Source organism: Bubalus bubalis, chromosome 8 (assembly GCF_019923935.1).
Source record: "Bubalus bubalis isolate 160015118507 breed Murrah chromosome 8, NDDB_SH_1, whole genome shotgun sequence".
Lineage (NCBI taxonomy): Eukaryota > Metazoa > Chordata > Mammalia > Artiodactyla > Bovidae > Bubalus > Bubalus bubalis.
The window spans coordinates 60,968,230-61,040,318 of NC_059164.1; the positions used below are offsets into that span (position 1 = coordinate 60,968,230).

The 72,089-nt window shown below is 40.0% G+C and overlaps 2 long non-coding RNA genes across 2 annotated transcripts; both read right to left on the reverse strand.

Moving 5' to 3' along the window:
• Positions 1 to 835: 835 nt before the first annotated feature.
• On the reverse strand, positions 836 to 25,498 carry LOC123334891. Its single transcript, XR_006553083.2, has 4 exons — positions 25,221 to 25,498; positions 24,749 to 24,842; positions 4,050 to 4,122; positions 836 to 1,901 (listed from the first exon to the last, which is right to left on the reverse strand). It is a non-coding gene; the product is annotated as an uncharacterized LOC123334891 (long non-coding RNA).
• A 3,066-nt stretch (positions 25,499 to 28,564) lies between these two features.
• On the reverse strand, positions 28,565 to 30,967 carry LOC123334892. The gene is made up of 2 exons (XR_006553084.2): positions 30,599 to 30,967; positions 28,565 to 29,008 (listed from the first exon to the last, which is right to left on the reverse strand). It is a non-coding gene; the product is annotated as an uncharacterized LOC123334892 (long non-coding RNA).
• Positions 30,968 to 72,089: the final 41,122 nt, after the last annotated feature.

Sequence of the window (72,089 nt, forward strand, 5' to 3'; positions counted from 1 at the left end):
TAACCTCAGATATGCAGATGACACCACCCGTATGGCAGAAAGTGAAGAGGAACTAAAAAGCCTCTTGATGAAAGTGAAAGAGGAGAGTGAATAAGTTGGCTTAAAGCTCAACATTCAGAAAACAAAAATCATGGCATCTGGTCCCATCACTTCATGGGAAATAGATGGGGAAACAGTGGAAACAGTGTCAAACTTTATTTTTCTGGGCTCCAAAATCACTGCAGATGGTGACTGCAGCCATGAAATTAAAAGACGCTTACTCTTTGGAAGGAAAGTTATGACCAACCTAGACAGCGTATTCAAAAGCAGAGACATTACTTTGCCAACAAAGTTCCGTCTAGTCAAGGCTATGGTTTTTCCTGTGGTCATGTACGGATGTGAGAGTTGGACTGTGAAGAAAGCTGAGCACCGAAGAATTGATGCTTTTGAACTGTGGTGTTGGAGAAGACTCTTGAGAGTCCCTTGGACTGCAAGGAGATCCAACCAGTCCATTGTAAAGGAGATCAGTCCTGGGTGTTCTTTGGAAGGAATGATGCTAAAGCTGAAACTCCAGTACTTTGGCCACCTCATGCGAAGAGTTGACTCATTGGAAAAGACTCTGATGCTGGGAGGGATTGGGGGCAGGAGGAGAAGGGGATGACAGAGGATTAGATGGTTGGATGGCATCACTGACTCGATGGACGTGAGTTTGAGTGAACTCCAGGAGTTGGTGATGGACAGGGAGGCCTGGTGTGCTGCGATTCATGGGGTCGCAAAGAGTCGGACATGACTGAGTGACTGAACTGAGCTGAACTGAACTGAATGTCCAAATATCCAAAAAGCCCTTGAGTACTTTTCTTTCCTCCTTTGAAGAAAAGTGGAAGAGCACTGAAAAATGATAAGCCTGGCATGGTACAGTCCAGAGTCTGACAAAGAGTCGGACATGACTGAACGACTGAAGTGAACTGAAAAATGATATGTAAAATAAAGTCATTAACTGACTACAACTTTTTTCTTGTGAAAATTAAAAGCATAACTTACAAAGGCTGAAGCTAGTTTAGTTTCATATTATTAATGAATATGGGAATATATTTTGTTCAAGTCAAATTTTGAATATGAAGCCTTGTAATTCAAGGTATTTCTCAAAAGGAATATTCTGCCACCTACAAAATCTCTAATAAGTGTAATGAAATATAAACACAGGGAATCAAGGTGAGTATGGTTTAAATATTTTTGTATTTAAATTTTAAATATTTGAAAATCAATAGTGCATTCTAGTGTTAAATTCATGATTAGAAAGCATAATTATTAGAGGAAAGTTCTATTGAGGTCAAATAATGTAACTAAAATGACTGACTGTTAATGTTTTGCAAATGAAGCAGAATTGATATTGACATGCTGTTTTATAGATTAAGAATCTACACAGTACAGGAAGTCAAGTGACACTTGCAAGGTTATACAAGGAGTGAACATAAATTAGAAAAAAATAAAGCCTCATACTTCCTCTTTCTTTGTAAAGATCAAACTTCACCCCACAGAGGAAGAGGAGCCAAAAGACATAGCAGTGATAACAAAACAAAAATAAGATAAAATAGAATGAGAGAATCATGTAACTTGAAGACCAGAGATTTAAAAAACAGCAAACAGCTCTCATTCTTAAATTCTTTACCTTAGAAGGATGAGTTTTTCTTTTTCCCACCAGCCAAGGAGTGAGTAGGGGAGAAAGCAGCATAGAAATAGGGTGTCTGAACCCAGACTGCCCCAGGAGGCCTGATTTATCTCAACTTACCACTGGAGCCTCAGAGAATTTTCAAAATCCAGGGCTCTCCTGGAAATTTACTTCTAATGTTGATGAAAATCCCACTTTCCTCTTAGGACTCCATGGTCCTGATAATAGATCTGCAGCATGGTTGCCCCTGGGACTGAGGGAAAAGAGGAAGCCATTTACCTTGAGGTTTTCTTGCCAGTCATCACCTTTGGTTGTGAACACTGCCAGTCATCACATTGGCTGTGAACCATCCAATCTGATTACACGGTAGAAATACCACTGAGCACAATATTGGAGAAAAATCCAAAGTACATTTAAAAAAATCTATTATAAGTGGAAAATGCCATTGTTGCCAACTCCCTATGGCATTTCCTACCACTGAATCATAAACTGACTGAAATAGGAAATAGGAACACAGGGTTTTATGGGAAACCAGCTGCCTTCAACAACCAGACTTAATATATTGACTTTGGCAATGATTGAATGCCTCCTGCTATATAAGAGGTTTGTGAAAGTGAATTGAATAGTACTTAAGTAAGTTTGTGTAGATGGAATGTATTACATTAGAACAAGGCTGTCACTTTAAGCAGTAGGAACTTACCCTCTCAAAATCACTTTTCCTAGTAGATCTCTGAGTGACTGACTGTTTCCTGAAGGTGCACCTCTGAGATCTCACATCCAGGAAAACAGGAAATTCAGAGAGGAAGCAAATGCCTGTGCCAGACTAATGTGCTTGCTTTATGTGAAGCAATTGCACTGGATTGCCATGGAGATTTACTGGTGGAGGACAAATGCTTAGTTAAAACAGTCTATCATTACTTCCTTAATGAGGTTTCCAACAACCAAAAGACTCTTTCTTGTACTATACCTTTAATCATTTGATGTTCATTGGATCCAATTTTAGATATGTGTCTGATTAAAAAAAAAGATCAAATGATAATGTTTGTGATTTTTACCACAGGTATCATTCAATTCATGGAAGGAATTATGATTACAATTTATTTACAGGTTTTAGTTGATACTCTTTTTTCTTTGATTTGCTTCTAGAAATTTGGCAATAAATGATAAATCTTGCCAGTCAACCGCTAAAAACAGATAAACAGATTTTATGAAACAAAAATAATGGCCATCATTAGCATCCAAAATAGTAGCAACACAGCAGTAAACACAAATGCTTAATTATAGGTATTTCCCCCAAGAGTTCTTATTTCAAAAGGCTACATTTGTGTCTTAACAGAATCTAGTATCTTAAGAACTGGAAGAATCCTAATTACATCAGCCACCTACAAATTCAGGAACTTCCTCAAGTATTATTTTTTCATGTTATATATAAGGCCACAACACCAACTACTGAAACTATAAATGTTAGAATCTGCATTTAAATGAAGCAGATGTATTGCAGATGATATTATATTTTTTTACAGCCTATAGTTCACATATGGCATGAGTGTAACTCTTTTCCTTTTCAAATTTATAATACACAAATGAGTAAACTCTTCTGAAATCCTTCTTTCTGATAAAAGCATTCATTTAATTGTTTATTACTTCAAAATATGTTTTTGGTTTGAGCTCAGTGTCCATGACATATAAATGCTGTCAATGAGCATCAGACAATTAAAATGTTTTCTCCTGTAAAATGTAGCTGCTTTTACAAAGCAGCTGTGCGCAAACATGACCATGAATTACTTTTGCTATGAGACTGCGGACCCTGAAGATGGACTAAAACTTAGCTATCTTTTCATCTTATGCAAACCTAGCATAATGCCTTGTATATAGTAGACACCCCAAATTTTTGGAAAATACCACAACGTTTTGGAAATAATTGCATATGTTTTTAGGATTCGCACATGTCTTAGGAAACTGAATAGAGTAGAAAAAGCAACACCAAAAAAGGGTCAAAAAAAAAAAGAAACTTGAAAATGTTGTAAATAGGAAGAGATTACTGTCTCATCCTCATGTTTGGTCTTTATCCTCAACTTCCATTACACACACACACAAACACATTGAGGAAAAAGTCATGCAAAAAACAAAACCCAAAAACACTTGCCTACACAATTCCCCCCTCCTCCCAGATTTGACATGGTGGAGACTTTTCTGGGGTTTTTTTTTAGCCTCACCATGAGATTTCTCAGTTTGTCTGTTTTCTTTTGGCATCTTCCTGACATTCAAATGAAAGGCTTAGCTGACTCTGCTATTGGTAAAGTTGGGCAGAGAGAAAGAGGTCCACCTTTACTTCCATCTCAGTCCTGATCAGTTCTGAATAGAGGCAGGACTGACTCTTTGCTTCCTAAGATATACTAACCTGTTGAAGAAAAGTAAGGTCAAGTTCCCCAAATCTATGGTTCAGTGTGGTGTATAAGCAACCAACATGTACCCTGGAAAAAAAAAAAAAGAAGAAAAGAATGAAGATATCACAGAAGTAAAAGCCTCTCTTTCAATCACAGGCAGGTACTCTCCCTCTTCCTTTCCTTTTGTGTCTAACACACAGCAGTCTCAAGCGAAGTAATCTCTCACTTTTTAAGCAAAAGGAATTGCTGAAGGAAGAAAGAAATATTAGGAGACCTAGAAACCAATTATTCCAGCTACTGTAGCTGTGTAACTCTGGGTGAGTCACTCCTCTTCAGGCAATTGAAACTATGTCAAATATGTGAAAGTTACTGAAGTTGGCTGCAGAGGAGAATGTGGATCCTCGTGTAATTTCAAGTTTCCTCCCTACTTCTTGCTCTGAGAAGCACACACATCAAATATAATGAAGGCTGAGGGGGAGGGGACAGTCAGGCAGAGGGAATGTGTTAAGATACAGTTTTAAGAAATCTGTAAACTCAACCTAGCCACTAGGCTAATATCAGATCAGATCAGATCAGTCGCTCAGTCGTGTCCAACTATTTGCGACCCCATGATCGCAGCACGCCAGGCCTCCCTGTCCGTCACCAACTCCCGGAGTTCACTCAAACTCACGTCCATCGAGTCAGTGATGCCATCCAGCCATCTCATCCTCTGTCGTCCCCTTCTCCTCCTGCCCCCAATCCCTCCCAGCATCAGAGTCTTCTCCAATGAGTCAACTCTTCACATGAGGTGGCCAAAGTACTGGAGTTGCAGCTTTAACATCATTCCTTCCAAAGAAATCCCAGGGCTGATCTCCTTTATGATGGACTGGTTGGATCTCCTTGCAGTCCAAGGGACTCTCAAGAGTCTTCTCCAACACCACAGTTCAAAAGCATCAATTCTTCGGCGCTCAGCTTTCTTCACAGTCCAACTCTCACATCCATACATGACCACTGGAAAAACCATAGCCTTGACTAGACGAACCTTTGTTGGCAAAGTAATGTCTCTGCTTTTGAATATGATATCTAGGTTGGTCATAACTTTAAGTGTCTTTTAATTTCATGGCTGCAGTCACCATCTGCAGTGATTTTGGAGCCCAGAAAAATAAAGTCTGACACTGTTTCCACTGTTTCCCCATCTATTTCCCATGAAGTGGTGGGACCGGATGCCATGATCTTTGTTTTCTGAATGTTGAGCTTTAAGCCAACTTTTTCACTCTCCACTTTCACTTTCATCAAGAGGCTTTTTAGTTCCTCTTCACTTTCTGCCATACAGGTGGTGTAATCTGCATATCTGAGGTGATTGATATTTCTCCCAGCAATCTTGATTCCAGCTTGTGTTTCTTCCAGCCCAGCGTTTCTCATGATGTACTCTGCATAGAAGTTAAATAAGCAGGGTGACAATATACAGCCTTGACGTACTCCTTTTCCTATTTGGAACCAGTCTGTTGTTCCATGTCCAGTTCTAACTGTTGCTTCCTGACCTGCATATAGGTTTCTCAAGAGGCAGATCAGGTGGTCTGGTATTCCCATCTCTTTCAGAATTTTCCACAGTTTATTGTGATCCACACAGTCAAAGGCTTTGGCATAGTCAATAAAGCAGAAATAGATGTTTTTCTGGAACTCTCTTGCTTTTTTGATGATCCAGTGGATGTTGGCAATTTGATCTCTGGTTCCTCTGCCTTTTCTAAAACCAGCTTGAACATCAGGAAGTTCACGGTTCACATATTGCTGAAGCCTGGCTTGGAGAATTTTGAGCATTACTTTACCAGCGTGTGAGATGAGTGAATTTGTGTGGTAGTTTGAGCATCCTTTGGCATTGCCTTTCTTTGGGATTGGTATGAAAACTGACCTTTTCCAGTCCTGTGGCCACTGCTGAGTTTTCCAAATTTGCTGGCATATTGAGTGCAGCACTTTCACAGCATCATCTTTCAGGATTTGGAATAGCTCAACTGGAATTCCATCACCGCCACTAGCTTTGTTCGTAGTGATGCTTTCTAAGGCCCACTTGACTTCACATTCCAGGATGTCTGGCTCTAGGTCAGTGATCACACCATCGTGATTATCTGGGTCATGAAGATCTTTTTTGTACAGTTCTTCTGTGTATTCTTGCCATCTCTTCTTCATATCTTGTACTTCTGTTAGGTCCATACCATTTCTGTCCTTTATCGAGCTCATCTTTGCATGAAATGTTCCTTTGGTATCTCTGATTTTCTTGAAGAGATCCCTAGTCTTTCCCATTCTGTTGTTTTCCTCTATTTCTTTGCATTGATCGCTGAAGAGGGTGATTTAATTAAAGATAATTAATTAAGCTTCCCTGGTGGCTCAGATGGTAAAGCGTCTGTCTACAATGTGGGAGACCCAGGTTCGATCCCTGGATTGGGAAGATCCCCTGGAGAAGGCAATGGCAACCCACTCCAGGACTATTGCCTGCGAAATCCTATGGACAGAGGAGCCTGGTAGGCTACAGTCCATGGGGTCGCAAAGAGTCGGACACGACTGAGCAACTTCACTTTCTTTCACTTTCACTTTCTTATCTTAATCTAAAGATTTATCTAATGAACTTAAAATACTCTGCAAAGGTGAGCTATTTATTCCCATCAATCAGTGGAAGAAATCTGAGAGAAATTAAGTGGAAAAAAAATTTTTTTGTTTCATGGTTCACATAATGAAAATGGAGGATAATTCAACAGGAAAATACCTTATAATAACTTCTTCCTGTTAGTTCCATACCAGAATGAAGTACATCAAAAAACAAATTGTTTACAAACATCCAAAGATCTTTGAAATCCTAGGCATTGTTAGGGACTAATGTGTATTACATCCAGTCCTCAAAAAAAACTTTTTGAGGCAAGTTTTACAATTTTGATTTTATCATGGCAGAAATCAAGGCTCTGTTACATATTCAGGACACAGAAAATTATCTTCCAGTTTAATGTCATCTTATCACATTTACAGGTCATTACTATATTCTTTCAGTAAACTACCACCTTTCAATATACTCTATCTCTGTATCTATCCATCCATCCACCCATCCATCTGTCTTTCCATATTTGATAGTCACTTTCCAGAAAAACATCTATTTCTGCTTTATTGACTATGCCAAAGCCTTTGACTGTGTGGATCACAATAAACTGTGGAAAATTCTGAAGGAGATGGGAATACCAGACCACCTGATCTGCCTCTTGAGAAACCTATATGCAGGTCAGGAAGCAACAGTTAGAACTGGACATGGAACAACAGACTGGTTCCAAATAGGAAAAGGAGTACGTCAAGGCTGTGTATTGTCACTCTGCTTATTTAACTTCTATGCAGAGTACATCATGAGAAACGCTGGGCTGGAAGAAGTACAAGCTGGAATCAAGATTGCCGGGAGAAATATCAATAACCTCAGATATGTAGATGACACCACCCTTATGGCAGAAAGTGAAGAGGAACTAAAAAGCCTCTTGATGAAAGTGAGAGAGGAGAGTGAATAAGTTGGCTTAAAGCTCAACATTCAGAAAACAAAGATCACGGCATCTGGTCCCACCACTTCATGGGAAATAGATGGGGAAACAGTGGAAACAGTGTCAGACTTTATTTTTCTGGGCTCCAAAATCACTGCAGATGGTGACTGCAGCCATGAAATTAAAAGACGCTTACTCCTTGGAAGGAAAGTTATGACCAACCTAGATAACATATTCAAAAGCAGAGACATTACTTTGCCAACAAAGGTCCATCTAGTCGAGGCTATGGTTTTTCCAGTGGTCTTATATGGATGTGAGAGTTGGACTGTGAAGAAAGCTGAGCGCCGAAGAATTGATGCTTTTGAACTGTGGTGTTGGAGAAGACTCTTGAGAGTCCCTTGGACTGCAAGGAGATCCAACCAGTTCCTTCTAAAGGAGATCAGTCCTGGGTGTTCTTTGGAAGGAATGATGCTAAAGCTGAAACTCCAGTACTTTGGCCACCTCATGTGAAGAGTTGACTCATTGGAAAAGACTCTGATGCTGGGAGGGATTGGGGGCAGGAGGAGAAGGGGACGACAGAGGATGAGATGGCTGGATGGCATTACCGACTCGATGGACATGAGTCTGAGTGAACTCCGGGAGCTGGTGATGGACAGGGAGGCCTGGCGTGCTGCAATTCATGGGGTCGCAAAGAGTCGGACATGACTGAGCGACTGAACTGAACTGAACTGAATCAGAAATATTTGCCAGAACATTTTTGCATTTACAAGTGATTTTGATAAGTAAAGGAAAAAATTCCACAATTTTGAGCTCTCCATAACAGTGATCAAGAGGTGGTGGGGGAGTACCAGGAGAGCCACTCTTTTTTACTCTGTTTATTGTAGGGTAGGGCAGTACTGGTATTTGGAATACTAATAAAGCAGAGTCTGGGTCTATAACCTCAGTTATTAAAAGAAAGAGGCTTTGATGCATTGTGCCCCCTGATTACAATCTCTGTGAGAAACACACACATATGTATTGTTCCCTGTAAAATGAAGACTTTGTACAGATAGGCTGTACAGTGGGATGAAAAGTGCTACAAGAGAATCTCTGGAGCAGCAGGACTCTTGATCATCATATCCCCTGAAATGTTATCATTTCTCTTCAGATAGCAATGGGATCAATTCAAATGTGCTACCACCTGCCTATAAGCGTGATTTCAGGGAATTCAGCGTATCTTCCAAATCCTTCCTAGCTCCTTCCTCTGATATCAACATCATTCCTCTAAGTGCCTGCTCTTCAAAAGCAGTAGGTCCCCAAAGCACAAGACTTTCATCTGTCATCAGACATGTACTACTTGATGTGAATGGAGGTGAAGACTATGAAAACAACAGTTCCCGCCTCAAGGACTGGGGAAGAAACAGGTAAAATTGGGGAGGCTCGGGACACAAAGATAAATTTGCCAATTTCACTATGTTGCCTAGGACATAATCTGGGGATAATGAGAACCCTGTAAGTCAGGAGTCATAGGGAATTTATTTTAACCACTAGTGAATAAAATGAGTAGGAAATAGATGCCTAATGCCTCATGTTAGCAGAGTACTTTATAGTCAAATAATCCTCCTAGCTATCACCCCTGGGTGAGCCTAGCAAGCCTTTGCCCCAGTCACTGTGCATACCATGGATAGATAGAAAGAGTATAGGCTTTGTATTCAGAACAGAGTTAGGTTCAAATATGACTCATCCACTTGTTGGCCATTTGACCTTGGGCAAGTTAACCAGTCTCACAGGGCAGTCAGGAGGATGTAATGCGATTTTGTAAGTAAAGAGCTTTGTACAGTGCCTGTTACACAAAAGGGATCGAATACACAATCAGTTCTTTCTGGGTCTCTGCTGAGAATCACACCAGGACAAAAGCCCAGCCTTGAACCTAAGCCCAGTCAGCTCTGAGTCCTAACTGCTTGCCCAAATCCTGCTGAATTTTTATCTAAGCTTGCATCCTCTTTTCTTATACTTTTCAGTAACAGGATGAAGCTTCAGGTACATATCTTACCTGCTTTATATCTACCAACTACACTCCATGGATGGCAGTACCAGTTTCAGTCAGACTGGAGGCTGCCCTGGTCCCCTTCAGACTTGGTGATTTAAACCAAGGGTTCTCAACACTTCCTGGAACCACCCAGACTTAAAACTTTACTGTATGTAGAGCCAGAGAATAAGCATTTTTTAAAAAGCTCCTCTTCCCTCACTGAAAGGGCCAACTCACTAATCTTCACCAATTCTTGATTCCATGCAGAAGTTGCCAGCATGATGTGAAACCAAGACTGAAGTATTAACCTTGCAGATAGTGGGTGCTTAATACATGTTTATAGAACAAATGAAGGTTTGCTGTTGGATGTTATTTTTTTCCTTACGAAGGTATTTAGCCATGGAATTTAAAAATAATGGCACATACTATATGTGCAATGAAGACTGGTTTCTGAATGATGAAAGCCTGTTTTCTTTTGGGATGTATTTTGGGAAGGCAACTATTTGGGAGAATGCCTGTGAGTACAGAAGTTCCATGAAAGTCAATGAAATGACAGCGTATGGAAGAGTTTTATGAAGCATGAAGGAATATTTGAAATAATAATGGTATTATACCATTCAAATCTTAGGGTTGGGTAGTACTTTCTAATTTGTTCTAGAAAAAAGGGAACTGGGGCAAGCACTTTCTGATAGGTTACAGTGTATGTCAGCAGGAAGGGGAAAAGCAAGAAAGGGGTCTCGTTGCTATACAAGCACAATAAAAGGACCTATGTCCTTTTTTTCTTTTTAAAAAAATTTTGTTAGTGTGGAGAATTTCAAACATATCTAAAGTAGACAGAAGAGTATCATAAATCTTCATACCCATCACGCAGCTTCAACAATTATCAACATTTTGTCTATATTGGACCAAGCTACATGATACAAAATAAGGTTATTGAGTTTGAAAATCATTTGAAAAGAATGTGTAAATAAATACATCAGGACTAGGTCAACATTCTTTGGGAAGATTCAGAGATAACATGTACTCCCAGAGCCCATTTACATATATTTTTCAACATCTGGCTAACAATTCAGCTTTGAGTTGGATGATTACAGCATCCCAAACTCTGCACAATCTCCTGATGAGTGTATATAACAGAGTACTTGTCTCTAAAAAAACAACTTATTTATTTTTAGAACTTAAGAAAATTGTGAGCGTGTTTCCCCATCTGGGCTACAAAGAACCAGTGAGCCTACTTTACTGTGGTTCCCACATTTGTGGCTAGTATTCCACCACCAAGCTAGTATTATGACAATCCAGAGCAAGACTGGAGGTCTGGGTTCATCGACTGAAGACAGTCTCTGAGTGTGAAAGTTTATACTCTAAGGCAAAATATTAAGATGAGTAGTTTTATGTTGAATACAAGTAATTTCCTGGGAATCACTATTACCTGATTCAACCATTTATTTAAGTATATGGTAGTATGTCAAGGTTTAGCTTTTCTACCATTTCTTTTTCCAAGTAACCAGTCTGTATTTTCAATTTTTAGTACATAGCCATTGAGTGCTACGTTGTACTCTTCAACAGTGGAAAGTGAAGGCTGAATCTTAGTGAAACCATTGTTTGGGAGGAATCTACCATATCATGCTTATTACATATAGTTTCATGTTAATCACACAGATCAATATGTTGAAAACAAGCTTGAGTTGTTGTTCAAAAATACGTATCTTCCTTCCAAGTATTCTTCTAGCTGCTCACATGTTTTAATATCACATTAATGTGTTTTAGTCATACAAAAATTACCTCTCTCCAGTGTATTTTCCTTTGGGATTCAAATTCCATGCTGATAATCTTTCTTTCTGGCCTATTAGTTCCTTTACCTTGAGCTCTGTGACTCCATCTCATTCTGCCTCAGATATTCCTCAGTGTCACCTCACCTTAGTTTTTACCACCATCCGTAACCTCTCCACATCTGAGACTTTCGAATTTGAAGCTTCCTCTGACCTCTACCTATTTATCTCTTCTATTACCTCACTTTCTCTGACCCCCTCCCCCGTTCAGATTTTCAGGCCCAGTCCCTTTGCTCTTTTTCCTTTTGTCAGCCTTCCTGGCCTCTCAGGATGTCCCAAGGCACCTACTTTAGGACAGCTTTTCTTAGGGACAGTTTTTCCACTGTGCTCGCTGCACCTGCATCCCAATGACTTACATCACTTATCTTGGGTCAAAATTGTCCTGCCAATCTCCAGCCCTGGTTAGGCCAGCCATCTGTTTCTTGTTCCTTTTCTAGGCAGCTGAACAATTCTGGAGAAAATGGACATAACTCGGTTGATTGGATGCTCTAACATATATTTTTCCAATTTGCCTGGAAATTCAATAACCCTGGGAATTCCCTTTCTTACCTCTCATCAACTCACCCTTAAAATACATGTGGCTGTTGGACTTCTCTGGTGGTCCAGTGGTTAAGATCCTGCACTGTCAATGCATGGGGTACAGGTTCGATACCTGGTCAGGGAACTAAGATCCCACATGCTGTGGGGCACATCCCCCCCACCAAGAAAAAGAAAATAACATAGCTGTTGTTCCAATCTTTTGTACTTCCTTTAAATTTCTGCACCTACCTCCACCCTCTTTTTGCTACCTTGGGAAGCTGGAGATCATCTGATATGAATGCTACATAAATTTCATTCTGTTCAAATTATCACCCATTCCCTCTGTCTTCTTTCCAACCTCTGAAGACTTTTCCCAATTTCCTTCTGAGGCTAGTGTTTCCATCTCTCCTATCCTCTCTTCCCTCCCTAGGTCCTTCTTGACTTTGAGCCCCTTCCATCTTCTCCTCTTCATCTACTCCCCTTCCATTTCTGTGCCTCCCTCAACACCTACAAACCTTTCTCTCCTGGGTTAATCCTCTCCCTTGATTCTAATTTCTACCTTGGTTTCTTCTCCCTCTTGATCCTCAGCATCATCAGCCTATGGAAAGTCCCAAAGCCAAAAACTCTTAGATCTTCTGCTCAAACTCTGTTTTTAGCAGAATTTGACAATATTCACCACCACCTTCTTACTAGAACTGGCATCTTCACTGGAGCCCACATTATATTGTTTTGGTCCTTCTGTCTCAAGGACTGCTTCGGTTTAGCTTTTTTCCAAAATTCCTAACCTGCCCCACACCTTCCCTACCTTAAAACAAGTCTTTTAAATATAAACTTTCCGAAGATTCAGTGTTCAGTCCTCTTAAGTCTTGACAGTCCCTTGGCAATCTCACAGTATGTAACAGTTTGATCTTCCTAGCTACCCCCTTTATAAGACTGACTCTCAGCTCTGTACCGTTAGCCCTCATCTGTCTTCCCTTAATCAGACTCTGTTCCTAACTATATGCTGATGTATATATGATCAATGTATAATACACATTGATGTATTACAGACATCTTAAAGTCTGATCTAAATTAAACTCATCACTTTTTATTCCTGGGTTTTTTATCTTCTAATCAATCCAATGGAGTCTATTTCCACCATTATCTTTCAAATCAATCTCCTCTGTTTACTACATTCTTTCAGAAACTCATTTTTCTTGTCTGGACAATTGCATAGCCAGCCTCTTAAATAGTTTCCTTACTTTCAGTTTGTTTTTCTTCCATTTAGTGGAATAATAGCAAATCAATTTTGCTATTCACACGTCAAGTGCTTTTGCATTAAAAACAACACAAAAACAAAACAACAATAACAAAAAGTCTTTCCTTTTCTTTGGCTCATTTAATTCTCCCCCTACTCATACCCTAAATGTTAGCTTTCCTGAACATCACTGCTGGACTCATCTTCCCAGTCTTCAGATTTAGGCGGGTCACTTTGGGCTTAAAGATTTTCCTTTCCTCCCCGCTGTCTTCTGTAGTCAAAGTTCTCTGTAATTTGGTCCAATCCATCACTCTAACCTTAAATCCCACTCAACTCTTGCACCCTGGTGTGTGACAAGTCATATGTACTCGCCTTCCCCTCGCCTCGCCTGCGAAACAGGCCCTGTGCTCAGTTGCCTTTATAAAATTATTGCCTTTGTCACTTGCCCTTCCTTCCAGATAAACTTTTGCAAGTTTACCTGGTTGTCAAAGCCTAATTCATATCATTCTCCTCAAAAATTCTCTTTCCCCAACACAAAAATCAAAACAAGAGCCTCCCCACATAGTTAGTTCAGTTCAGTTCAGTTGCTCAGTTGTTTCCGACTCTTTGCGACCTCATGAACCGCAGCACACCAGGCCTCCCTGTCCATCACCAATTCCCAGAATCTACCCAAAGCCATGTCCATTGAGTTGGTGATGCCATCCAACCATCTCATCCTCTGTCGTCCCCGTCTCCTTCTGCCCTCAATCTTTCCCAGAATCAGGGTCTTTTCAAATGAGTCAGCTCTTCCCATCAGGTGGCCAAAGTATTGGAGTTTCAGCTTCAACATCAGTCCTTCCAATGAACACTCAGAACTGATCTCCTTTAGGATGGACTGGTTGGATCTCCCTGCAGTCCAAGGGACTCTCAAGAGTCTCCTCCAACACCACAGTTCAAAAGCATCAATTCTTCAGTGCTTAGCTTTCTTTATAGTCCAACTCTCATATCCATACATGACCACTGGAAAAACCATAGCCTTGACTAGACAGACCTTTGTTGGCAAAGTAATGTCTCTGCTTTTGAATATGCTATCTAGGTTGGTCATAACTTTCCTTCCGAGGAGTAAGCATCTTTTAATTTCATGGCTGCAATCATCATCTGCAGTGATTTTGGAGCCCAGAAAAATAAAGTCAGCCATTATTTCCACTGTTTCCCCATCTATTTGCCATGAAGTGATGGGACCAGATGCCATGATCTTAGTTTTCTAAATGTTGAGCTTTAAGCCAACTTTTTCACTCTCCTCTTTCACTTTCATCAAGAGGCTCTTTAGTTCTTCATTTTCTGCCATAAGGGTGGTGTCATCTGCATATCTGAGGTTATTGATATTTCTCCCGGCAATCTTGATTCCAGCTTGTGCTTCTTCCAGCCCAGTGTTTCTCATGATGTACTCTGCGTAGAAGTTAAATAAGCAGGGGGACAATATACAGCCTTGACACACTCCTTTTCCTATTTGGAACCAGTCTGTTGTTCCATGTCCAGTTCTAACTGTTGCTTCCTGACCCGCATACAGGTTTCTCAAGAGGCAGGTCAGGTGGTCTGGTATTCCCTTCTTTTTCAGAATTTTCCACAGTTTATTGTGATCCACACAGTCAAAGGCTTTGGCATAGTCAAAAGCAGAAATAGATGTTTTTTATGGAACTCTCTTGCTCTTTCGATGATCCAGCAGATGTCGGCAATTTGATCTCTGGTTCCTCTGCCTTTTCTAAAACCAGCTTGAACATCTGGAAGATCACAGTTCACATATTGCTGAAGCCTCACTTGGAGAATTTAAAGTATTACTTTACTAGCATGTGAGATGAGTGTAATTGTGTGGTAGTTTGAGCATTCTTTGGCCTACTACTGTGGACAGGGATCTCTTAGAAGAAATTGAGTAGCCATTAAGGTCAACAAAAGAGTCCGAAATGCAGTACTTGGATGCAATCTCAAAAACGACAGAATGATCTCTATTCGTTTCCAAGGCAAACCATTCAATATCACAGTAATCCAAGTCTATGCCCCAACCAGTAATGCTGAAGAAGCTGAAGTTGAACGGTTCTATGAAGACCTACAAGACCTTTTAGAACTAACACCCAAAAAAGATGTCCTTTTCATTATAGGGAACTGGAATGCAAAAGTAGGAAGTCAAGAAACACCTGGAGTAACAGGCAAATTTGGCCTTGGAATACAGAATGAAGCAGGGCAAAGACTAATAGAGTTTTGCCAAGAGAACGCACTGGTCATAGCAAACACCCTCTTCCAACAACACAAGAGAAGACTACACATGGACATCATCAGATGGTCAACACCAAAATCAGATTGATTATATTCTTTGCAGCCAAAGATAGAGAAGCTCTATACCGTCAGCAAAAACAAGACCAGGAGCTGACTGTGGCTTAGATCCTGAACTTCTTATTGACAAATTCAGACTGAAATTGAAGAAAGTGGAGAAAACCACTAGACCATTCAGGTATGACCTAAATCAAATCCCTTATGACTACACAGTGGAAGTGAGAAATAGATTTAAGGGACTAGATCTGATAGACAGAGTGCCTGATGAACTATGGATGGAGGTTCATGACATTGTACAGGAGACAGGAATCAAGACCATCCCCAAGAAAAAGAAATGCAAAAAAGCAAAATGGCTGTCTGAGGAGGCCTTACAAATAGCCGTGAAAAGAAGGGAAGTGAAAAGCATAGGAGATATACCCATTTGAATGCAGATTTCCAAAGAATAGCAAGGAGAGATAAGAAAGCCTTCCTAAACAACCAATGCAAAGAAATAGAGGAAAACAATAGAATGGGAAGACTAGAGATCTCTTCAAGAAAATTAGAGATACCAAGGGAACATTCCATGCAAAGATGGGCTCGATAAAGGACAGAAATGGTATGGACCTAACAGAAGCAGAAGATATTGAGAAGAGGTGGCAAGAATACACAGAAGAACTCTACAAAAAAGATCTTCATGACCCAGATGATCATGATGGTGTGATCACTCACCTAGAGCCAGACATCCTGGAATGTGAAGTCAAGTGGGCCTTAGAAAGCATCACTACGAACAAAGCTAGTGGAGGTGATGGAATTCCAGTTGAGCTATTCCAAATCCTGAAAGATGATGCTGTGAAAGTGCTGCACTCAATATGCCAGCACATTTGGAAAACTCAGCAGTGGCCACAGGACTGGGAAAGTTCAGTTTTCATTCCAATCCCAAAGAAAGGCAATGCCAAAGAATGCTCAAACTACCACACAATTGCACTTATCTCACATTATTAAGTACTTGGTTTTATTTGGAACACAGGATTTATTACAATCAGGCTTAGCATCCAATTGTTTGTTTCTCTTCTCCATTAGACTATGCACTTAGAAGGAAGGGACAGACTAATTCATTTCTGTATCCAACATAATGAATACAAAGTGCTCCTACAGTGGGTGTTTTATTATTTTTTGAATTGTTGAATTCTATAGCAAGAGTTGCTTTGACTTAATTTACAGAATAAAATTTAGCTTATTTTGATGAGGAAAATTTTTGTTTTGTTCTTCATTGATTTGGTCTTTATTGTAATATAAATTTTCCATTCATAATAGAACTTCTGTAGCTGGAAATCGGAGAAGGCAATGGCACCCCACTCCAGTACTCTTGCCTGAAAAATCCCATGGACAGAGGAGCCTGGTAGGCTGCAGTCCATGGGGTCATGAAGAGTCGGACATGACTGAGCGACTTCACTTTCACTTTTCACTTTCATGCATTGGAGAAGCAAATGGCAACCCACTCCAGTATTCTTGCCTGGAGAATCCCAGGGATGGGGGAGCCTGGTGGGCTGCCGTCTATGGGGTCACACAGAGTTGGACATGACTGAAGTGACTTCGCAGCAGCAGCAGAAGCATAGCTGGAAATATTCAACGGATAAAAATTCATGATATTCATGATATCAAACTAGTCATGGACTAGTATAATCAATAATAACATGTTAAAAGGATAGCACAGTGTAGGTGAAGGAATATATGCAAATGTTAGGGGAGATTGACTATAATTGAAAAAGATAATGCATGTAAAATCCTTACTCATTCTCTGGTATAGACTAAGTGCTCGGTAAACGTTACCTAATACTATTAAATAGCAAGTAATAAGTGGCTGGAAAAAAATAATTTCTTTTTCTCCATGTAGTCTACATAGTTTTGTGTGACAGTTGATAGTAACTTTGCATTTGGTTTTAAGTCAGTAAGATATATCCTTTTATGATTATTTTGAGAGCAAGTAACAAAGATTAAGGCATGTGAGGAGAGAATGATGTAATTAACCACGTGCACTATTGATGAAGACTTGGCTTCCCTCTGTACCACTTGATATTCAGTGAAATAAATAATGGTGATAATTGTCACATTCCTAACAAAGACATCTGCTAAACCAGGCTACTCAAGCAAAGCTGTTTGCTACTGACAGCTTGCTTCAAATGTGAATGTTGCCATTAAGAAAAAATAGAACTTCTGTATTTATAACATTACCTAATATGTTGTGTTGGCAATGCTTCATCTGGAAACCAAAAGAAGTGTAGATGATAATTAAATTTAGCACTCAAACTTCTAAATTTGTTTCAGGGACTATTAGAAGATCTTTAAATCTTTTTGTTGTTGTTTTAATGTAAATGCAATATATCTACATGTTAAAAATAAAAAATCCAAAAGGGACTTCCCTGGCAGTCCAGTGGTTGCGATTTCACCTTCCAATGCAGGGGGTGCAGGTTTGATCCCAATGCAGGGGGTGCAGGTTTGATCCCTGGTGGAGACCTAAGATTCCACATGCCTTGTAGCCAAAGGACCAAAACAAAACAGAAGCAATATTGTAACAAATTCAATAAAGACTTAAAATAAATAAACATTTAAAAATTCAACATTTAAGAATGGTACCAACTGAAGGGTAAAAGTCTCCTTTCTCTTTACCTTCCCACCCTGCTCTCGACATTACCTTTGAAATCACACACTATGTAAAAACTGCACTAAATAGTAATCAAAATCAAACACAATCAAACAATCAAAAAGCTCCATTGCTAAATGATATTCAAAAAAACCCAGAAGAATGAAAACTTTACTCTCTATCCCCTTGTCTGATGACTGATTACTAAGTATAGCATCATCCTTAGACTAGGATGATAAAAGTCTGTGACTCTGAGCTCCAAACTTTTGAAGAGCCTACTCTTGCCTTCCTGTCAGCGACAAAAGTACATCAGTAATGTCTACAAGGGAGGCATCCATCAGGTTTTAGCAAATATGCTGCAAAGGAAGAGTGATATAATCATTCAAGGAAGCAAATTAATTCTATGAGCTTTTGAAGGAAACGATTGCTATTTACTTTTCATCTTCATGGAGGACCCGCATGTGTGTCTGGGAAGATTTTATAAAGGATCTGAATAATAAGCTTTTCAAACACAAGTGAGGACAAAATCACAGCTTCAAGGATGACAGAAAATCATACAGTTCTTTTCTTCCCCTCTAATTTCTGTAATTTTCTTAATTTAATAATTCAATAGGTTGTTGTGGGCCTACCATCTTGTTAGATACTGGTAAGAGCTCTGGAGATGTAAATATTACACACTCCCTGATGTCCTACATAATTATAATTTAAGTGAAGTTGACAGACTTGGAAAAAATAATGATGAATTTATATTTTAAGTGCTATTAAAGAGTATGCACTAAGGAGTGTTACAAAAACTAAAAATAATTCTATAGGGGATTAGAGATAGAAATGAGATGTGAGCAAGAAGAGGAAGGAGACTACAGAAGAGAAGAGGTGACATTTTAGGCATGACGATGGTCAAGAGAGACTGAGTTGTCTAATCTCACATTGAACCCTCACTCGATTGGTCCCTTTAGAACAGAACCAGCTTCCCCAAAGAATGGTCCCTTACGTTGGTCATGTGCAAATTCATACAACTTTAGATAAAGCCGGTTTACTCAGAAAAGTAGTCTCTTTGTCATTCTCATTGAAAGTTTCTGATTAAATCAAGGAGAAAGTCTGTAACTGGTATCCTTTTTAATACCTTCTAATAGAGCCTGGTGAGCCACAGTTCATGGGGTCGCAAAAGGTCGGTCACAACTGAGTGACTAACACTAACTAACACTAATATTTGTGCTACTTTTATCCCCCTTGTGTTACTTTTTAAATATAGAAATATAGGGCCTCAAGTCCAGAGCAATCAGGAAGCAACAACATTTAATAACACTGTATTATTCTCATTGTATTTATTTTGAAGATTACTTTCTGTTTTCAGAAAATGATGCTGCCTTTCCATTTACAGTTATCATATAAAGCTTTTATATATTTATTTATTTATTGACTGTGCTGGGTCCTCGTTGCTGTGTGGTCTCTTCTCCAGTGGTGGGGAGCAGGGGCTACTCTCTAGTTGCAGAGTGGGCTTCGCATTGCGGTGGCTTCTCTTGTTGTGAAGTGCAGGCACTAGGGCGCAAGGGTGGTTGTCGTGCACGGCTCAGTAGCTGTGGCTCCTGAGCTCTAGAGGACAGGCTCAGTGGCTGTGGCACCCTGGCTTAGCTGCTCTGAGGCATGTGGAGTCTTCCCAGATCAGGGGTAGAACCCGTGTCTCCTGCATTGGCAGGCAGATTCTTTACTACTGAACCATCAGGGAGGCCCTCCTTTGCACTACTTTTTAAATATAGAAATACCAAGCCTCAGGTCCAGAGCAATCAGGAAGCAACAGCATTTAATAACACTGTATTATTCTCATTGTATTTATTTTGAAGATTACTTTCTATTTCTGTAAAATGATGCTGACTTTCCATTTACAGTTCTGATATAAAATTTTTAATTCATTCATTCAATACATTTTTATTGAGTATCTTTAATGTACCAAGCACTGTTCAATGAACTTGTGGTACATCAGTGGAGAAAACAAAAATTTCTATCCTGAAGACCTTATAACATAGCTTACCATTTTGTTTAATTATTATTTTTAAAGTCTGAAATAAACTGGGTCAATTCTAAAGAAGCTACCAAGTAAATAATGATACAGGTGATAGCAGTATTGGAAGGTAGTCTAGAGAAGTTAACATAGACTGTGTTAAGCTACTTAAAAGTGAATCCTGATTCAATGACCTGTTTTGTTCTGTGATGCTGAGTCACTTACTTCACTGTGCCTCAATTTCCTCCCCCTATAAAATATTGTGAGAAATCATTAAACGTTGGGAATATTGGTAAGAATCCTGAAATTGGTACTCAAATGACTGAATCTGGAGAAACTGGAATAGACAGTTCAAACAATTGTTTAAAACAATGCAAGATCAGGGCTTATGTTTTGTTTGTGACTTCTTGTTTTGAAACAATTTGACTTATAGAAAAGTTACAAACATAGAACAGAGTTCCTGTGTACCTTTGATCCAGTTTCCCATAAGAGTTCAACAGTTTATATGACCCCTAACATAATAATCAAAATTAATAAATTAGCATTGTTATAATAATAATAGCAAATAACAAATCTGCAGACTTCCTTTGGGATACCCTATTTACCCTATGGTCCTTTTCCATGATGCTTTTCCCAAATGCCATGCATTTGTCAGCTCTGCTTAGTCTCCAACTATGTGGACCATTCCTCAGCATCTCCTTGTCTTTGATGACTTTGACACTTTTGAATAATATTAGTCAGTTTTTTGTACAATTTGCTATGTTTGCTATTTTCTCTTGATTAAATTGAGTTTTATGCATTTTTTAATCAGAGTTCACTGAAGTGATGTACCCTTCTCAGGACATCATAATCCAGGACTTCACAAAGTTGGTATCTTATGCCAGTGATGTTAGGTCCCATCACTTGATTAAGGTGCTATTTGCCAGGTTTCTATATTATAAAATTACTAGTTTTACCTTTATAATTAATAAATATTTGGGGGGGACACGTTGAGATTATGAAAATATCCTGTTTCTAGTTCACCACTGAAGGACCTTGCCTGAAACAAATATTAGTGTGGCATTCTGTGTTCAGTTTTCTATTTCCTCACTTCAATTTTCCTTTTTTTTTTTTTGTAAGATAGACAGTCTTTTCACCCCCTACTTATTTTAAAATTCATTTGTTAATATTAGTAAGATTGATGAATATTTTATTCTATGGATCATAATCCAATTCTATTGCTATTTTATTTCTTGCTCAGATTGTTTCATCTTTAGTTATTGGTAGTCCTTTCTGGTTGGACCCTATGTCTTTCTGATATGCTGCCACTGGGTTTTGAGTACTTTCTTACTGTTTTGAGTACTTTCTTACTTTCTTACTGTCATCACAAGGTGCTCCAGACTCACCTTTTATTTTCTCTGCCCCAACTCTGGAGTTAACAATGGCTCCAGAAAAAGAACTTCAATCAAATCAAATCTTACAGTATAAATATTAAACAGAATAAAATTAAAAACATAAAAATTTAATTTTCATTAAAAATTTTAATTTTTTAAATTAAAAAATAAAACAAGTTGGCATCATTTTCCCCCTTGGAATTTGGCTGCTACTTGATTTACAGTTTCTCTCTCAGTCCTAGGTTGATAGTATTCATCTGATGAGCATAATATAATATCATGGAGCAGTGCAGGGGTGTTATATACAGGGTGAACAATACTAAAATTCACAGTTTAAAGATTAAGAATGTACACTCTAGAGTCAGATTCAGTTCAGTTCAGTTCAGTCACTCAGTCATGTCCGACTCTTTGCGACCCCATGAATCGCAGCACACCAGGCCTCCCTGTCCATCACCAACTCCCGGAGTTCACTCAGACTCAAGTCCATTGAGTAGGTGATGCCATCCAGCCATCTCATCCTCTGTCGTCCCCTTCTCCTCCTGCCCCTGATCCCTCCCAGCATCAGAGTCTTTTCCAATGAGTCAACTCTTCACATGAGGTGGCCAAAGTACTGGAGTTTCAGCTTCAGCATCATTCCCTCCAAAGAAATCCCAGGGCTGATCTCCTTCAGAATGGACTAGTTGGATCTCCTTGCAGTCCAAGGGATTCTCAAGAGTCTTCTCCAACACCACAGTTCAAAAGCATCAATTCTTTGGCGCTCAGCTTTCTTCACAGTCCAACTCTCACATCCATACATGACCACTGGAAAAACCATAGCCTTGACTAGATGGACCTTTGCTGGCAAAGTAATGTCTCTGCTTTTCAATATGCTATCTAGGTTAGTCATAACTTTTCTTCCAAGGAGTAAGCATCTTTTCATTTCATGGCTGCAGAGATTCAAATGGTTCTTCTACAGTGGGACATCTTTAGTTTTAACTGTCCAACCTCAATTCTCCTGCCTTGTTTTGCCTCTGTCCACTCAAATTGGGAAATATTTAAGAGTATTGTCAGTCATACCACTTAGGAGTCTAAATCTGTGAACAGATAAGAATATTTTATTTCATTTTAGAAAAATGAAGAAGCAAAAATTGGAAGGCATAATTTCCACAAGGATGTTTGTGACACTGGAATTTTGGGGAGCACTTTGTATTTGTGATGTGTATGTAATGATCACATAGGTGGCTGAAGATTCATCGATATCCAGGAGATAAACCACAAGAAAAGCAACCAGGAACAACTCCATGCTGGCTGACTTTTCCAGATCCTTGTGTTTTACCTGGAAATTTGTGCTTTGACCCAGATCCTAGCTCTCAATGTGAAATCTCACAACAAAAGGAATTAATCTTTAAAGTTCTATGAGGAATTCTGGTCTTTTAAAAATCACTTGCATATCATTTCTCTGGATGACATTTTCTGATCGACAAAGCTTGAGTCATGGGTCTGTTAACTTTTTACATTTTATTAGTCTTTGCCCTGCTTCATTCTTGCGCTTTGCTGGAGCAGCGGTGAAGAGATACTCCACCGCTGCTCCTTATCTGGTATCTCCTCACCGCCGCCCCTTCTGACCTTGCACGTGGAATAGCTCCTCTAGGCCCTCCTGCGCCCGCGCAGCCACAGCTCCTTGGAGGTGGGGTTGCTCCTCCAGGCTGCCGCCCCTGACCTCGGGCGTGGGGTAGGTCCTCCCGGCCGCAGCCCCTGACCTCAGACGTGGGGTAGCTCCTTAGCGCAGGCGGCTGCGACCGGCGCACTTAGCGCTTAGCGGCCGAGAGGAGCTACCCCACGTCTGAGGTCAGGGGCAGAAGCCGGGAGGACCCCATCCATGCCCGAGGGGCGGCGGCCAAGAGGAGTTACCCCACGTCCGAGGTCAGGGGTAGCGGCCGAGACTGCCAGGCTACGACGGCAGAGGAACAGCCGAGAGGAGAGTCAGATTGACTGGGCTCAAATTCTAACTCAACTCCTGATGAGCCATATGACACTAGGCATGTTACTTAATTTATTTGTGTCTCAGTTTCTTCATGTGTAAAAATGAGGTTAATAATAGTACTTAAAATGTTTAGAAGAGTTCTTGGCACATAAGAAGCATAAATTTTTACCACCAATTCATGGGGTCGCAAAGAGTCGGACACGACTGAGCAACTGAACTGAACTGATAGTGCTCTTTAAATCTTACAAAGGACTTTGAATTATATTAGCTCATTTTTATCACCAATAACACTTGGTGTATTTCAGAGAAGCTGAAACTTAGAAAGGTTAAGTGATTTTTCCAGGATCATATAGCTTGAAAGTGACAAAGACAAGACTCAAACTTCAATCATCCAACCGCAAACTCTAGGTAGGAATGTAAGCACCAAGTGTGGAAAGCAGAACATTAAAAAAACTAATAGGACAAAATTCCATCTTAACAAAATACCTGAGAACTTGTAGTCCTAAAGTCAGAATTTTAGTGAGGTCTTTTCCTGAATCTATTTGGATTTCTTAACCTGGTTTATGACAACAGCTTTAAAAAAAAGTAAAGAACAACCTGATATATTTATGCAAAATTGTGTATCTGTGTTTTTTTTTTTTTCCTGGGAAAAGTGTTCACATATTTCATCAAATTCTCTAAGGAGTTCATAAATCCCAAAAGGTTATGAACTTTGCCTGGACTTCCTGAATTCTTGGACAACATTCTTAGGAGGAGTGGTTATTATGTATTTGGATGTTTATTTGAAGAGCCATATTGAGACAACTCTCATCTTGATGAGAAAACAGTTAAAATTTTTTTCTTACCTGTTCTTAAACTTTTTATCATGATAATTTTCAAACATTTACAAAAGTGCAATTCCCATATACCCATCACTCAGCTTAAAAAAATGTTTAATATAGAGTCAATCTTGTTTTACTAAAAACCCTCAAACACAAATAGCCCCCCTTTGATTATTTTAAAAAAAACCCAATTCATTTCATTTTACCTGAAAATATTCTAGATTGCTGTGTAAGTAAATCTCAATATAATCTCAATGTACCATAGAGAACCAATTATAAACTCCATTATTTATTCATTCAACAAAATTTTGTACATTTCAAGGCACTAGAGAAGGAAGATATCACATCACCTGTTACCTTATGAAGTTCTAAGATTTGGGCCTTTAGATGCCTCAAAAATAGCTTAAGACCAAAAGTTAGGATTATTCCTTGATTTCTTACCTTCTCTGTGCAACTCCACCTTCCTATTAAATCTATGTGAAAGTCCAATCAGCTGCATTTCCAAAATATATACCAAATTTCTCCTTGTCTCTTCATTTCATTTGCTGTTACCTTAACTGCAGCCACCGCTGGATTTCTGCTGCACTCTGAAGAGTCTTTCAACTGGTTTACACGTTTCCACTCTTGTCTCTATATATTCCATTACCTGCTCAGGGAGATATGAATAGAAACATTAAAGACAACATAAATGCCCATCAGCCAAAGGATGAATAAATTGCAGTATTTTAATATAAGAGAATACTAAACAATTGTAAATATAAATGAATAAGAAGAACTCTATGTGAATGAGCAAATCTCAAAAAAAATATAACGGAGGGGAAAAAGAGCAAGTCATAGAATTGATACAGTATGGTGCCATTCATGTAAAGTTTGAAAACATGCAAAGCCAATTATACATTAAGTTTTTTAAAAAACCAAGGCAGTGTTATACATATTGTTTATGGATATGTATGAGTGTGTGTGTGTGGTAAAAGCACAAAACTTGCATGAGAATTGTAAACATAAAATTCAGAATAGGAGTTACCTTTAAAGAGAGAGGGGATTAGGTTCAAAAGGGGGGGATTTCAACAAAGTCTGATTTCTTGAGATATTCATTCTCTTGTTACCCATACATTCTCGGATACCTGAAATATTTTATAATTAAAAATAAATCAAGGTCACATAAAATTCTCCAGTGACTTTTCACTGTTCTTTAAACAAAATTCTAACCTCTTACCAAGGTACAACAACAGGTCCTATACAATCTGGCCCCTTACTGCCTTCCCAACCACCTCTCTTCCCATCTCCCTATCAAGCACTACATTTTGACCTCAGTAAATTCGTTTCCTTGAAGAAGTTAAACTTTGTTCTGACCTCAGGACCTTTGGCACTAGCTTTGCCTCTACCCTTAGAACATTCTTCTGTATATTTACCCATTTGGCTTCTCTTTATTCAAGTCTCTGCTCAAGCAAACCTTTGTTTGACCATCCTACTTAAAATAGTCCCCACCTATTTTGTTTTTCTCTACACATCACCCTTTCATTCCCTTAACAGCACTCATTACCCTTCACAGTCTCTTGTTTATAAATTTATTGAGTGACTTCTACTGGAATGTAAGCTCCTTCGCTGTCTTTACTGCTAGATCCCTGGCAACTACAACAGTGCCTCATGCAAAGGAAGCACTTGATAAATTTTTGTTTAATGAGCAAATCCATGCTTATTCTGAATAACCAGACAAATCTCCCTAGCCTTCTGCTTGTAAAGTAATAGAGCCTAGAAACTACTTTTTGTTTGTTTCTTTTCCAGCTGTTGTAGGTTTTCTTTACTACAATTTGCATCAAAGGGTAATAAATCAAATTTTGTATTTTGATGATAGGCATTGGTATCAGCTCCTTTTCACTGTTCCTAATGTTGACTATAAGCTTGGGTGATGTAGTAAGTCCATATGTACTTTGATGTACTGTCATGTATCAACTGCTGAGTAATGTTGCTTTCTTTATCTTATATTTTCTCTACAGTGCTAACCTGGAAATATATGTTGAAACCATCAGTTCCTTCCTAGAATGGAAGAGCAATCTCAAGGGCATTTTGCCATGTTTCTATTTGTCATAAGTAGAATTATGAATAATTATTGATATTATAGAATGTTTTTAAAACACACGCTCCTTAGTGAATTCATCTTTGGCCTTTTATAAACAATGGAGATTCTTTTGTCAGGAGTGTCCCCTTGATTAGCACTGATTTCTCTAAGGAGTGTCTCTGCCCTGTGGAGGCTACACTGAGATAACAGTCTTGGGATCACTTAATTAATTTTCCTCTGGAAGTTACTTCAAATCTTCAATTTTCTAGAAATATATATATTTTTTGCATTTGAAATCTATGCTGCACAATTCTTGACTTCATCACTTAATTCAACAGTAATTCAGAAAGTCTTCCAAGGTTGATAGGTTTAATCTTTGGGTTAAAGATAAACATATATGCTTTTCTTCTTTCTGGCTGGGTCTAGTTCTCCAGCTAAAAAACAGAGCATATGTCTTACATTAGAGAATCTTATCAGGCTCAGAAGATGTATTCCCGTTTCCTGTTCATACCACGCTTACATGCTGTGGAGCTAAATTATAATCATAGCTGCTATGCTATTTTTAAAATGCAGTTTCAGTTTGAGCTCCTGGCTCCCTTTTAGAACCATGACCATACTGCCACTTTCTCCTCACAGGAGCTATTTTAGACTATCTATGTGGTTGAAATAAGAAATATGCTAACATCCTTCTGGAAACCAATGAATCTTGCTACCTTGTTGGGAAGTTGAGTTGATAAGTGAAATGTACAAAGTTTCTTTGAAAATTGAATAAGGGGATTTGATGTCTAAGTTGCATTTACTTGTTTAACAGAGAGAGGTGGGGGGAAAGTTGATCTGACAAGCTAATGAGAAAACAACTATCTTGCTTTAGAATTATACAAAAACCTTAATATATCCTTAAAACTAAATAAAAGCAGAGATTTGGCATTTATCTGTGACCTAGTTAATCTGGGGGAAAAAATTACCTTGCAAAGTGAAGTCTGCTTATTTATTGTTGGTGGGAGTTGATATTGGCCAGTTTTTGCGGGCTTGTTTGAAATATCTGACTTGCTGCTTACAACTACTAAATTAGGTAGATAATTCTGTGCTGTGTATGTTCAACCATATCCTATTATTAGTCTTCATATGTAAAAGTTTAGATGAGTCTTCCTCCTAGTTTCATAATTCAAGAAAGAGACTTGCATTTTAATTTGTTTCCATTTGACAGAAATATTTATCACTTAGAGTATAAACGGGCACAGATTAAGGATGGGTCAGCAAGTCACAGAATAAATCTCTTTCAACTGTTCCCCTGGAGAAGAGTTCCTGAAGTAGTTCTTCATATGTTACAATTCTAACGTTCCTCATCAGAGCCCTAATTTTGGCATCAAGACGTTGGATCATTTGCGTTCAAACATCTGTTGTTTCTGGATGGCTTTAAAATTCCATTGCAAGTTCAAAAATGCTTAAATTGCAAAGCATGTCCTTATGAGAAGTATCTACTTGGTGGATGTTTGCCCTTCTCTCTCACGAATCTTCCAGCAACACTTCATTTAGGCCTATAATATCTGCTCTGTTTCTCTATGCTTAGCAGTAACATGAAGTGTTTCTTTTTCTCAGATCCCAGTTTCAAAGATTCAGCTTTGGGCATGGAATGCCTTTCCCTACTAAGTTTATTCTTTACGTGTTTGGAATGCACTGGAATCTATGTAAATACTTTTCAAAATCAGAACTTGCTATTTTCTTTCACTCTTGTACTTGCCATTGCCTGACTACTTCATACCAATTTCTATAGAACTTTGCAAGTTCTAGCAAGATTTTTTTGGAGAAAGATAATTGCAATCAGATAAAGGGTAAATGTAGTACAAACTTCTTTTTCAGAGAAATGGTTGCATTATGGCTTTCTTTCTTTTTTTTTTTTTTTTTTTAATCATTCCTTGAAACATCCCATCTAAGAGATAGGATTGCAAGTGGAAAATGAATTAGAAGAATAAATGTTCTCTGAATAAATGTTCTACTGAAAAAACTGAGTTTTTGATGAACATGTATTGAAGAGGGTCAAGTTCTTACAACTCTCTCACCAAGCTACTCAACTCCCTAACTCTGCGTTCTTCCAAAATGTTTGAGAATATTTTAAAGTTAGGATGGATAGACATTTACAAAAAGTAGGATGGTTTTTTTTTGGGGGGGTAAACTACTCCATTGCCAATTTGACTGGGATTTAAGATCATTCAAAAACTGTTAGAGTTTAGGCAACCCTTAAATAATGAGTCTTGGCATTCATTTCCTACATTCAGTCCTGGATCTAAAGAAAACAATTTGAGACATATTTTCTTTCGTATACAAACTTTGTGTTTTCTCTTTCAACTTGATAATGGTCATAAATTAATACAGAGTGTACTATCCTAAGAACTACAGTGTATTAAGTAAATGATTTATAGTAAAACAAAATAAACCATGGAAAGGTCTCAGCCCAAGGACCCTTCCATGTTAGTGGTTAATTCTCCAATTCTCAGCCTCTGTACTCATAGTAGCAGCCACGCTCCAGTATCACTCGTTGACTACCATGTGGGTCATTAACTCTATTCTTTCCTTGGCCCCTTGACTTCTTTATCTCCAGATGCACAAAACAAGTTTCAAATCCAGCCCGGCCATTGACTTTCTGGACTTTTACCCTCTCAGTCTTAGCTCTGCTTTTCCACAGAAGTAATTGTGATGTTTGGAAGGCTGCCCATCTCAGAGTATGTTCTATGGTTTCCTCTTTTCTCCAAACTCTTAAAAAAAAAAAAAAAAAGAACATCACACACAACTTAAGGATTTTCTCTCTTTAAAGAAATCATTACTACTCCTTATCCATTGCTCTGAGAGGGTAATATTAGGTTGTGTTCTATCCTTTATTGTTATCCTTGTGAACATTTAAAAAATCCTTGCTACTGGGGTCCAAGTTCCATGCTGGGCTGTTTTCATCTCTGTCAAGGATAGTCTAGCCCCCACCACTGAGAGCAGAAGGGTTGAGACACGAGGACATGACCTGAGGCACACCTGTATTGGAGAGCTCTCTGCAAGACATGCCACTGCTGCTTGGATAATCTTTTGATGTTCATAATTTCTGGAGCATGAAGAGGGTCTCTACAGGAGAACCCAAGCAAATCTCTGATGCAAATTATTTATATTGATAACCCATGTTCATACAAACTAGTTGACAAAATCTAAGTGGCAGCCATTTCTAAACACTGCTTCTAAAGTTAATAATTGCTATTTTCAAATCCCAGTGACAAAATGCATGAACAGCCCCAGCCCAGGCAGCGTCTGTGAGTCTGGGGTGTGCTCAGCAGCTGGGCAATGACCTGATGCAATGGCCTGGTGGCTGGAATTGTAGACACCCTGCTGGGCCTGTGAATCTGGGCCTGGCAACACTTTTTGGCAATGAAACTTTTCTAAATCATGGACCCTCTGGAGAATGTGAAGAAAGCTATTTATCATATGTGGCAGGAGAGAAAGAGAGAAAGAAAAGAGAGAGGAGAGAGAGAGAACAAACAGACATACAGAAATTGAGAAAAAAGGGACAGAAGAGAAGGAAGAGAGGATTCAAAAAGCCAGCATGGGGGTAAGAACCAGAGAGAGGTAGTAAGATGCCAGGCTCTAGATTCAAACAGATTTGGTTTTAAATCTTCATTTTCAAGCTGTGTGATTCTGGGCAAGTTACTTAACTTCTCCATCTTAGTTTCTGTCTCTATAAAAAGGAGCAAAAAAGAACACCCATCTCAGATTTTTGTGAGGGTCAAATGAGATAATGCATTTAAAAGCATGTAGCCCAGTGAATGGACTGCTTTAAAATTTTCTCACTTCACACTGTGTTGAAGACCCTTCCTCATATATGGTATTTGTGTTTATTTATTTACTTAGGGATCTGTTTATTAAAAAAGGGTATCACTAGAATCTAATGTATATGGGCCTATATGACATCTGGAGAGATTCTCATTGCTGTTTTTGCAGGGACAGTTAAAAATAAATGATGTTAGGCGGCTTTTAGAGGGAATGACTCTGCCGTTTTTAAATATACTCATTCAATGGTTCAAATGCCTAAATTGGAGTCACAAGGCTTCTATTCATGCATTCTTTCACTTGACCATGGTTAACTAGGGCCAAGCCAAGTGTCAAGTTAGGTAGGCCTCAGAATGTATGGGGTGGATGGGGGGTCTATAGTGGGGAACTAAGCAGAGGCTCTGTCCTGACTGAGTCCAAAGATTTTCCTCCTTGCCCTACCCCTCTGATGGGCAGGAGAAAGTTTCTCCCATTGTACCAGAAGGCAATGCTGGGCCTTCCCAAGTTGTTATATAGAGGGGAAAGAGAGAGAAAGGTACCTCAAAGTAGATGATAGGCTTCATTTCTGTTCCCTCTGACCCCATTTTCACATCATTCTATTCTGACTCTGACTCACTGACTCATGCTGGCCAGAGCACCTTACACTTCAGTTCTCACATCTGTAAAATGGAATGATGTTAATTTCCTTCCTTAGAGATAGTTACAACTTGAAAAATTAATAAGTTATACTTGGAAAGCATTTTAACCTCACAACTGAAAAGGGGAGAAGTTCAAGGTATAGTTTATACACTCATTGCATTTAATAAAATATTTCCTTGCAGATGATGTTCTTCAAGATAGGCATGGATCATTTCAATTTAATAATTCAACCCCAGGGACTTCCCTGGCGATGTAGTGGCTAAGACTCTGCACTCCCAGTGCTAGGGGCCCAGGTCGAATCCCTGGTCAGGGACCTAGTTCTCACACGGCTGAACTAAGAGTTTGCATGCCACAACTAAGACCTGGCACAGCCAAATGAACAAATATTTTTTAAAAACTAAAAAAATTCAACCCAACTATATTTATTGAACACTAATTACAAAATCCCTGGGTTGGGAAGATCCCCTGGAGAAAAAAGTGGCAACCCACTCCAGTACTCTTGCCAGGAAAATCTCATGGACAGAGCAGACTGGTGGACTACAATCCACATGGTTGCAGAGTCGGACACGACTAAAGTGACTGAACACGCACTACAAAAAGATAGAAAAATGATTAAGATTCCATCTTTGCCCCTCAGTTGGTAAATTGAACTACTTTCTGATTTTCCTTGGGTACTTCCAAAGGGACCTATTTATCCAATTGCATATTAAAAATTAACCTTCGTATGACTAACTGGATCCTTACCTATGCTTCCATGTACACCCCACAAAGAGGTTAGAAAGAAATTCAATACTTAGCACCTGATGATTTTAATCTATTAAAGCCTTCTGAAAACAAAGTATATACAAGAGGAAGGGTGCTTGTTGATTCTATTTGCTAGCTAATAAGCAGGGTGAAACAGAAGAGGGAGAAAGGAATGTGCATGGAGGACTGTCTGTCCACACTTGGGGAGCTCCTGTCACCAACAACAACTCAGTAATTTCTCACATTCTTCCTGCTCCTTGTCTATAGGCTTACCCCAGCCTTTGCTGGGATTTGAAGTCTATTCTATTATTTAAAGACTGAAATCAGGATATGAGAAAAACATGGGGCATCATGTTTACTTTTAGCCTCAGTCTGTGATAGGGTTTTAACTGTTTAACTAAAGATAGTCTCCAGTTTGATTTCACCAGCATACTCCAACATTTCACTAGCGTACTTCATGTAAGGTTACAAACCTATTTTAGCTGGATCCATTTTCCTCTGGGCAGATAAAGCTAAGATTGAAATATCAGAAGCAGTTCAACCAATCATTATGTATAAACCTCAGCCCATTTATATAATGCAATCCTTCTGGTAGTAATGACACAAAAGATGCAAATAAAGAAGATTGCAAGCCTATCAAAGTCCCAAATCATCCGTGGCAACAGGGCCACAGAGCCTCTCCCTCCTTGAAAGTAAAATAGTTGCTCCAATGGTATACAAATGTATATAGTCTCTTTAGGAGGTAATTATAAATATCATGCTAGGAAGCTGAAGCACAAAAAGATTGAGTATTGTCGTCTAGAAGGTCATCCCACAAATCTCAGAAAAAGTAGTAAGTGTCCAGGCCTGGAATCCTTTATCCAGCCCATGAGATAGCACAGCCCATGTGAAAAAAGGACTGGCTAGTTTTCCAGCATAACATGGTATTTTATTTCACCATAGTAGACTGCTGGGAAATCTCTGGAGGCCCTGGCAGCTGCGTCTTGTCTTTAATATGAAGCCTGGGGGGAAGAGAAAGGGAGAGAGACTCATAATTCACAAGAGGCGCAGCCATAAGAAAGCCATTCTGAGCAACTGAATCAGACACAGAGGGGGAGCTGCTATTCCATTCCACAGTCAAGAATGCTTTTTGTCTTTCTTTCTCTCCTTATCGGCTGTGTCCTCATGAAAAGATCATTTATGGATGGTGGAATGAGTGCATCAGAGCCAGCTTCTGTTCTTTCCTTCTCTTCCCCCATTGCTGTGGTTCTGTAAAACAGCTTCTTTGTTAAAGACTGAAACAGCAGATGCAGCTCAGATATTATCGTAAATAATTGGGGACGGAGTATTTTATCTTGAATTGGTCTAACACCATTTTTGTGTTGAAAGTAGTTCTATTTCTGATCCAAATATTCTAGAAAGTTGAGAGGCCTATAGAAAAGCAGTATTTTACATGTATCTCTTTAAAATGATGAAAGTATGGGAAGAGCTAATAACATCAATTAAGTAATACGTAGAATAAATGGACACAAAATGGCTTATGGGCTGGAATGAATTGGGAGTGGGGGCTTGTTGAAGAGGTAATAGAAAGTGTTAGATAAAGTATGAGTAAAGGCATAGGGCTGGGCATGGACTTAGTGAGTGTAAAAAGTAGGTGTAAAAAAAGACTTATTTATTAGTTACACAGAATTAGAATTATTAACAGAAGGAAAAGCTGCTCAGGTTTTGAAGAAACTAAAAGTAAGTGTAATGTTTTAGAATGTTTCAATAATCAATTAGTTGCTATCCATGTTCATATTTGTGAAAAAATGTTTTAGATATAGACGACAAAAGGATTTATAATTTATATTTTGTAATCCCACTAGTCACAGAATAATGATGCAGAACATTGTGGTGTATTTTCTTTCAAAAACTTTTTTTTTCAAAGTTTAGATTCCCCAGAGGCAGATCCTAATAGTAGAATTCAAGTGCAAGTAGTTTATTTAGGAGGTGATTCCAGAAAACACCATTAGGGGAGTGAAAATAGTAAGATGGAAGGAAGAGAAGCCAAAAAAGGGGTATGTTCTCAGATGAATCAGTTGGAGTGCAGTCATGCTGGGGAACTGAGTCGTTTCACTGAGGAATGAGGAAGCTGAGTATTTATCCACTAACTCCTGTCAGTTGAGAGTTGATATGGGGGGCATTCGCTCTTCAAATGAGTCTCTCTGGGCCAGAAAAAGCATCCTAAGCAGAGAGTTGCAACTATTTGCAACCAAGAGCCCTCAGTGTGTAGTGGGGAAATCAGAGCTATATAAGTAAACAGAAATTACATTTCTATTTGTAAAAATAGCTTTCCGTGTATTAGGTATTACACTACATATTTTACTTGCATTAATTCATCTATTTCTCATAGAAGTACTACAAGGTAGGTGCTACTCTTACCCCCTGAGGCTTAGATACTGCGATTAAAGGCTCTAGAAGAAAATATGAGAGTCATACTCCCACAGATAAATACCTGAAGTCAAAGAGATGATATACTTTCCAAAAGAGTTTTAATAACAACTTTATTCCCCTAGATCCTCCCTCCTGCACATTTTCTCCTCTTTCTACCAACAAAGAGTTTTTTTCTTTGCAACTGTAAAAGTCTCTGTCTCTGAAAGAAACATTTATTTGAAAACAAAACCTTGAAACACAAAGGCTCTTGAATGGATACCGGTCAGTTGTGTCTATGCAGCATCTCCTCCCCTATCTTCCTCCAGTACTGTGTATTATTTCATTTGGGAGCAATGATCCACCCCTTCTTGCAGCTTTCATGGGTTGCCAAACCAGTCTTCAGCCTGCTGAACCTGAGATCCAGACTTGACCAACGTAGTTCCATCTACTTGGCCACAGGGATTGGCTAGGAATGTGTCTGTGCATCAAGCTGAGCCAATTAGGGTCTTTTCCCTGGGACTTTATATCAGGCTTGGGGAAAGAGGTTGTTATCACTAGACTGAGATGATACAACCAGTAATGGTCTGAATCATGCTTTTCTTCTTCCCCACAGCAAGGTAGGGCAAGTCCATCTGCAGTAAGAGATAACGTAAACAGAACAGAGAGGTGAAGCGAGTGGACAGAGAAAGAGAGAGAAACAGAGACAGAGATATAACTGCATTGTGAAGTCTCTGTAATTCTTTGAGGTCCACTCCTCCTGGACTTCCTATCCCATGAACCAAATAAAAATAAACTGATAAATGGTAATCTTACTCCTTGCTTCCATCTTTCCTTTTTTCTTTCATCCTTGTTTATTTATTTGTTTGTTTGTAGCTGGTTTGACTTGGGTTTCTGTTTCTTTTTTAAAGAAAATAATTTACTTATTTCTTTGTTTTTGGCTGTGCTGGGTCTTTTTTTTACTGCGTGGGCTCTCTCTAGTTGCAGAGAGTGAGGACTACTCTCTAGCTGTGGTGTGCAGGTTTCTCATTGTGGTGGTCTCTCTTGTTAGCGAGCACTGGGTTTAGGGCATGCGGGGCCCACCCAGGTTCTAGAGCATAGGCTGAGTAGTTGTGGAGCCCAGATTTAGTTGCTCCATGGCATGTGGGATCTTCCTGGATCAGGGATCAAACCAGTGTCTCCTGGACTGGCAGGCAGATTCTTTACCACTGAGTCACCAGGGAAGCCTGGGTTTCTGTTTCTTGCAACCAGATTGTTGACTAATTCAGGACAAAGTGCATTCTGACCATGAAGGATGTTTGTGGCCCTTAAGTTATATATTGGTGTAAGAGAGCAGGGGATGAAGAGAATCAAATTACGAGAGGACAGGCATGACCTTCTTTCATCCTTCATAACTTTATTTGCCTTCATAATTCTCAGATCAATTTCAACTCTCTGAGGCATGAAGGAGGCCCCTGCCTTCGGGACATATTGAATTGCAATACCAGCGTGAAGCCTGGTTTCCTATCGACTGCTGTCTTTGCCTGCAGCTACTGATGGCCTTCATCAGTAGAAAGCTAACCAATCAGACCCTCTGAGTTTTCCTTCCTACTCTTGAAACTCAAGGACACGGAGAACTCTGGTTTTATGGGGCACAAACTGATGGTTCTGTGAGTTGTAACCATGGCTTAAGCAGACTTTGACTTGTGTGATCCTCTAGAGAGTTAGCAGATCTAATATCTCAACATACTTTTATTAATCTGGAAGCTTTGACATTCTTGAAAGAATAGTTGACATTTACTAAGCATTTACTATATGCAGGCAATGTACACTTAGGTTTCCTGTAGGCTACTGTAATGTAATCCTCATCGAATCCATCAAAGTAGGGATTATTAGCCCCTTTAATGGAGGAAGAAACTGAAATTCAAAGAGGTTAACAGTCAACAGCGCCACACGCAGGCCTGTAAGACTGAAAACTTCCCCTTCCCCCTCCACATACTCTAGTCCCGGAGTAAATGACTAATAGCTTCCCTTGCTGATAGAGTTTTAGGTTTAGCACATTCACTTTTGGGATACACAACAAAGCTAGAGATTTGATCCTAAACTCCCAAGCACAACTTTTAGAAAGGCTCTCTGACACTCTGCCATTGGTTTAGTCAGCGGTCCTTAAACTGGGTTTGGAGACCCCCTACTGGGTGGATTTTCGTACCAACTCAGCTAAACTGTAACTAGGGCACCGGGCACTCTCTTGCCTATGTAGCCCCAGGTTAGTGTGGGCTTTAAGAGACACGTTACGTGAACTGGGATGTGACTCAGTGGAGCAGCAGCTTGATTTGTTTTGCACATGGAAGGCTGCTGTAGGCACAGGTGCTGTTACAGTTGATTCATGTTGTGGCTGACCTGCTGGCTTGTGTTGGGATGGAAGAGAAGCCAGGCCTCCAGCTTCTTCAACCTCCCCAACTCCTGGACCAGATACGTGTTTAGCTCCCTGATGAAGGACACCAGCTTCTCCTAGAGATTACCACATCATGAAAACTGGTGGCTCAGAGGCCCTTGCTTTCTTCAGTTCGTAGTTTTCTTTCCCAAATGCTTTCTCTGAGGATTTCAGGCTTCAGCACCAAACACAGAACCAAAAGGCTCACATAAGCTGTGTAACCAGGTCCCCCAGGTGTGTGATTTTACATCCCTATAATAAATCCCATATTAAATATATATATATTTCCTAATGTTCTGCTTTTCTAATTGAACCTTGATTAGTTCCTTACATCTGGGATAGGTGAAGAATTCAAGGATACAGTTTTAAGGGAATCAATTTCCAAACCTTCAACCTCCTAATTCTTTCGTAAACATGATCTGCTAAGAATAAGCCAGTTTAGTTCTCCAGGAAGAAGATGCTGAGAGTTCAGAGTGCAAACGTTCTACAGGGAAGTAGCACTCATGAAAGAAAAAAGGAGAAAGCAGGATTGGGCAGCTGGAGTCGCCAGACTATAATAAGGATCCCACAACATCTCTGCCAGATAATTGGGGAGCTCCATCACTTCATGGGAAATAGATGGGGAAACAGTGGAAACAGGGTCAGACTTTATTTTTTTGGGCTCCAAAATCACTGCAGATGGTGATTGCAGCCATGAAATTAAAAGACACTTACTCCTTGGAAGGAAAGTTATGACCAACCTAGATAGCATATTCAAAAGCAGAGACATTACTTTGCCAACAAAGGTCCGTCTAGTCAAGGCTATGGGTTTTCCTGTATGTATGGATGTGAGAGCTGGACTATAAAGAAAGCTGAGCACTGAAGAATTGATGCTTTTGAACTGTGGTGTTGGAGAAGACTCTTGAGAGTCCCTTGGACTGCAAGGAGATCCAACCAGTCCATTCTGAAGGAGATCAGCCCTGGGATTTCTTTGGAGGGAATGATGCTAAAGCTGAAACTCCAGTACTTTGGCCACCTCATGCGAAGAGCTGACTCATTGGAAAAGACTCTGATGCTGGGAGCGATTGGGGGCAGGAGGAGAAGGGGGTGACAGAGGATGAGATGGCTGCATGGCATCACTGACTCGATGGACTTGAGTCTGAGTGAATTCCAGGACTTGGTGATGGACAGGGAGGCCTAGCGTGCTGTGATTCATGGGGTCGCAAAGAGTTGGACACGACTGAGCGACTGAACTGAACTGAACTGAACTGAGACAAGACTGCCCCTTCAAAGTATTCCTGTAGGGTGGAAATAGCCAGGCCCCTGTGCAGCAGCTTTGCTCATTGGTGGGGGTCATCTCCAGGGAGTATGACCTCCACTGAGAAACTGAGGAATCTCAGCTAGACACATTCCTCCTAGTTGGGCAGCAAGTTTTTTCTTGGAGGTGTATCTGAGCAGCACATTTCCATGTCTGCCACCTTACTCAACCCAAATCTTACAATAGGGTTTTTCCTGGGCTATGAAAACCTTTTAGGACCAAGGAGGGAATACACTGAAATGCTGATTTAGATACCAATTTGTCAATCCATTGGTATCATGAAAGAGGGATCATTCTAGATCAGTATTTCTCAACCTTTTTTTCATTATTGTTCATCCCCCTACCCACTAAGGCCTTTTAAGACATTTTTTCCTGTCTCGCCACCATCCAATATTACAGTCATACTATGTATATGTTTATGACTATATGTACTGTGCTTTCTACATAAAAAGAGTAACAGTTTTTTCAACTCTTAAGAACAAATTTTCACTCCCTTGCGGACAACATCACCCCTGTGTAGAATGTATGTTCTAGATTAAAAGAGACTTAAGAGATATAGCAACCAGATGCAATATACACCCAAGATTGAATCATGGATTGTATAAACCATTCCATAAAGGGGATTTGGGGGACATGCGAGAAATTTTAACATGGACAGGCTATTTTCATTAAGTGCTACAGTGCTATTTTGGCTGTGTAGGAAAACATTCATTTTTTTTGTAGATACATACAGAAGTAAAAATCAAGAAAGAAATATTGGTTTGGTAATGACATGTTTGTTTGTTGTTAATCAAGCTTCCTTACGTGCACGGAGCCTCCCTCCTTTGCCTGTCTTACTCGTATTTCTGTTATGAGTGAAGTTGGCATTAGAAGTAGAATAACTGGGGAACCTCTGTGGGGAAGCTCTAGATTTGGAACAGCTGAACAGTGTAAGTCAGTGATGCTGATTCTCTTAAAGTTAACTGGAATGTCTTGCAAGACAAGCAAATTTTTTGGATTTGGATAGAACTGGTTTATAAAATTTTTACATGACCTCCTTAAGATTTGAGGTATTTTATTCTTTGGGAAGTTATGACCTATTTTACCAAATAGTGTCATGAAATATTTATCTTAATTACAATTTATCATCATCTTATCCTCTGATGAAAAATTTTCAATGACAACTTAAAATATGTGAGGAGTTACATAGTCTTAAAAATTCTTTTGGGGGTTATGTAAGCAACATATTTAAGGATTCCTGGGCTAAGAAAATACACTTCAAGTAAAGGAGGTCCTGCTTTTTTCCTTTCTAGGAGCCAGTGGCTAATTATAGGCACACAAGACACCTGATTAGGATTCCAGACTAATGGCAGCCCTTTGCTTTTGTGGATAGGAATCAAGTTTATTTCGATAAAGTAATTTTCCCCCTTTTTCTTCAATTTAAAACCCGTATGACAGATTCCACTGTCTCATAGCCACATGCACATGAGTGGTCTTTATACAAGGATCTTACATAAGGCTATAATTGCCTCCTGCAACTTTTCTCCCCAAACTGTATAAACCCCACTTCTCAGTTTTCAGAGACACCCCTTCCCCCATCCTGCTTGTTGGTGGGTGAAAGAGAAATTACTCCAAATAGCAAAGAGATCACTTTTTTTATTTCCAATCAGTGGTGAGATTGAAAAGTTAAATGTGAGGGGCTGTATGTTTTTTCAGACAGGATGAATCACTGGCATGCTGCTTTTTGAAGGGTGTCTAAATCATTTCACGTAGCACACTTTTAAACAAAAGCCCTCCCATAAGGCTGAAGCATCTGGCATGATATATGTTCTTCCAGATTTCTCAAGAGTCTGAGCTTCCCAAGGCACGTTGTGCCCCACCTTTCAGGTTTTTTCCCTACTTAATTTTCTGGCATGTCTCCCTGTCAGGTCCTGCATATCATTCTCATTACTGCTGACTTTGAATCTGTAGTCTTGGCGTAAGTTTGGAAAATTCCAACGAGTAATGTCCTACCAGTTTTTAGGCCAGAAGTAGAATTTTAACAAGATTTGCTTGTTGCTCACAGAGTCGGTGACTCTTGGAAGATGATTACAATCAGCTGTCAGGATTTAGATGGGCTACAACCCCTCAAATCTCAAGCCCTCGACTCTCTCTCTTGACCCCAGGCCTGCATTGCCGACTGTTTTCTGAGCATGATCTTCTTGAAAACCCGTGGTGGCGTCAAACTCAAGATGTCCATGCTGGAACTGCTATCCTTTCCCTTTAATGTTTTCTGCAGGGGTTGCTCCACCAGGTTAAGCTTCCTGTAGTACTGTTTGGTTTCTGTCACATCCTCTAGGATAAAAGGCTCCAGTGGTTCACCATTGTCTATAAGATAAAATACAGATTCTTTTCCTGGTATTCAAAGTCCTGATACTCCAGTTGGACTGGTTCATTTTATATTGCCCAAGCAAGCTGTCTACTTAAGTCTATCAGGTTTTTGGTCAAATGTTCTCACATTCTGGAATATTCTATTCTTATCTGTTCATTTTTCCTACAAATATTCATGTTGCTCTTCTAATTTAACCCAGATTACTGCATGGCATTCTCCTCATTTCCTTGAAGTCTCTGCTCAAATGTCACCACATGAGTAAGGCTCTTCTTTAACACTCTTTAATACTAATATTAATATTACAAAAAGTCACCCCTGACCATCTCCCACACTTCCTATCCCTATCCTTTCTGCTTAATTTATTTTTCTCCACAGGACTTATCACCATGTTATTTATTCCTGTATTGTTTATCTGCCTCCAAGGGGACAGAGATTTTCATTAGTTCTGTCCATTGATGGAGTGTCAGCAACTAGAAAAGAACCTGGCACATAATAGGAATATGATAAATATTTATGAATTAAATAAGTGAATGAATAAACTCTGAAAATAATTAAGAGTATTTAGAATGAGTCTGGCACTCTCCTGGGTTCTGGAGAGGTGTGGTTCTTTTAGAAACACACAGTCATGGGGAGAAAAATGTGAAGTTAAAAAATGGAAGTATTTATCAAGTTCAAGTGGAGCATGTACATGTAAGAAAGAGAAAAGAATTACAGTATTATTATTGAGCTCATACTATGTTTCAGGTACATTCAATTCTGGTCTCGTTTAAGTTTCACAATGATGCAATCCAGTAGGTTTTATTATTTCTAATTTTGTGGGTAAGAAAACGGAAGCTAAGAAATTTCTCCCAGTTTTTTGCTAATAGGTAGTTAAAATCAGAAGGAATTTAAAATCATGCAAAGGTTCTCTCATGCAAAAATCAGTATGCTTTGCACTATACTAGGTTGCCTCTCAAGTTATTTGGGAATGAATATATTTAACTTAACCTGTGGAAGGCACCATGAAGTAGATGCTATTTGCATGATGAATGGTAAGTTCATCAAAGCAGAGAAATAATGGCAGGATAGCTACCCTCTGTGTAAGCTTCCCAGCTCTCCACAGTCCACAGGTTCTTTCCATTCTGACCTCTCATTCCCTTCTGTAATACTAATTCATTAAATAAACATTTGACTATCTGCTATGTGCCAAGTAATGTTCTCTGCTCTAGTGCTAAAGTAGCGAATAAAATAAAATTCCTGTTTCCATGGAGATTTCATTCTCTAAATATTTTGTGTAATATTGGGAGAAAGCAGGACATTTCAAATTTAGAGAATTCAGATTAGTGTTATGGCTTCATTATAACTAGCAGAGGACCTTAGAGAAGTCATTTAAATGCTCTGAATTTCAATGTCTATATTTGGAATAGGAATAACTACCCATCTCACCAAAATATGATGTTGTAAGAATTGAATAGGATGAAAATACTTTGAACCATGAAGCACTGGATAATTCTGTCTTATTAAATGTAACATGCCATTGATTTTAAGAAACACCATTATTTTACATACTATTAAGAAATTTAAAAAATGACATGCCATTGACTGTAAGACCCATGCCAATCTCAGAGATGTTAAAATGTGGGGAAAAACTATGTATCTCAGAATCGTTGAAATATGGTATAAGAAAGCTAGTATTGTCATTCTAGTATGTAGCTGTTGCTGCTGCTGCTAAGTCGCTTCAGTCGTGTCCGACTCTGTGCAACTCTGTAGACGGCAGCCCTCCAGGCTTCCCCGTCCCTGGGATTCTCCAGGCAAGAACACTGGAGTGGGTTGCCATTTCCTTCTCCAACGCATGAAAGTGAAAAGTCAAAGTGAAGTCGCTCAGTCGTGTCCGACTGTAGCGACCCCATGGACTGCAGCCTACCAGGCTCCTCCGTCCATGGGATTTTCCAGGCGAAAGTACTGGAGTGGGGCGCCATTGCCTTCTCGAGTATGTAGCTACATATGCTCTATTATGTAGCATACAGTTCAGAGAGGAATGGATTCAGCAACATACAATGGAGTAGATCAATAAGACAAGTGATAAGAGTATTTCTTAGAGATTCTTGAGTCTATTTTTGTACATAATTTCTTCTTGGATAAAATAATTGCAGCCTTTTTCTATGTTGTAGTATTTTGGAGCTCCAACCACCTATTTTCCTTTGAATAATGCCACCCCATTCTGGTTCCAGGGCATTGTGTATGCATTCTAAGTCACTTCAGTCATGTCTAACTCTTTGTGACCCTATGGATTGTAGCCCGCCAGGCTCCTCCATCCACGGGGATTCTCTAGGCAAAAATACTGGAATGGGTTGCCATGCCCTCCTCCAGGGAGGAGGATCCTCAACCCAGGGATCGAACTTGTATCTCCTGCATTGGGAAGCGGGTTCTTTACCACTCGCGCCACCTGGGAAGCCCCCTGGAGCACTGCTGCTGCTGCTGCTGCTAAGTGGCTTCAGTTGCGTCCGACTCTGCGACCCCATAGAGCACTACTTGTAGACTATTATACAAGAGAGGAATGAGTTTTTTACTTAAGTTTTTAACTTTACCTATACTTACTTTATAAGAAGTAAAGGTCTCTGTTTCAAGTCCTTATCCTAATTAATAGAACCACATGCACACAGTACCTTCTTCATGAAAACTTGCCTGTATCAGGAAAATGGTGCTTTATTAGAACATTTTTTTCAACCATATGGGCATTGTTAACTATGTAAATGAGATCTCACTATCTTTTCCTCCTTTGCTTTTATTTCTTCCCCTTCATTCCTGCACATCATCTGCTTTTCCCTTTTGTTTTGGCTTTTAGGAAATTATAAGACAGACCTATACTTCCATATAAGGTTCTAACTTCAGTTTCATCCTTTTTGCCTGAACTTTACTTTTCTTTTCTCCTAAATCCTAACTTATTGTTTTCCAATATTTCATTATAAAATTTGTTGACTAGAAAAAGATGACAGAATTTTATATTAACACCCATATACCCTCATCTAGATTCTATGATTAACCTTTTACTGTACTTGCTTTATCACATGCCTGTCCATATATACATCCTTCTTTTCACTTACTTTTTGATGTGTCTCAAAGTAAATTGCAAACATCTATACACTTTACCCCTATATGTTTTCTCATAACTCTGGCCACATTCCTAGGAGTAGAATTGCTGGGTCATAGGGTAGATGCATGTCTAATTTCATAAGAAACTGTCAGTCCTTTTCCCAAAGAGATTATATCATCAACACCACATGAGAGTTCAGGTTGTCCTATGTTCTCCCAACATTTAGTGTTGCCACTCTGTTTTTTCAAATTATTTTAGTTTTTCATGCACATAGTAGTATCTCAGTGTGGCTTTAATTTCTATTTCCCTGATAATTAATGATATTAAGTATCTTTTAAACTGCTTATAGGCCATTAATATATCTTCCATTGTGTAGTGTCTGTTTAAGTCAGTCCAAATTGAGTTGTATGGTTCTTCAAACGTTTGAGATATAGGAGCTCTTTACATAATTTAGATACTAAAACTTTGTCAAAGGTATGTCTTGCAAATATTTTATATCAGTCTATGAAATATTTCTTTGTATTTCATTAACGCTGTCTTTTTATGAGCAAAAGTTTAAAATTTTGGTATAATCTATCAACTTTAAAATGGTTTTGCTTATCTTACCTACAAAAACTTTGCTATTCAAAGTTGTAAAGATACTCTCCTCTATTTTTTTCCAGAAGCATTAGAGTTTTCACTTTTACATTTAGGTCAGCAATCCCTCTTGAATTAATTGTGTGTCATGTGAGGTGTAGGGGAGGTGTCAATGTTTATTGTTTTTCTATTTCAATACCTAGTCCCATGCTTCCCAGATGGTGCAAGTGGTAAAGAACCCGCCTGCCAATGCAGGAGATTTAAGAGATGAGGGTTTGATCCCTGGGTTGGGAAGATCCCCTGGAGGACATGGAGGAGGACATGGCAACCCACTCCAGTATTCTTGCCTGAGAAATCCCATGACAGAGGAGCCTGGCAGACTACAGTCCATAGGGTTGCACAGAGTCAGACACGACTGAAGTGACTTAGCACGCACGCAAGCACCTAGTCCCAGTACCCAATCTATTTTTTTTTTTAATCTTGTACTTTATACATTTTTGTAAGATTATTCAAATATTTTTGAAACAAGCAACAATTGGATTCTGCTTAAAGGCCAAAGGATGCCCTCATGAGTCTTCTTACAGTGCTGTGATGGGTAATATTCTCCCAACATAGACTATTAAAATAGAATTCCTCACTTCCCCACAATAAAAGATGTTCTGTGTCCCCTTTAGCCTTGGCCTTAAGTTAATCACTTTCCTGCCTCTCCTGGAGTGGTGTTGTGCTCTCACTCATTCAGGAGAGTTAGCTTGTTCCTAGTGGATCTCATGGAGACAAGGCAGGAAGAAACTTAGGAGGATTGCCTTTTGGGTCTGAGTGGCCTAATGGGTTTTTACAGGCCTCCAGGGCTTGTCTTCAGTGCTTTGGAAGGGCATTTGTGCTACAGAACTTTCAAAGGTAGAGCTATTAGACTCTGATGAGATCTAGAGACAGAACAAAGCTATGCTCTGGTTCTTTTGGTAAATTTGATTCTGGTTTTTCAGTTCTGAGTGCCAGTTGCTAAAAGGAGTGTTTTCTTTATCCTCTTTTAAACTCTTTTCTACCTTTCCCCTTTTTGCTCAACAGAGAATCAAACCTTGTATGTATGTATGTAGTACATATATACATATGTGTGTGTGTATACATATATTATGAAAGCAATTTTTCTGGTTGCAAAAATAATATAAACTTATTGTTGAAAACTTTGATAGTACAAACAAAGAAGAAAGCACAGATCAGCTATAATCCTAACACCCAGAGATAAGCCATAGTGGCATTTTTGATCAACTTTGATTTTGAATCTTGGCTCTGCCTCTTACTAGCTTGGCACCTCTTCGACTCTTAGCTCCCATCTGGAAAATGGGACATAACTTTCTTCATGGACAAGCTGTAAAAATGAAAGATGAGGTATGTAGAATCTTTGGCACATAATAGATAATAAATAAAAGTTCAGCAAATGATGTATTGATGGGTCTAGAAAGTGAGTGGGTGTAGGGAAAAAATAATCTCAGTTCCTTCCCCCCACCCCCCGTTTTAAGTTCTCTCATTAAATCCTTTAAAGCAGGCAAAACTAGAAGGACAGAACACAACATAGTGGTTGTTAGGAGTTAAAGGTGAGGGAGGAGTTGATTAAAAAGGAGCAAGAGAGAATTTCGAGACAGTGAAACTGTTCTATATCTTGATTGTGATAGTAACTACACATCTATATGTGATGTTTAAAACTATCAGAACTATACTCTAAGAAGGTGAATTTTACTGTGTAAAAATTATACGTCAGTAAACCTGACTTTAAAAAAATAATCCTAAAAAAAAAAATAATCCTTTATAACAAAGTCCTAAATTTCTTCATTGACTTAAATTGGTCCTTTCAGGTCCTCTCAGGCCTTCCCCTCCAGCTTCTCTCTTTTCTAGACACTTGAGGCTGTTTACCTTCCTGATGGTGTTCTGAATGTTTGTTTAGCTCTCCTGTTAATTGTCATACTGGATTCTTTGTTCCCTGTCTCCTTGCTTTGCTGCATATTTTATTTCCCTCTTTTGAATAGACACTCTGTTGAGCCAGCCTCAGCTGTGCTTAACAAACAAAATGTTGGGCTGTTTTGTGTGTGAGCAGTGCAACTAATTAATTATAGAGAGTGAGACAAGAGAAAAGCAAATCCAGAGTCCTTGTGTTAAAGGTTAAACAGACATCCTTGAAAATCTTCTGGATTGTTCCTTCTACTATGAACAAAGAACATGGGACAATTTTTATAATGAAAAATTAGTAGAACACAGTGGAATTTGTTATAGTGGCTTGCTGTAGCTCCTTTAAAACAGATGCAGCTATTTGAGGTATATTTGATCATACATCCTGAACTTTTCAGGACACTCTGGATATCAAATATTCCATGCCAAATTCTCTCTAAGACACTCATACTGTGTAGGCCAGACAAATGTATCTTGATTTTGATTCATACAATGTAGCTGCCAGACTCAAAAGTTAAATTTATTAATTTTTTCTTCATCTTTCCATTCTGCAAGTTTTTATTAGGTACCTACTACTGAGTGAGTGCTAGACTCTCAGTAGACTCTGGAGAAATAAGATAAATAAAATTATTCTTGAGAAGCTAATGTTCAGTCTGGGGGATGGACAGGCTAACAAATGAGTTCAGTTTCTCTAGAAGATAACTGCATACAGGAAAAGACCAGAGATAAGGCAATTCATGTACAATAGAATTTACTCAGAAACTTTTAAATTTTATTGTGTATATACATATATATTTTAATTGCATAAATAATATAGACTTGTTTTCCAACACCAGTACTAGGAAGATTTCATTAGATAGCTCTCATTAAAAATATAGTATTTAAGTAAATGTATAATATTATATATATGTATTTATATAATTTTAAAATTTATTTTCCCTGCGCTGGGTTTTGCTTCACTGATATGTACAGCTTTCTCTAGTTGCAGAGGTTGTGGCTACTCTTTGTTGCCTTTCGCGGGCTTTTTTTTTTTTTTTTCCACTGTGGTGGCTTCCCTTGTTGCAGAGTACAGGCTCAGTAGTTTGTGGCTCACAGGCTTATCTATCCCACAGCATATGGAACCTTCTCGAACCAGGGGTCAAACCGGTATCCTCTGCACTGGCAGGCAGATTCTGAACCACTGGACCACCAGGAAAGTCCCAGTTTATATATATATATATATATATATATATATATATATATATTTTTTTTTTTTTTTTTTTTTTTTTTTTTTTAAGACATAGAGAAATCTTTAAAAAAAATTTTTGGGGGGCTTTGTTGGATCTCTGTTGCTGTGGGTTGGCTTTTTCTAGTTGCAGTGAGCAGGAGCTACTCTCTTGTTGAGAATGCAGGCTTCTCACTGTGGTGGCTTCTCTTGTTGCAGAGTATGGGCCCTAGGGCACACAGGCTTCAGTAATTGCGGCTCTCGGGCTCTAGAGCACAGGCTCAGTAGTTGTGGTGCATGGGCTTAGTTGTTCCACAGCATGTGGGATCTTCCCAGATCAGGGATTGAACCCATGTCCCCAGCACTGGCAGGCGGATTCTAAACCACTGGACCACCAGTGAAACCCTATATATTTTTCAGTAGGCAAGGACATGCTGTAATCCCAGGATTTTTACTAGTACAGTTTTTGGTTAGAAATCTTACTATTACTATCTTAACCATCTTGCAGTTACTTCCAATAACAGCTGACAGGTCTTGAGTTCTGCCAATGCCAGGTAACTTGCACACAGTTGTTCTGTTACTCATTCAGTTCAGTGGAGTAGACATTGTTCTTCCACTTTGTAGACTAGGCGAAAAGTGGATTTTAGGGAGGGAAAATGACTTGTCTGGCCCCACCAGCGGACTGGAGGTAGAGGGGAGATCTAAAGTGTATCTGCCTGACTGAAGGCACTGTGCTCTTCTCCAGGCTATGCGGCCAGCCCTTCAGTGTTAGGGAGCTTGGAACTGCATATCGGGCATGCATTTATTTGAATCTCTGAGGCTACCAGAAAGGAAAGTGAGAAAGAGGGAAGTAATTAAGATGCAGCTACTGGCAAAGCATCCCTTGTAATCCAATATTCTTGCTGCAGCCAGAAAGACCCTTTTAAGTGCCAATTGGGCCATGCTTCTTCACTCCTCAGAATCTTCGGATTTATTTATAACTTATTATTTATTTTTAAGGTTTAAGAACTTTTTTATTAAGGTAACACTGGGGTTCCCTGGTGGCTCAGTCAGTAAAGAATCCACCTGCAATGCAGGAGATCGCCTGCAGCACAGGAGACCCGGCATCCATCCCTGGGTTGGGAAGATCCTCTGGAGAAGGAAATAGCAACCCACTCTGGTATTCTTGCCTGGAGGATCCCATGGACAGAGGAGCCTGGCGGGCTGCAGACCATGGGGTCACAAAGAGTCAGACACGACTGGATGACTGAACAACAACAACATTGGTGTATACTATTATATAAGCTTCATGGGTACAACAATATTTTTCTATTTCTGTATACACTACAGCATGCCACCACCAAAGATTTAGTTTCTATCTGTCACCAGATGTGGATTGCCTTTGCCCATTTCACCCCTGCCCCACTCCCATTGCCCTCTTCCCTTCTGCTCTGTTGTCTATATCTACGTGTTTGTGTTTGTTTTGTTTTATTTGTTCCTTTATTCATTTATTTTGTTGTTGGCTCCCATCTGTGTCAGGCATATGAATCTATTCTATCTTTCCAGCCACAGGTAGGCATACCTGCCCTCCCTCGGAGCTGTCCCAGCCACACTGGTCTCCGTTTGTCTTTCTCTTCCCCATGTGCTTTGTCCTAATTCCTGTCCCCAGGCCTTTCCTCCTACAGTTCCTTTTGCTTAAAAGAATATCCTTAAGCCCTTCAGCCTTCTCATCCATCAGTTAACTCTGCCTCTGGCTCTCAGTGCACTGTGGCCCCTTCAAAAGGCCTGTCCTATTGTACCAACCCTCTGCACACATGCCCACATATTCATCTGCATCATGCTTTCATGGAGGCCACCATCAGATGGTCATTTACAGATAGGTGCAACCTGATTCTGTGAAAGTGCCTCCCCCTGGAGAGAGAGAGGTTGAGGGAGACAGGGAAGCTGCAATTCTTGCTTACCATTATCCTGGCCCTTAGCTCTGAGTGAACAGAATAGGTACTCAAAAATAACTGTTGAAAGAAGGAACCCTTCAGTCTTTCCTCTCACCTCCACTAGACTAGGCTTTCTCATCCTACACTCTCTGTAGGACCCTGAACTTTTCCTTCTTAGTCCTGTAATTAGAGACTTGGCTGATTAGCTGATTACTTATCTTTTCTCCTTACAGCCCCATAAAGGCAGAGTTCAGGTTCACTTTCCTCACCATTGTGAGCTTAGCACGGAGGATGGCCTCAATACATATTTGTAGAACGGGCAAGCAAGGGGCGTGCTTACCAAAAGGGAGTGATTCAAAGGTCTGAGTGTAAAGGCTACATGAAGTGGCTCATTATCTACTAACTCAAATTTGTATTAATTTGATAAACAATCTAGTAGTGTTATTAGCAACTCCCAAGCTGAATAAAACATTACTGCTTTGGACCGAAACCCAAGGAAACCCTTCACACTGGTCCAAAGCTCCTGCTTATGATCAGCTCTCTGGTCAGTGAAGGTAAATTACTTCTTTTCTAGACAGAGGCAGATTTTCCACGAGAAGCTTAATCTCTAGGAGTCTCACTTGCAGCACACCTTCCAGGGCCCTAGGAGAGCCTAGCAACGTGTGCACAGGGTCATATGTTTTCATAAAATTAGCAAAAGTAAGATATTTTAAGACAATTAAAAACGCTGTCTTGCTACATTCTGACTTCCCTTCTGCCAGCTTGTTGGGGGGATTAGAGTGGCCACGGGCATCCTGGGTCTCTGGCTAAGGGGAAGTTGAGTTGGGGACACAGTGAGTTTGGATTTAGTGGGATATGTGATTTTTCAGACAATTCTGTCTATAGTTAAGTCGTGGCTGTTAGTCTCACCATCAAAATGGCTTCTAGGAAAATCCCTACACCTGCAGTAATATTTGGTTATTGTGACATGAAGTTAGTGGCTAGTATCACGGAAGTTCCTTCTGAGAATCGCTTGCTTTGGCACTGAAGGCTATGAGGTTATTTGTGGTGGCTTCTCTAGAACCCCCATAATTCGTCATTTCCTGAAAATGGCCTTTTGATCTTTGCTCTCCTGGTCTATCCAATGGTGATCAGCCTCTAACTCCCTGCATTATTGACCATTTAGGAAGTACCTAAAACACACAGAAGCTTCATTTTTCCTAGCTGAACTCTGACCAGGCAACAAAAGCTCCTCCTGCGGCACTGGTATGACCTTCATGGCAGAGCTGTCTCTTTGGGCACCTTGAGTGCCTGTCACCCTTAATCTGCTGCCTTACCCTTCTCATGTGCCCCGTGGAACCACAGGCCAAGAGCCACACTGCTCTCTCCCCAAGACAGAACAACCTCCCTCCCAAAGTGTGCCCTAGAAAAACAGACCATTCATAAGAGTGAGAAAAAGGCAGACAGCAGGGTGAGGAGGAGCAGAGAGAGAAGACAAGGGGAAGAAGATTGAAAGCAGCATGATTAAGGAAAGGCTATAGATGGGTTGACTGAGAACGATGCAGAAAGGAGAACAAAGCTGAGCTCTTCCCTTGCCAGATGTGCGTGTGGAATTGTATTCTAATCCAGAGTTGGCTGGGGTCAGGCGCCGAGGTGAGGATGGAGTATGCTCATCTCTCTCCAGGATCTCTGGAGGAGTTCCTAACCGGTTTCCCAGCTTCCAGCCCTGCCCTCCTAAGTCCTTCTCAACCCCAAAGCCCAATGATCCTATTCAAGTAGGAGTCAGCACACACCACTTCTCTGCTCTAATACTGTCTGACCTCACTTCCCTCCTCTGTCCCCACCCTCAGTCGGTTCCAGCCAGACTCACTGTTCCTTAACGTGCTAGGCCTGCTCCTGCCTCAGGGCCTCTGCTCAGGCTGTTCCCTTTGCCTGGAAGACTGCCCCTTGAATGTCCACCTGCCGCTCTCCATCCCCTGAATCCCCTCCTCACTCAGGCTCTTCTGGTCACTCCATCTAAAATAGTAACACCCTCAATGTTCCTGAGCCCCTTTCCTTTCAACATAATATATAATATATTTATTTATTTGTGTTGTCTATCTTCTTCCACTAGAATGTAAGCTCTAGGGTGGGGATTTTTGTTTGTTCACTGCTGAATCTCCCTCTTCAAGCACAGTGCCTGGCACAGAGTCGGAGTATATTAGATACTTGTTGAAAAAATGACCTCATGAGGCAGGTGCTATTATTAAGCACATTTTATAGAAGATAAAATTTGGGCTTACCGGTATAGAGTAACCTGCCCAAGATCACACGGTGAAGTGAAAGAGCAAGTGTTGGACCCAATCATGACTGTTTCAAAAACCTGTGCTCATAAATGCTGCACTGTAACACAGTCTTCCTCTGGCTAGGAACAGCTAAGAGCTGCTAATAGCATCTCACATCAGCATTTCTTTCCGGTTAACCAGACCACTGGGCCTTCCTGAGTTTGCAAGGTGAGTAATGACAGAAGGGGACGAAGAACGAAATCGTTATGCATGTGCTGTTTGAGGAAGTGAAAGAACAGCTTCAGGTCCACTTAGTTGAGAACTGGGATGTGATGAGGCTGACCCCACCTGGGGTGTCTTAGAGTGGAAGGGGGCTCTCCTCAGGGTAGGATCACCCACAGGCAGGCCAAACATGTGTTTGGGTAACAGCATAGGGACTCAGATGGTAAAGAGTCTGCCAGCAGTGCAGGAGACCTGGGTTCAATCCCTGGGTCGGGAAGATTCCCTGGAGAAGGAAATGGCAACCCACTCCAGTATTCTTGCCTGGAAAATCCCATGGACGGAGGAGCCTGGTGGGCTATAGTCCATAGGGTCGCAAAGAGTTGGACACAACTGAGAGACTTCACTTTCATTTTCAAAGCAGAGGCACCAAAATAATGGGGGGGAAAAAACGTTTATGGTAGTAAGTGGTTATTTGATATTTTCAACAACTTATAAAATGTGTTGTTGTAGGAAAAGTCAGAACTTTGCTGGACTGCCTTAAAGGCATTTGACTGAAGGCATTGCTTGGATATTTGATTACATGTGGCGAGTGTCAACCTCTCAGTGTATAGCGTCTCTGAAGGTCAGTCTGGCCCTGCTGACCCTGGTTGATGGGGCCAGTGGACTCACTTTATCTATCATTTACTTTCAAAAATGGTGTATATGTGTGTGTGTGTGTGTGTGTGTGTGTGTGGTTTCTATTATGTACTGAGAGGTAGATGCAGCAAGAACTGTTGCTTTGTAAATCCTTGAAGAATTAACAGCGGTGTTTTAGAGAAGGTTGATTTAATGCTGTTAATTTAAAAATGGAGTTGGAGGTCTGAAGAGCTCCTATTCTTGCTTCTATACCTTCTCTGATGTCACCTTTGTGAAGCCTTCTCTGCCTACCTCCCTGGGTTCCCCTCCCTCAGCAATTATTCACTTCCTCTTCTATGCTACAGATATTATTAAATTTATCATGTCATATCATAATCATTTTTATCCACTGCTGATCCCCTGTGAGACTAAGAAATCCTAGAAGTATATGCTTTCTTTATCCATTATTGCACCTAGATTCATCTATCTAGCACAGGGCCTAGAACAGACTGAAGGTTCTGCCAAAGGCAATTAAAACCAGATTTTGGAGGCTGGAGGAGTTTCTAAGGAAAATGTCTCGTTTTTTGGTGAATTCCTTAATAAGACATGCCAGGTACCTAGCATTGTTTACAAAATAGGTCATCCTGGAGAAATTGCTTCTACAGCCCCTTGTTTTTTGCCAGACCTTCTCTGCTGGACTGCTCAGTGACTCCCAGCCAGAAGAGGAGGCATATGTGCCAAACTGGCCCTCAACAACTCCCCCATATCATGCCCTTCAAGCCCCAAAATGACAAAAATAGACTTGTGGTCTTTTGGCCTGCCTGGGCCTATCACTTCATTTCTCTGCTTTTTCGGTTCCTTATTCTGCAGCAATTATGAGTTGAGATGGGAGACCTAAGCTCCCTCCAGGCTGTGAAATCTCTGAATCTTGAGCCTACTCGTGGACAATAAGCAGTCTATAACCCTGCCTTCTTTCCACTCTCTGCAGAGCACGTCAGACCTGGTTACCTTGGAACAAGACCTGCACCCACACCAGTCCTTGGAGCTGCTGTTTGTGACAGACCTTTCCTTTAGCTGAGAGTGTATTTCTCCTGTAACAACATCTGTCTTCTGCCGCCTACCTCGGTGCTCTACTGCTGTATCCTTGATCTTGTGGGTCAAGCCTGCTCTCGATGTTCATTTCATCCAGGTTTTGTCCCTATAAAAATGATATGATAAATTTAGAACACTGCACATACCATGATGCTATTTATGTATTTTATTTTAAGCTATGCATGTTGGTCTTTTGTCTGTTTGCTCTCAGATCTATTCTCTACCATCCTCAATCTTGAGTTTTGCATCCCTTGGAGTTACTTGTCCCAGACTTGCTTATGGACCTGGTCAAAGAGAGCCAGTGATGGAACACTGGCAAATAAGAGGGGAGAAGCCAGGTTATCTCTTCCCCTTTCCTCTGCTTCAGATCTGTGTGTCTGGCAGCATCATGTCCATGTCTCCAGAGCCTGCTGTACAACCCTCTCTCCATGGTTCCTGATTTATCCTGGAAGTGCTGTCATGGTTCACAGTTCTCCCAAGCAGTTCCAGAACCTGGGCTCCTGTAACTGCCTTCTCTCTTCATCCCTCTAGCCCCAGAGTTGATACTGGCTTCCCGCTGTTCTCTGGCCTCTCAACTCTTCCATCACCTATTTAAAGTCCCTCTGCAATACCTAGGATGGCTTCTGTATTTTCGACTCTGACTAAAATACTCTCAATGTATGAGTATGTTGTATATATACATGAAGATATGAATATCTATATGAATATATGTGTATGAAACCACACATATGTATGAAAACACATATATGTATGAAAAAAATACAGAAGAAGATCTGGAAGTCTGCACATGAAACTGTGAACAGTGCTTTTATGACTGGGAAAAGGAATAAGGCTGGGTTGGTATGGAATTGTGAAGCTGAATGGTAGTTTAAAAAAGAAAATTTTAATTATTTATTTATTTATTGTGGCATAACTTACATATATAGAGGGCTTCCCCAGTGACCCAGATGATAAAGAATCTGCCTTCAGTGTGGGAAACCTGGGTTCTATCCCTGGGTCAGGAAGATCCTCTGGAGGACGAAATGGCAACCGACTCCAGTATTCTTGCCTAGAAAACTCCTTTGGACAGAGGAGCCTGGTGGGCTACAGTCCATGGGGTCACAAAGAGTCAGACATGACTGAGTGACTAACACATAATTTTCATAAGTGTGTATATGTGCTATTTAGATTTTTTTTTACAATGACCATGTATTCACCTATTACATATCTAATATTAAAAACATATCATTAAAAATATAAATAATAGGAGTGAGGTGAATGAGGCAAAACACCAAGAGCTTTAGCTGAATCCTTGAGCCATGTAGGGGAAGTCTTGCAGATGACACTAACATTCATTCATGCAACAAGTATTTTTTATTTACTGTGTGCCAGCATCGAGGGTCCATGAGTGAACAATATAGCCATGATCCTTGTTCATATTATCTGCAGTAATTACATACACAATTATGTCATTACTAATTAATTACAAAAAAGTAAAGAGGGCAATGAAAGTTCTAACCTAGTCAGGGAGGGCTTCTCTGAGGAAGTGACTTACCAGCTGAGAGCTGAAGGATAAGCAGTTAAAGCTCAGTTGCTAGAGGTAAAGAGACAATATGAGACGGTCAAGCTGGGCTACCACCAAGTGCTTGCTTGGTTCCTGTTCTCAGGGAAGCTGCTGTAACAACAGAGCTTGCTAGAAGGTGTTTTGCCCTGGAACTCAAAGTGGGATGCCAGTCAATAGGAAGTGTGTGGAGGTTCTGTAGGACTGGTCTTCTACTGCTGTAGCCATGCCTCCTATTGGATCCATTGTCTGCACACCAGGTGGTTCTCACCTGGAGGAGAGGAAACCAATACCATGTGTCCTCTGGTGGTTACAAGGCGGGTTTGGAAGGGGCTCAAAAGCTAAGGATGCCCTGGGGTCAGCAGTGGTAACAAAGGTACCCATGTCTATCAACCCCTCATCCTTTGATGGGAACAACTGATATTTTCTCAGTCTTAAGTAGCTGCTGCTGCTGCTAAGTCGCTTCAGTCATGTCTGACTCTGTTTGATCTCATAGACAGAAGCCCACCAGGCTCCCCCGTCCCTGGGATTCTCCAGGCAAGAACACTGGAGTGGGTTGCCATTTCCTTCTCCAGTGCATGAAAGTGAAAAGTGAAAGTGAAGTTGCTCAGTCTTGTCCGACTCTCCGTGACCCCATGGACTGCAACCTACCAGGCTCCTCGGCCCATGAGATTTTCCAGGCAAGAGTACTGGAGTGGGTTGCCATCGCCTTCTCCGGTCTTAAGTAGAGTGGCGTGCAAATGTCCAAGACAAGTGCTCAGTCCATCTTCTATTCACATTTCTACTTCTGAACTCTTCCTGAAATGGAATGCTGGAACTTGTGGTAAAAAGCTGTTCATGAAGCAAGTCTCATTCTTTCTAAGCTCTGTGTTTTTCTCTTTTTGTTTAACCTAATTCAGACTTTTTGCTTGTGTCTCAATTTTTCCAATTCATAAACATTTTGAAAATGGCTATAATTTCCTTGTTTTATTGTACTGTTAAGTCACCGATCACGTTTTAGCATAAGCCACTAATTATTCCATGAAATTAAGTTACTTATAAAGTAGTCTATTAATTGCAATTACAGTTTCATTACAGCCTGTACAGGTCTCCCCGACTATGTAAAATCAGGTTATGTTTCCTTTTGATGTCCAAATTACAAAGGTAACAACAGGATCTCAGCTTGACCTCAGTGTCCTGCAGCTCTTTCTGGGCGTCCCCAACAGGATGTGTCATTCGTGCTTACAAACCAGCTGCTGAAACCACACAGGTCCACCCGGTCCTTTCTCTTCTGCTCTGGCTCCTCCAGGTCTGCTTCCTGCAGGGCCACTTGGAAAGCATCCGTACTGTCACTGCCCATCATGAAGTCAGCACTGATGGGGCCAAGTCCACAGTCTCTCCCAGTGCTGCCAAGTCAGCCAGCCTTTGCGTTGTCAGAGCAGAATGGTATTTCCTGAGCAAGCAGAGAAAATGGCCTCTTCCCTCCAGTTCTGTGCTCTGCTTTGTGACCTGGAATCTGAATGAGTGGTGCTCTGGACTGAGAATCATAAATGTTTCTTGTGAATAGTTTTCCCAGTTTCTGACTTTCATCTTTCTAAACCCTGGGGCTTATAACCAAGTTCAAAGATCGAGGTGGGGAAAACAATCTGTACCACCCCTCAAACCTTCATGGTTCTTGGCTGTTCCAGCAACATCAGTGGGGGTCTGTTCTCAAGTCACACACAAAAAACGTCCATCCATATTAATAGAGGCCAACAGATGCTATAGAGTCTGCGGGGGTGGTAACTGTGCTGATGGGTAGCAATACCAACAATCTAAAATTAGGCTCAGCTGGCCAAAATGTATTTTATGTAGGGCTTAGTAATTTTAATTCACCCTAATAACTGAAATAACTAGTTTCAAGCAGATTCTGAAGATCAATGCCCCACATCACAATGTCTTCTCCAAAAAAGACCGAGCACACATGCACATTTATGTCAAAAAATTCACAAGAGCCACACAGGTGCAGACCTGTTTATCATGGAAACCAAGCCCGAGCTCCTCCCCAAGTCTCATGTGAGGCTGGGGTATGTGGCTGTGGTTTAAGAGCAAGCTTTGTGGTCTACAAGGCTCTCGCCTGTGTGAGGCCCTGCTTTACCCTAGTAGGAGGCTTCCACTATTTCCTGGTGAACTAGTAATACTGAGAATGGTCTTGGTGGGATACTGAGCTCTCGAGACATTTATAATTCTTAACATTTTACACTCATTACGTCTCTTCCTGCTAGAGGATTTGGGGCATTTTTTGAAAAGTATAAAACATTCTTTTTAAAAGTTTAAAATTTAAAAGAAGTTTGTTTTTGAGGTCATTGTGCTAAGTGAAATAAGTCAGACGAAGATAAATGCTGTATGATCTTGCTTACATGTAGAATTAAAAAAAAATAAGCTGATAGAAACAGAGTAGATTAGTGGTTGTCAGGATTGGGGGTGAGGGGGTGAGGGTAGAGGAGAACTGGAAGAAGGTGGTGAAAGGGTACAAACTTCCAAATGTAAGATGAATATGTTCTGGGGCTGTAATATACAGCATGGTGACTAGGGTTCATAATACTTTATTTTAAAAGCTCTTACCACATGCACACATACATAATTGTTACCATGTGAGGTGACAGAAGTGTTAACTAACCTTGTGGTAATCATACTGCAATATATACATACATCAAATCATTATATGCTATACTTGAAACTTACACAATGTGATATGTCAGTTAGTCCTCAGTAATGTGGGGGAAATGGATTTTTTAGTGAGCCAGACACTGTTTAATTACATTTATGGATTCTCTCGCTTAATCCTCATACAAGGTAAGAGTTACTATTAGCTTCATTTTACAAATGAGGAAAGCGAAACTGAGGACACAGCAGAGCTCACATAGCAGAGTTAGGATTCAGACCTGGACAGCCAGATTCTATAATAGAATCTTAGCTCTTATCCAATGCACTGTGTCTCTCCCTCTCAACTTCCATTAAAAATCCTAGGACTGTTGCCAATAAGGTAATCAGATTCCCCTCAATGCATATTTGAATTGAACAAACAAAGTATGTAAGTTAGTGTAAGGTAGTTTCTTCACTGATTGGTAAGAATTGCCAGGGTAGTCTCAACAATTTACAATGTTCCACTTTTCTGCATAGAAATTTGGATTAAAAAGCTCTAAGTTCTTAAAAAGTAATGGAGTCTTTAAAATACTACAACCGATTATGTTTATAACCAGTTTATATAAATATAAACAAACAGGAAGACTTCACTAGATGCTTCACTAAGATGTACAAGCATTTTAAAAAAATAGATTGTAGTAACTACATGTTATTTCTATAAATTTGATAATAAAGAAATCTATTTATAATAAAATAATAATCAGTTTAGTTCAGTGGCTCAGTCGTGTCTGACTTTTTGTGACCATGGACTGTAGCATGCCAGGCTTCCCTGTCCATCACCAACTCCCAGAGCCTACTCAAACTCATGTCCATTGAGTCGGTGATGCCATCCAACCATCTCATCCTCTGTCGTCTCCTTCTCCTCCTGCCTGCAATCTTTCCCAGCATCAGGGTCTTTTCTAATGAGTCAGTTCTTTGCATTAGGTGGCCAAAGTATTGGAGTTTCAGCCTCAGCATCAGTCCTTCCAATGAACACCCAGGACTGGTCTCCTTTAGGATGGACTGGTTGGATCTCCTTGCAGTACAAGGGACTCTCAAGAGTCTTCTCCAACACCACAGTTCAAAAGCATCAATTCTTTGCCACTCAACTTTCTTTATGGGCCAACTCTCACATCCATACATGACTACTGGAAAAACCATAGCTTTGACTATATGGACCTTTGTTGGCAAAGTAATATCTCTGCTTTTTAATATGCTGTCTAGGTTGGTCCTAGCTTTTCTTCCAAGCAGCAAGCGTCTTTTAATTTCATAGCTGCAGTCACCAACTGCAGTGATTTTGATGGCCAAAAAAATAAAGTCACTGTTTCCCTTGTTTCCCCATCTATTTGCCATGAAGTAATGGGACTATTTCTGCTTTATTGACTATGCCGAAGCCTTTGACTGTGTGGATCACAATAAACTGTGGAAAATTCTGAAAGAGATGGGAATACCAGACCACCTGACTTGCCTCTTGAGAAACCTGTATGAAGGTCAGGAAGCAACAGTTAGAACTGGACATGGAACAACAGACTAGTTCCAAATAGGAAAAGGAGTATGTCAAGGCTGTATATTGTCACCCTGCTTATTTAACTTCTATGCAGAGTACATCATGAGAAACGCTGGACTGGAAGAAGCACAAGCTGGAATCAAGCTTGCTGGGAGAAATATCAATAACCTCAGATATGCAGATGACACCACCCTTATGGCAGAAAGTGAAGAGGAACTAAAAAGCCTCTTGATGAAAGTGAAAGAGGAGAGTGAAAAAGTTGGCTTAAAGCTCAACATTCAGAAAACTAAGATCATGGCATCTGGCCCCATCAGTTCATGGGAAATAGATGGGGAAACAGTAGAAACAGTGTCAGACTTTGTTTTCTTGGGCTCCAAAATCACTGCAGATGGTGACTGCAGCCATGAAATTAAAAGACGCTTACTCCTTGGAAGGAAAGTTATGACCAACCTAGATAGCATATTGAAAAGCAGAGACACTACTTTGCCAACAAAGGTCCATCTAGTCAAGGCTATGGTTTTTCCTGTGGTCATGTATGGATGTGAGAGTTGGACTGTGAAGAAAGCTGAGCACCAAAGAATTGATGCTTTTGAACTGTGGTGTTGGAGAAGACTCCTGAGAGTCCCTTGGACTGCAAGGAGATCTAACCAGTCCATCCTAAAGGAGACCAGTCCTGGGTGTTCATTGGAAGGAGTGATGCTGAGGCTGGAACTCCAATACTTTGGCCATCTCATGTGAAGAGTTGACTCATTGGAAAATACCCTAATGCTGGGAAGGATTGGGGGCAGGAGGAGAAGGGGATGACAGAGGATAAGATGGCTGGATGGCATCACTGACCCAATGCACATGAGTTTGGGTGAACTCCAGGAGTTGGTGATGGACAGGGAGGCCTGGTGTGCTGCGATTTATGGGGTCACAAAGAGCCGGACATGACTGAGTGACTGAACTGACTGAACTGAATGGGATTGGATGTCATGATCTTAGTTTTTTGAATGTTGAGTTTTAAGCCAGCTTTTTCACTCTCCTCTTCAATAGTGAGGGATTATTTCCCTTCCAGGAAGCTTTTTTTAGAAGGCATAACAAAACTGTGGTCACTATAGGACAGGTTTAAAGTTCTACTAGGGGTTGGGGTTGTCAGTACATTAAGACTCATGCTAGGTGATGAGAGAGAGCACAGCACAGTGCTTAAGAGCATGATGCTGAAGTTCAGATCCCAGTGTTGACTTTTGCTACCTCTGTGACCTTGGGCAAATTACTCAACCTGTGTGAACCTCAGTTTCCTAATCTAAAAAATATGGAGAACATTATCTACTGTTATGGATTGCATGCTTGTGTTCCCCACAAATTCATGTACTGAAGTCCTAAACTCCAGAGTAGTATTTAGACATGAGCCCTCTAAGAACATAATTAAGGTTAAATGAAATCCCAAGGGTGGGGCCCTGCTGGGGTACGATTAGTGTCTTTTAATAAAAGACACTAGGAAGCTTGCTCACGTTTCCTCTCTACACAAGCGTGGAGGGAAGGCCATGGGAGCACCAGTTAAAAGGGCTGCCACCTTCTGGTGGCTGCCACGCCCAGGGCCAGCCCACTCACGAGACACCTTGCTGCTGTCGGCACCGTGACCTTTGGACTTCCCATCTTTAAAACTGTGAAATTATAAATGTCTGTTTGAGCCAGTCTATGGTATTTTGTTAAGGCAACCCCAGCAGACTAAGTCACCTACCTCGTAAGGTTGTCGAAGAATTAAATGACTTGCTAGATCTGAAGAACTTCATATAATGCCTGGCACGTGGAAGTTGCATATGAGCGTTAACTGGCATTGCTGGCCTCAGATCTGCGTGTGGGCTTGGGTTTTGAGAACTGGTGATATTATGCACAAATGTGGCAATACATAATTGCACATGGGCACACTGAATTCTGAAAAACAAATTTGAGAAATTTAAAATTAATTAAGCAGGAAGACGTTTACATTCTGAAGTGAACTCAGTCAGGCAAAATTAAACATGCCAACCTAGGTGAGGGCCAACATCTCATGCCTTTCTCCACCTCTTCTGGAGAGTGTGGATTCATGTTAGTTTAAAAAGCCTTCATGTCCCTCTCCTTCCCCAATAAAACCTCAAACCAACAATAAGTAAGCTGTTATGGGTCTCTGGGGAAAAAGAAAACAGAACAGGAAATGTCTGGATAGATAAGGGAAGCCTGTAAAACACAGATGATGGTTGTAATTTTAGGAATTCCAATATGAATGGCATCAAGTTAAACTCTCATTTTAAAATGATAGAGGCCAGAATGCTTAAATGTTAGTCTTTAAACATATTTTTTCCTTTTAATATACTAAATTCACACATATACGATCCTTTAATCTTCAGGGAATTATTATGAAAGTCAATTTAGGAGAGAAGAGTCATTTTCTATGAAGGATCAGAAAACACTATGAAAAGGAAATAATTGCTTTCATTAAACAGTAAAATATACTTTCAGTTCCAAAGTATCTCCTTAACGAAGAGGAAGAATTGAGTAAGCAGGAGAAAAAGAAGGAGTGACAAAAAGAAATAGAGAGGAAGGGAAAGGAAGAGAAGAAATGGAGAAAGAAAAGAAACGGGGAAAAGGAGCAAATAGAGGAGAGGCCTGTAAAGATTGGGTTCTGTAGCTTTGAGGGGAAATTTGTAAGGTCCTTTGTAAAGTTTGGGGTAAGGGGGTGGGGTGGGAAAGTGGAGAGGAACAGCATTTTCTTCCATCCTTTTGAAATTTAGATGAGCTCATTCATCAGTTCACACAGCTACCCACTGCCCGGCCTCTGGGGAGAACAACCTTTGGCCTGTGGACACCAGGCCCTTTAAGCTTGTAGATGTAGCACTCAGGTCTAAATTTAGCAGTAAGGTTTAAACCAGGAAATAATAGTTGTGCCCCCAGTCCCAGTACCTCCACCTTTACTCAAGCACAAGGAAGAAAAAGGCTTTCCCTGATGGGATGGTATCATCTTGTCCATTATATGCTGCCCTGGGCCTGGAGTTCTGTGAGCTGCTATCTCCACTGGGCTTAGGTCCTGGTAGAGGACCACATAAATAAGGAGTATGACAGATACAAAGACCATCTTTGTATATTCTTTGAGAGAGCAATACATTTAGCTTCCTTCCCTTCTTCTTGAGGCTATGGTCCAGCAAGAACATGGCCTTCTAGGTTTTTGTAGCATAGGAGTAGAAACAGAAAGGTTTAATTAAATCAATATTTACATATACAAAATGACAGGCATTGAGGATACAGATAGGTATGGGAGAAGATGTCAGAGTCCCTGCCTCCTTAGGTTGACACTGCAGAGAGGGAGGAAGTAAAAATTCCACCTTTGCATCATATTTTGTACCCCTCCACCCTCAGCAATATGTTCACATCTTCCAACACATTCTGACTCCTGTTCCCTCCTGGACTCTCCCCTCACCTGGCAGCAGAATAAGAGGCTTTCCTTGTGACTGGTCTGGTCTTCATATCCCTAAATCCTTCCTCCTGTTCCAAGGAGTTATATCATACACATCAAGGAATCAATGCCAAGTGATTCCTTAAGAAAAGAATCAATGACAATGCTGTACTGCGTGCTGTGCTTGAAGGTCAGACATTTGGGGTAAATTAAAAAAAGAAATCTTTATGAGCAGGGCGTCTGCTATAGCAACCTCTATGCCCTGCTGTTTCCTAGTTCTGTCTCCAAAGTGTGCAGGGAAAGCCATTCTCCATGGCTCCATGGTGTGGAATCAGGAACTGGCTGTAAAAGTGTTCGTTTCATTTGTTCTGTGGGGTCTAGCACCTACTCCACCTTTGTCACTTTCTGAGCTTGTGTCAAAACTTTCTGGGAGACTCCATGGCTGTACTGCTGAAAGAAATGTCTGGGAACCTTCTTAGAACAACTCTCATTCCACATTATTACCGCTCCTTGGTAATGGATTGCCTATTCATCACTCTGTCTGTCCTTGGCTCTTACTCACTGGCTAAGTGCTGATTTTTTCAGATGTAACTATCTCCCACGCCCAGGGATTCCATCCAAGGATAATGGCAATCCTGTCACACTGGCCAGTGATCCACCTAGGGACGTGCTTGTGACGTGATCCTGGTAAATAAAAATAAGTGGGCAAAGAGAAGGATTAGAAAGACTTGTAAATGTTTTCCTTGCTCTGAAAATGAGACTTGTGAAAAGAAATACTTTCTGCATTTGCATGGGGAATATGGCATGATAACAACCAACTTGCAACTGTGACAAAGTTAGCCTGAGGACAAAATTTATTAATATTTGCTGCAAATGACAGGGAATGTGGGCCCTTGATGATGATGTTGAGTGGGTGAGTCAATTGACCTAGGACTATGCTACTCAAGACTTCTCATGATATAATGCACCATATTTTCCTTATTGCTAAAGTCAGGTCAGCATGCATTATCTGCTACTTATACCTGAAGGTTTCCTGATACACCTGTCTACATCCATTAATATGGGCGATAAAGAATCTCAGCTCTTGGTCATAGGTAGGTTTTTATTAGAACTTTCTGAGATTTTGGGAGGAGGAAAACAACAGGAAAAGAAATCTACACTGTGGTTTTTATTTATTTTTTAACGAAGATTTTTATTTTAAGGTAATTGTAGACTTATACGCAGTTGGCAGAAATAATGGAAATTCTGTGTATTCTTCACCCAGTTTTCCCCAGCTGTAACAACTTCCAAGGCTGTAGCATTAAAGCAATATCATAGTCAGGAAATTGACATTGATACAATCCACCAATCTTATTCAGATCTCACCAGTTTTACATGTGTGTGTTTGTGTATGTGCATAGTTTGTTCTATGTACTTTAATCACACGTGTGCTGCTGCTGCTAAGTCGCTTCAGTCGTGTCCGACTCTGTGCAACCCCACAGACAGCAGCCCACCAGGCTCCCCCGTCCCTGGGATTCTCCAGGCAAGAACACTGGAGTGGGTTGCCATTTCCTTCTCCAATGCATGAAAGTGAAAAGTGAAAGGGAAGTTGCTCAGTTGTGTCTGACTCTTCGCGACCCCGTGGACTGCAGCCTACCAGGTTCCTCCGTCCATGGGATTTTCCAGGCAAGAGTACTGGAGTGGGGTGCCATTGCCTTCTCCGAATCACATGTGTAGGCTTGTATATTCACCACCACCATCAAGCTACAGACAACTGGGATTTATTTTTAAAAGAAGCTGTTAAGCTCTTCATCTTCTGCAGTACTTTTTTTCAAACTGTGCTCCTTGGAACCCTTGGAATTCTACCCCTCTATCTGACTTCAGTCACAGCAGGTCATTGTATATCTATTTTATATTTTAGGCTTCACAATGAGCCTTTATCTGGAGAATAAGTTCCTAACATAAAAACAAGAAGAGAATGGGACTGATAATCTATAGTAAATATACCTTTGATATTTAAATGATGGTGCCTAAATAGAACTTTATATTCTCTCAAGGTACTTTTCAGTCCATTGTCTCTCTTAAATCTTGAAACAGCTTTGATAAAGTAACTAAACAAATGAACAAATATCTCTGCAATCCATCCAAACAAACAGTAGTGGAGGGAGGTTTAAGACAGGCGCTTTACCTGAGCAACCTCTGCATTTGTCAGCTAGGAAGGGCAGCAGACAGCTTCCCACTTCCTCCCTTGGCCAGAAACCCCAGCAGAACTGAAAATGAAACCCTTTTTGTTGTAGTACAAGATTTGTTCCGGAACAGATGATTTTGGCATTTTTCCAAGTAGTTTTACCAAAGCTGGGAAGCACTGTATAAGATGGATCCCTTCTTTCGAGGAGGAGGTGATGAACCCAGGCAACCCAGAATGAGTCACCTAGGTCAGTTTTGGCCAGTCCTGACTGTTGCACCACAAGTCTTTTTCATCTTTATACTTCCATCATTTAGCATAAAACCCAGCATATGAAAGGTATATGAGCAATGCCTGATGATATAATAAATAAATCTGCTTCTGTGTCAGTTGAAAACAATGGATTTTGTTCTTGCTGAGTAAATGAGAGGAGGACTAATAATAGACATTGCTGTCTGCTGCTGCTGTTGCTGCTAAGCCGCTTCAGTCGTGTCCGACTCTGTGTGACCCCACAGACGGCAGCCCACCAGGCTCCTCTGTCCCTGGGATTCCCCAGGCAAGAATACTGGAGTGGGTTGCCATTTCCTTCTCCAATGCATGAAAGTGAAAAGTGAAAGTGAAGTCGCTCAGTCGTGTCCGACTCTTCGCGACCCCGTGGACTGCAGCCTACCAGGCTCCTCCGTCCATGGGACATTTCTTTAATCTGTGGAAGCCTAAGCATGCTTTGCCTCTGCTGTGGCAAAATGTATTTGAAGAATCTGTAACGCTATGAGAAGGCTCCCTGGCTTAAGCAAGACCTTCTTTTACGGAATTTCTACCATTTCCTTGCAGCTCTGGCAAATAAGGCAGTGTCTGGGATCTGAGACACTCAGTAAAGGAAGTCTCCGCAGGCAGCAGCAGCTCTGGAATTTCCCACAGCCACTCCTCTAACAATCTTCTAAAATCTTTAGTGCTTTGATTGAATCAGATGCAAAGTATAATGGGAAGTTAGCCACTGCCTGCAAATTTTTATGAAAACAATTTGAAAAATTACATCCCTTAAACAGTTTTCACCAGCATGGTGTTTTCTAATCTCTTCCTCTTGGAAAACCCCTTTTAATATGATTTCCTCCACAAAAATCCCTGTTGAAAGAATTTGTTTATAAGCAAACACATTTGTTGAATAATAATAAATTTATCTTCCCAAGAGGAAACCAAGAAGTCAAGCCTTTTTTCCCCCTAACTAAAAGTCATCCTTGAGGCTTGATTGTGAGTAAACAATTATGTTAAGCTTCTTGACAAATGAAAATAGCTAAAGAAATTCTTCCTTGCCCCCTTAGATGGTGCTTATTATTTTCCTAAATGGCTAGGTTTCTAGGTTTGAAGCTAGGTTCCAGAGGACACCAGGTAGAGAGCACCCATTTAACAAAGGCCTGTGACTTCTAGGTCTTTGGCTATCGATTTACCCTCCTTATTTGTAATAAGTGCTTTATGATGGCAGGGGTAAAAACCAGCCTACCAATACAGAAGTCATAAGAGATACAGGTTCAGTGCCTGGGAAGATTGATCAGGAAGATTCCCTGGAAGAAGAAATGGCAACCCACTCCAGTATTCTTGGCTAGAGAATCCCATGGACAGAGTAGCCTGGTGGGCTATGGCCCATGGGGTCACAGAGAGTCAGGCATGACTGAAGTGACTGAGCATGCATGCATGCATATCTGCCTAAGGTTCTGCCCGTGTAGATGTCCTGCTGAGTGATGAGATTTCTGTCTGCCAAGCAGGCAGAGGCCAGACTTCAGCTCCAGCCTTCTGTTGACAAGACATCAAAGGATGGTCAACAAGCAAGCTGTCCTATCCAGTCCCCTCACCTAAGGAGTTGTCCGTTTGAGGTGTAGAATAAGTCACTTGTCTTCCTTGAACCTCTTCACCATGGTCTTGCTTCATTTGTGGTATGAAGCTTTTGCATTAGGATGGGGAAAAAATTCTCAAGCCAGAGGATACTACAACAGTTAAGTAACACTATTTTCTAAAAGAAGAAAAGAGTGTTTTTATTACCTTCATAAATTGCAATCGCACTTTTTTGGGGAATGATTAGAATAAATAGGAGCTTGGAAATCTGACCTTGTCTGGTACAAGAATAGAGGGAATCTGGTACTTCTGAATCTTCCATTCAGGTTCTCAATGTTCCAGGAAGCAGTGTGCTCAAGTTTCTTTTCTCCATTTAGTTCTCCTGAATGCCCAGCTTCAGTGCCTGGGCATTGCTGCCAAAGATCCTGCTGGCACATTCAGCTGCCATTCAAGGAAACAACCCTCCACACCGCCTCGCACTTGGAAGTCTGTCTTACAGGATAAAACAGGTGGAAGGACATTTTGCCTTTAGAGTTCTACTGGCATGTCTCGCTACTTCTATTGCCCAGGGCCAAGAACGACAAAAATCTTTTTTGTATGTTTAGGGGTGGGAAAGACCAGATATTACTGTGAATAGCAGTTAACTTGCTGTTTGGATAAGATTCCCGGGCAGCTGTTGTAACTCAGGCAGCAATAACTCTAACACTTGTCTCTGCTGCTAGGATGAATTGATAGAAACTTTGGAAAAACCATGTAAAAAATTATGCTCCCATGACACTGTTCAATATATTGCAGATCAACCTAAAGACTGAATATCTGCTAGTATCATAATAAGGAAGTACAATGAGCACACTAATCAACTAGGGTTATATTTACATTTCCATTCTAATTATCTACTGCTTTCGGTAAAGTTATTAGCATCTGTTGGCAAAAATTTGAACTGACACAAAATTTGCAATCTATAGGTATAACTGAGACAAGATTACCCCTTTTTTTTTTACATGCTGACAAACTTATCTGTACTAATCAGTTACTCAATTTCACAATAGAATTACAAATTCTAACTTGTGGATTTGCTAATTAATTGTTCTTGGCCAAAGACTTGAACCCATGTTTAATGTTCAGTCTTCACAAATACAAAAACAATTTTTTATGTGTTGTATAAAGAAAAAGATTACATTAGTATTTAAATGGTAGTTTTTTTTGTTAAATTAAAATTATACTTTAGTGGAAGATTAAAATATGACTAATTGAAATAAATTATTTCTGGAAAATGAGTTTGCAACATAGTTATATCAATCTCAACTTTGTTAAATCTTAAGATTCCCTAGACCTTATTAACCTACATCAATTTAAAAAAAAGTTGCATGGTCTTGCCTTCATTCTCTCCTTTTTGTTGAACATATTCAGACCAATAATAAGGGACACAATTGCTCCCATTTCAAAACGGGTTTAGCATGGGCATTACTAATATAGTCAATGATCTTGTATTGCCAGCAAAACACAGAATTAAAATTGATCTTGGCATAAATTGACTTATTTTAATTTGGTTATTTGATCACAGTTGGAAAGTTGAACACATAGTAAGAAAGCCATCTGGCCTGGCCCGTCTTTATTCATCCTGACCACTCACTACTTTGGGTTATCTACTGCATTTCTTCTACTTTCTCATAAGTGCCCCAACTTTTCTCATAAGTCCCTTAGTCAAAGCCCACATGGCTTCAGCTATAGTACTGGCCAATCTGGTCTGTCATGCCCAGCGGTCTCATGACTAACCTGTGCTGGCCTCTCTGTCATTCCTGGTGCCCGATTAGGCCCAGCAGCCTCTGCCAGTTTTGCAGTCTACTTCCTAACGCAGGCCTCAACAACTCCTGTGGTGTCATCTTCTGCCATCATATTTTCTCCAACACTCTTGCTTGCCTCTCTTGGCAACTATCAGCTTAGCTGATAGCACTTACATGCACCCACATACTGATAAAGCTAAACCACAAGATAAACTCTTGGCCCTACCGCACTGACTTTGGGCCTTCCTGTGGCCTTTTGGACATAGCACTGGAACTTGATCTTCTGGGAGTTCAATCTTGGTTTCCTACTTTTTCTTTGAGAATTCTTTCTCCTTTGATGTCCAAGGAGGAGCACCTTCTTTGTTTCTGCTCTAGGAACTTAGAGTAAAGGTGATGCCTCCTGCTTCATGTTACCTTCTTGTTGCTGCCTCTGAGCTGGCCAGCTCAGCAGGTCCCCAGGCCTGGCCCAGATTCACGTGAATGCTCATTACCCCTGCCTATCTACCCTTTACAACTGCAGCGCTCTGGGGCAGGTGGATAGTATTGCCTCTGTTCATCTGCCTAGGGTTTAAGGCAAAATATGACTACAGATTAGAGCAGATGTGACTGAACGTAAGTGGGAAAAATGAAATTGTGAGGAAAGAATTATAGGAAAGGAAGTGGGATAAGAGGATCTAAATGGAGTTACTAGTAGGAGTAAGTAAGAACATACAGCAGTGAAATGAAAGACTTTGGTGGTGGGAATGTGAGAACAAGATTGTGAGTATTAAGAGAGCTATACTTAATCATGAAATCCTACCGACTTAGAGCCTTGCTGTTTGACTAGTAACATGCCTTACACACTTAATGGACATAGCTCAATAACCATCTTGGTTAATGAATAAATGTCCTAGAAGAATTAATGAGAATAAAATTAAGGAAGGAAGTTCCTCATTCCTTAAATATAATTTGCAAAGCCTAATTGATGCTTTTGAACTGTGGTGTTGGAGAAGACTCTTGAGAGTCCCTTGGACTGCAAGGAGATCCAACCAGCATTCTGAAAGAGATCAGCCCTGGGATTTCTTTGGAAGGAATGATGCTAAAGCTGAAACTCCAGTACTTTGGCCACCTCATGCGAAGAGTTGACTCATTGGAAAAGACTCTGATGCTGGGAGGGATTGGGGGCAGGAGGAGAAGGGGACGACAGAGGATGAGATGGCTGGATGGCATCACTGACTCGATGGATGTGAGTCTGAGTGAACTCTGGGAGTTGGTGATGGACAGGGAGGCCTGGTGTGCTGCGATCATGGGGTCGCAAAGAGTCGGACATGACTAAGCAACTGATCTGATCTGATCTGATCTGAATGGGGATAAGGCTGTTACACAGCACTAATGGAAGTCTATAGCTTTAATACAAGTTTTTAACATAATTTTATCATATCCCTAAAAGATGATATAACTAGTGTTTATGAATGCAAAAACCTTAAGAAACAATGGGCTAAAAGGTTACATGATGAAGATGGGTTTCCACAAAAAGATTTTTTTCTAAAAATAAGGCAAAACAGGGCAATTACCTATAGCAATAAATTGGGGAAAACAGGCTGTTCAAAGGCAAATCATCATTATAATCCATTATTCATGTGAATTTATATTTTTTAAGCAGAGTATTGGTGAAAAAGCTATTAGATATTTGGGCAATCTTCAAAATTTATTTTCATAGCCTGTTAGCACCTATGTTTTTTCTATTCCTGATCACACTTTTAGGTTTACTTCAAGGTAAATGATGGTTGAAAAGGATTTTCTATTGTCTCTTTTGTATTGTGGACAGGAGTTGGTAGGTAGCAGTTGGTAGGTCAGAGTTGGTAGGTAGGAGGAGGAGGATGGAAGTAGAAGGAAAGCATCTTTGTGTTACTATAAAGCTTCTAGTTTTATGGGGAAGAGTATGCTTTTTATTATATTCAGCCATTTTCCAAACTGATAGTTATTAACATCTGCAATTAGGAATTTAAAAATAGTCTAAAATGAATGATTTTGTTTTTCTGATAAAAAATTGAGGGAGGATTCTGTAAGCTGCTGCTTTAAGAGCTCTATCCTTGTATTTGAAGGGCCCAGAAATACTAACCAAAACTGCTAAATAATCTGAGGGTAATTCTAATACCATATGCTCACATTTGTAGCCCTTATAATTTGTCTACAGAGTGTTCCTACAAAGTGCTCCTGAGCCCACGTGATGAAATGCATCATGGAAGTGGATCCTATTTCCCCATAAGAGCAACGTCACATTTGGGACAGGGGCTCATCACCAAGGACTCAGAAGTAAATAGATTAAAGATGTGAACAAAATGTGTGATGAAAGCAAAATTATAACTACACATTTATATAACAATTTCATACCTAAATATAGTCTATGTCCTTAAAGACTGGGTATTCATACATTATGTACTTTCCTTATCAAAGAATTATAATAAAAATCTATTTCATACAGAAAATGAAATTCTACTAAAGCATATGACAAGAATTTTAAGCCTTTATAATTTTTATTTAAATATTCCATAGGTCATTGAAAATTAGCACCAGATTCTCTGGTTCAACTGATTCATTTTGTTTATGAGAGAAACTAGAGTCCAGAGAAGTTAAATAAATTGTGAAAGATACTGTAGGACTACTGACTCCTAGGACAACATCTCTCTACTTTTATCTGTTAGCCAAACAGCTCAGTGATATATTTATTGGTCTTCATAACACATAGAAGAACTGTTGGGAAATGACTTGAATAGCTCAGTCCAGACTATATGAGAAAGTCTGAAAATACACATTTTTTTCTTAGTTTCTCCATGGTAAACAGATGGGATTAAAATCATGGCTGGTTTAAAAAAGTTGTCTATTTCAAAAAGTTATTCACTTTTTCCACTAGATAGTAAACTTCTATATGGACAAATTGTCCAGTGATTTGAGCAAAAGCAGAGAAAACTTAGCTATTGGTCTAAATTAAAGCAACGATTGATGGTGAATGTACCATAATAGATAAATCTTAAAAATATGACACTAAGTAAATAAATCAAATTGTAGAAGGTTATATACAGTGTGGTGCTATTTTTATAAAAGGTTAAAACATTCATATACATATATATATATTTTTTTAGGAATACATACAAACAATGCAAAATATAAAAACATGCATGGGATGATAAATAGCAAATTCATGGTAGTGGTTAGTTTTTAGACAGGATGATGGAGAGAAGGGTTGGCAGAGATGTTACTAGGGCTTTCATTTGTATCTGAAATGTTTTAAATTTTTTTTTTTTTTTTAAAGATTCTAGGTAAAGACATCAGGCAAATAATGTTAAAATTAGATGTGGCTTGACAACGGGTACCTGGAAATTCATTATATGACTCTTTATAATATTCTGTATTTTGGAAACACCTCATTATTAAAACAAAAAGAAGGAAAAAATGATGGACTCAAGTTTCAGCAAGAGGGGATGGCATATTTGCACCAATACATTAGACATTTAAGAATATTGTTTTAATCTAAATCTTTATCTATACAAGTTTATTTACAGATGAAGAATTTTACTTATTTAGCCTCATTCAAGAGTTATGTGACTCAAATAAAAACTGATGCTTCATGGGACCCAGCCACTGCAGAGCTTGATTCAACAAAACCTAAGTCTAATCCCAGAAGCCTTGGGAGATAATGAAGCCTCCGGGTAGAAATGGCTACTGCTGTTTGGCTCTCACACTTTGGAAATATTCTTGTTTTCAACAGGAGAGATAGTACAATTGATGTATGTGATAGCCAGAAAAGGGCTTTGACTCATGACTGGGCTTGTAGGTTTTTGCGTGGATTTGTCTTCTGCTAGGAGGACAGCTGAGATTGATCCTCTCTCCTGTATCAGCAGTCAGATGATTCTTTACTCCCCTCTTCTTCTGCAGGGAAATCTGTGAACTTCATATTAATTCAGAAACCTAGAATCCAAGACCGTACCTTACTTCATCTATTTGAAATACCTCATCTATTTGAATATATTTTAAATGATGCATTCTCTAACTCATGACTGTATTTTTTCCTGATAAGGTGAACTTAACATTTAAATTCTACTCACTTTAAATTCTACTTTCTGTCATCTACACCAAGTTCTGGTTTTAGTTACTCTATTTATAGTTTACAATCAGAAACATGCTCTCTAATTTCACTGTTGTTTGAATTCAAATGTTTTTCATCTGATTCTACCATTCATGAGTTTCCCCCAAGGACATAAGGAAATTAGTTATACAGCTAATTTATTAAAAAATAGTGATTACTAGCTCAAATATTTAATTGTATTCATATTTAGAGGCATTTCAATGTCTGAGCCATTTATGTTAGATTTATGGAATTTCTTTCCTCTAACGGAATGATTCAGGTCTAAAGCAAAATTTTAAACAGTAACTGTCATTCAAAATTTATGCATTCAATCTCGC